The following is a 72089-nucleotide window of genomic DNA, read 5'->3' on the forward strand; positions in this document are numbered from 1 at the left end:
CGTGTTATCGCAGACGAAACTGTATTCTGGGAATTATAGAATGTGACATTACGTATTACTAATGTCAAAGGTCTTGCTTGTTAACACGGAAGAAAGAATGAGCGCGCCGCGCTCTCTTGTTAATTATGTTTTACAAGTTTTGTTTGTATCACGATGGTTTAATTCGGCATCTAAATACAGAGTACATTCGAATAGCGACTTATTGAGTGGCGTTGCTGTTACCGTGTCATTACTGCAGCCATGTCACGCACTGAACCTTTTAAACACAGTAGCAGTTGGACGGGATGGTGTCAACCTATTTCACAGACAGAAATTTCATAGAATGTCGTTTCTCAGAAATTATTTCATATATTATTTGGTTCATATAATTTCAGTTCCAATATTATTGTTTCATAGACTATTTATTTGGTTGAAACATATTTCTTAGAATTCAGTTGAATGTACTATCAAACTTTTTAAATTTAGAAACATATCAAACAGTAGAATTATGTTTCGTGTATTCTTGTTTCGTAGACACAGATTTCATAGATTGTTGTTCCATAGGACCTGTTTAATATAATATTTAGTTCGAGTATTTTCTTTTCAAATATTATTATTTCAGAACTTATGCACTTCATTTAAATTTATTGAAAAGAAACTCAATGCAAAGAATTGTAATATTAGAACTGCGACCCCCGCAGAAACAAACTGTTGCCAGAAAAGTAGGTTAGGTTAGAACTGCCACCCCGCAGAAAAAAATTGTTGCCAGAAAAGTAGGTTAGGTTAGGTTAGAACTGCGACCCCTGCGGAAATAAACTGTTGCTAGAAAAGTAGGTTAGGTTAGGTTAGAATTGCGACCCCCGCAGAAACAAACTGTTGACAGAAAAGTAGGTTAGGTTAGAACTGCGACCCCCGCAGAAACAAACTGTTGCTAGAAAAGTAGGTTAGGTTAGGTTAGAACTGCGATCACCGCAGAAACAAACTTGCCAGAAAAGTAGGTTAGGTTAGGTTAGAACTGCGACCCCCGCAGAAACAAACTGTTGCTAGAAAAGTAGGTTAGGTTAGGTTAGAACTGAGATCACCGCAGCAACAAACTTGCCAGAAAAGTAGGTTAGGTTAGGTTAGAATTGCGACCCCCGCAGAAACAAACTGTTGACAGAAAAGTAGGTTAGGTTAGAACTGCGACCCCGCAGAAACAAACTGTTGCTAGAAAAGTAGGTTAGGTTAGGTTAGAACTGCAATCACCGCAGAAACAAACTGTTGTTAGAAAAGTAGGTTAGGTTAGGTTAGAACTGCGACCCGTGCGGAAACAAACTGTTGCCAGAAAAGTAGGTTAGGTTAGGTTAGAACTGCGACCCCCGCAGAAACAAACTGTTGCTAGAAAAGTAGGTTAGGTTAGGTTAGAACAGCGACCCCTGCGGAAACAAACTTGCCAGAAAAGTAGGTTAGGTTAGGTTAGAACTGCGACCCCCGCAGAAACTAACCGTTGCTAGAAAAGTAGGTTAGGTTAGGTTAGGTTAGAACTGCGACCACCGCAGAAAATAATATCTATGATTTAATTTTTGACAAAGTAAGTATTGAGTTACTGAGGCTTCTATGAAATGAAAATATTAAGTTTAATAAAATGTGAAACAAAATTCTATGAATATCCAGCCTTGGAAACAAGTTTTATATAAACTTAATATTATAAGTAATAATAATATTTGGCCTGTAATTTTATGACATGAATTTCGAAACATTAATTTTCTGAACTATAAAAAATCTACAAGTACAGCTTCTAAAATGTAAGTGCACTGGAAGTTGATCATTCTATGAAATGATAATATGAGAAACATTATTTATGAAGCACAATTCTACGAAAATGTAGTATATCTTCGAGCAACACGGAAGGGAGGCGGCATTCGCACTATTTCCCCTCTGCCGAGGTACAAGATTAGCGCGTCAATCTAATCTAGCGCGGGTAATAAAACTAGTTGCACTTGGATTTTTCACTAGACCGAGTCCAGAGGGGCTACCGCGAAAACCGAAATTCGCAAATTGCGGGGATCTTACTCTTTTACTCCAATGAAGGCGTAATTAGAGTGACAGAGAAAAATGCCCGCAATTGACGATTTTCGGTATTGGCGGTAGCCCTACAGACGCGCGCGTGAACACTGCTGCATAAAAATGCCTGTTTGCTCGGTTTTTTGTTATAAAAAGAGGTCGGGGACATCAAATTTACAAAAAGAAAGTGTTACATTTCACATGTAATATTTTTTTTTACATATCATACGTTTAATTACATTAAAACACAATTATTATATTTTAGTCTCATGTAATTGTTGGATTTATCGATTTTGCTCGCTTAGTACAAATTGCGGATCGGTCGAGCGACAAATCCGACTTCTCATCTCTCAGAATACAATAACATACTTCAACGAAAATGTGTTAGTGTGCGTGTTGTGACACTTGTCACTCGTCCGTACACAAAAAGAGATCGAGGTTTGCAAGATTTGTCTTTGACGTGTGTCATTTTCTATGTATTTGTGTCGTCATTACATATTGGATTTTGTATGTAAGTGTGTGAGAAGTGCGACTGTGTGCACCTTTCCCCCCGCGAAAAATGGCAGAAAGATTTGTACGGTGAGATATCGCTTGGGCCCCTCCCTTCCGATGTGTCGGAAGCCGGTGTTGCTCGAAGTAGTATATGAAACAACGTACAACCGGGTGGGATACTGACCATGACCCTGATCTTTCATGTCATCGTGATAGCAGTACCTATCTGCAGCGCTTTGTATATATCTGTAATCATACGGAGATTAACCCAATTCGGGGAAAGTCCCCAAAATCCTAACAGTTGGCAATTTCAGTTTAATCCCATTTTACTTCCTAAAGCGCTTCTAATGACAATATCCAAGTACTTGTACAGAGTGATTTAGGAGGCGGGATCATAAATCAACTTCTTGGATTGTTTTTTTTTTATCGCTATTTCATGATACTGAGACATGCATCTAGTTTTATGATGTCTACTGAGACATGCATATGCATCTAGTTTTATTATTTGCGAATATTACAAGTAAATTAGTGAGGCAGAATAGAGTAACCATATTTTATTACTAATTTATTGTCAATATCGTGGCTAAAATTATACTCTATATCTTTAGGTACTTAAATAAAAGTAAACAAATAATTTGGACATTTTCGGGTAGTTATAACATTTATTAATTAACCAACCAAATACAAAACCACCTGGATCTGTCACTGAACGACCTGACTTTAACCTACATTATTTGATCATGTAATGTTTTCATCTACCCTCAACTGGCTTAAGAAGCCATTAGAGGGTAGATTTTGTTTATGTACTCTTTTTTTTAAATAAAAGATACAGACTTATAATTAATTACTTAAAACCCTGTTATTAATATTGTAGTTCATTGAAAAGGTTGTCAAAAAGATGAAGTCAGGTTATTTTAGAATATTTAATATTGTTATTTTAAAACAATAGCTACTTCTTGGTCAAAATATTATTTTATTTCGTCAATTCATAAATTCATAACGAAGTTTGCCATTCACCCTGTAATTGTCATCAGTAAATCGTCGTTTTCGGGTTGGATTCCCGCACGTTCAAAAGTTTCCAACAATTTAAGAGTTAGAAAGAGAAAGCCCGGGCATTGTTATAACATAAGTTCTTTACGAGTTGTTATAATGACGTGTGTTGTTATTTTTGCGAGCATACTTTGGGCTCAATTGTTGGATCGTGGATAATCTTTGTAAAGTTACGGAAGAACGTGTAGAAGCAATACTCCATTTAGATTGTGTCTGTAGCAATAATATTATATTCAGTATATAACGATTTCTTTCAGTTTTTGTTTGCCACATATGTAGTAAAATCTGTTAATATGACCTAAATATTAACCTCAGAGTATGGCCGGACAACAAAATCAACCTGTATGAAGAACACAACTTCGTCTCAGTTGAATGTCAGAAAAACTAATTACTTATTCATAACCATAACGAGAATAACTTTGAGCTTGGCAAAGAGTAAAACGAGCCCTGAATACTTAAAAGAAGACTGCAAGTAACAAGTGCAATAGCTCGTGAAACTGCAAGCTCGTACTAAAATACTACACTCTTCTCTAGTTTTAATTCATTGAATAACTTTGGCTGCAAATGGATTTGTTTTTTTACTTGGATTTTCTTTTTCCCGGTATCCCAGGAATAGATAGCGTATCCAATTACTTTGGATTCCTTTTCTTTTAGAATATCTACGAGGGCTACGAGTAATGAGGTAAACGGCCCCAAATTCGTGTTAGTACGTTATTTCGTTAGTTTTGTTTCTGGCGCAAATAATAAGGACCTCACATATTTTTTATTGAAATTATACATATGAAAAAAAATCTGTATTATTTAATCTCTTCAATAAAATAATAATCAATATTTTAGTGATTAAACTGAGAGTAATACGACGGTTGAAACTGTCAGACGGCCGCAAACAGCTGTGTTGTATGCGTGCACTTTTTTTAGGCGTGTTGTTAGTTGACTTAGTTTATTGAAGTGACAACATACATCAATAGAATACATAATGTGTAAAAGAAGTATAAATTCAAAATTTTGATTAGCCAGTTATTACAACACTCCCCTGTAATCAAAATAAACCTATACCTTTCACACAATTCTGATGCTTTGTACGAGCTAATGGCTTAGTTAGCACATCAGCCCACATCTCCAAGGTAGGAGTGTAAATGACATTAACAATATTGTCATTTAATAAATCACGTATGAAGTAGAATCTGGTATCTATGTGCTTGGTTCTGTTATGGTGGACTGGATTCAGTGCCAGTTTTTTGAGCAGACTGTAAATCATTATAAATTGGTATAGTTGTCAACTTACCAGTAAGTTCAAACATCAACCGCCTCAGAAACACAGCATCCTTCGCCGCACTCGATAAGCTCATAAATTCCGCTTCACTTGATGAAAGGGCAATGGTGGACTGCTTCTTACTCTCCCAAGAGATAGCGCCACCGGCCATGGTGAAGAAAAATCCTGTGTAGGAACGACGGTCTACAGGACAGTTGGCCCAATCTGCATCTGCATAACCATGTAGACATCCACCGCCTTTCCTATAAATAATGCCCAAATCGATAGTGCCTTTTAAATATTGCAACACTCGCTTTGCGGCAATCCAATGACTTTTGTCATATTTAGTGTTAAATTGACTTAAAAACGATGTCGCATGAGCGATATCTGGTCTCGTATTTACAGCCAAAAACATCAGTGACCCAATTAATTGCTGATAAGGATATAACGAAGAATTGTTTACATTACCATCTTCACACGGCAACAACTTTTTTGCTTCCAATGGCGTAGGTGCAGACTTGCAATCCGACATATTAAACTTTCGCAACAAATCCTTAATGTAAGTTTCTTGAGATAATTTAATCTCATTAGGTTTGCAACTAATATTCAAACCTAAATAATAGCTCAACGGGCCTAACACTTTTAAGCTAAAATAATTCTTTAAGTCAGTTATGACGTTGTCTAACGTTTTATTTTTTCTATAAAATATGACAATGTCATCGACATGGAAGGCGAGTATTATAGACTCGGTACCAACCTTCTTAGTATAAACGCATGCTTCAGAAGGAGTTTGGTTAAAACCTAAACGATTTAAAATTTCGGTAAATTTTTTAAACCAAGCCCTCGGTGCTTGTTTTAGGCCATAAAGCGAACGCTTTAGTAGGCATACTTTACCTTCTTGTCCAGGTTTAGCAAATCCCTCTGGCTGACTCATATACACCTCTTCCTCCAAATCTCCGTTTAAAAATGCCGTGTCCACATCTAAATGATGCATCTTCATACCTTTTTCAGCAGCCAACGCGAAAAGCATGCGCAGTGAAGAATTACGAACGACTGGAGATAAAGTTTCAGAATAATCAACACCATAAGTTTGATTAAAGCCTTTGGCTACAAGCCTTGCTTTGTATTTAATTACGTCACCATGTGCATTTTTCTTGAGCTTATAGACCCATTTGCAAGGTATGACCTTTTTATCTGGCCTGTTAACGAGAACCCACGTTTCTTTCTCAAGGAGCGATTGGTATTCATCTTGCATAGCTCGATACCACATATCTCTATCTTCTGCATTCATAGCCTGTGTATAGCTTGTAGGTTCATTCATCATATTAAGGGATGAAGACTGCATGCATACACAATTGGCGGCAGGTTTAGGGTTTCTTGGCCTCAAATTATACCTTGGTTCCACAGCTTCAGTATCATACTCTTCATCTTCTGATGAATGTGCAGAATCATTCTCAATTTGTTCAACTTCATTAGTAGCGTTGTACCACGGTTCTGCAACTTCAGAGTCAGAGACAAAATTTTCTGATACACGTGCAATATCTGGATGATTATGTTCTTCATCGGTGACAGTACTTACATGAGGTTCATTTGAACTATTTGACGAGTTCACTTCTGAACTTAGGAGAAGAGGTATAGGTGCTGGTTCATCTAAATCAACACCAGACTTACTTTCTTTACCTTTTAAATCCCGAAAATGATTTTCAAAGAAAGTTACGTCTCTGCTTTTCACAATTTTTCTGGGATATCTAACGTCCCTAAAATAATAGCTTCGTGGATCTTCTGAATATCCGACGAAAATGTGCTCAGATGCTTTCATGTCCAGTTTCTTCCGATGACATTCGGGGACCTGAATAAAAGCTCTACATCCAAAAACGCGTAGATGAGACAAATTTGGTATCTTACCATACCACTTCTCGTACGCCGTCTTGCCTTCGAGAGCACGATGGGGTGATCTATTTTTGAGATACACCGCCATCTCGACAGCATCTTGCCAATAGGCCCGAGAAAGAGAGCTTTCAGAAAGCATTGATCTGGCTTTCTCTACAATAGAACGATTCGTTCTCTCTGCAACCGAGTTTTGCTGCGGGCTATACGGAACTGTAGTTAGGTGTCGAATTCCTTGACTTTGTAAGTAGTTCGAAAATTCACCATTAACATATTCTTTTCCATTGTCACTCTTCAGTGTCTTGATTTTGGCTCCAGTTTCCCGCTCCACTGATAACTGGAAAATGCAAAACTTATTCTTTACTTCAGCTTTTGAAGAAATAAAGAACACAAAAGTCATACGAGAAAAATCGTCTATAAAAAATAAAATATATTTATTGCCTTGAAATGAGGTTTCAGGCAGGGGACCACAGACATCTGAATGAATAAGTTCCAAAACTGAGGTTGACTTTTTGTGAGAAACCTTTTTAAAGGGTTTTCGACTTTGCTTACCTTCGATGCAGGAGATGCATGGTTCCTTGTCTACCGCTATGTAGTCGACGCCTACTGCATGACCCTTTCTTTAGCTGATCCATTCCAATGCGGCACAGGTGACCTAAACGTCTATGCCAAAGCTTAAAGCTAGAAACATGGGAGTGTCTCTCAAATGCGGATAATTGACGAGGTGGGTTGACTGTACAGTCTAAAGAATACAGTCCACCACAAACAGAACCATGTAAAATTACATCACCTTTACAGGAAAAAGCATCAGAATCATAAAAGTTACAACCAGTTTTATCAAAAACTATGCTAAAGCCTTTATCAACCCACTTCTTGACTGAAATAAGATTAGACTTCAAGTTCGGTACGTAAACCACATCCGTGATCTTCTTTATATCAGTATTGTGACCGCTACTGGTAATAGAAATATCTCCAACGCCTGTGCTGGGTAATACTTCACCATTTGCAATGGTCACGGTCCCAGTTGAAGAACCTCTTACGTTTTCCATCCAATCTACTCTTGACGACATATGTGCTGAAGCACCAGAATCAATAAAGAATTTATCATCCTGAAAGCCGTCATTAACATTCAGCGCACATAGAGAATTCTTATGATTAACGGGTTTTCTCTTCTTATCCTTCTTATGGGGACAATCTGGCCGCTTATGTCCAGGCTCCATGCAATCATAACAGACTACCGGCTTCTTTTGATTCGATTGAGGCTTGATCGGGTTCATTCGGATTCGAAAAGCGGTACTAGGGTTATCTAAGGCTGGCTTATTCAATTCATTCAGTAATTTCGTCTTAATAAGGTCAACAGTAATGTCTATATTCGAGTTTTCTAAAGCCATTACTAAGGGTGCATATTGAGGACTTAAGCCTCCAAGAAGGATTGCAGCTATTGAAGCATCTTCTATAGTTTTGCCTATATCGGCTAAATCTTGCACAGTTGACATGACAGCATTTATGTAAGTCTCTATATTAGAGTCAAAATCATCAAGGCAGTACCTGTACAGCTTCCGTTCGAGGCTTATACGTCGCCCTAAGCCTTTGTCCTCGTAAGCGGACGCCAGGGCGTCCCAAGCTTCTTTGGCTGTCTTACATGACCTTACATGGGTAATAGCCATACCATCTACAGTGAGACATATTTTTGATAACGCCTTTTGATCGTTACGCAACTTCTTCTCAGCTGAGATATTGTTACCTTCAGGGTATCCGATGACAGTCTCCCATAAATCTTCATGTATGAGGTACATACGAATTTTGAACTTCCATGATGAATATCCCTCTCTGTTTATAAGTGGTTTTATTGCACTAAGAGAATTATTTGACATGATTACAGCTGTTCCAATGTCACAACAGAAAATATCGGAAAATTTGTGAACTGTTAAATCTTCACGGATTTTCACAAAACATACACGCACATATTGGAAAAACTTGCCGATTCACTTTTTATGCTAGAATATGCAGTTTTTAAACGTGTAAATCTATTTAAAATATAAATTCGTGCTGATAACGTATGTTGTTAGTTGACTTAGTTTATTGAAGTGACAACATACATCAATGGAATACATAATGTGTAAAAGAAGTATAAATTCAAAATTTTGATTAGCCAGTTATTACAACAAGGCGTAAGCGTGCTCTCGCTTGTTAAGCTTATAGGAAGGAAAAGCTAAACCCATTCGAATAAAAGATTTTGGGAGTGTTTCTGTGGGTTCCTTAGTAATTGATTTGATAAGAAAAAAAATTGAATATATGCATAGAAATACCTTAAAATTGCAATAAATCGACTCACGAAACAGCGGTCATTTTATTTTACGTGTGTCTCCTATTTCGTGTCACTAACGAATCAAGGATTTTCTAGATACATTTTGAGTGCTTGTTTTTAAATATAACAACGAAGTTAATTAAAAAAATAAATTAGAAAACAATTAATGTATTTCATGAAGTTTTGTATGAGCGAAATTCGGTATATGTTTTTTTCACTAGAATTCTCATAAAACGAGTGTGAATGTGACCAGATTTAAAAAATTTAAGGTATATTTCACGTATATTCTCATATTAACTACTAGCACAATTTTATTTATAATTCAATTTATTTGATTTATTTTAGTGTATGTTTATATTTAACGTATAAGATCTCATAAGAAAGTTATTTTATTTTTTGTAAATATATATTTTTTAATATTTTATAATTTTTTTTAATTTTTTTTATTTATATAGTTCGGCTTTTAATCAAGTATTAAAGTACCCATATGGTTTACAAAGTCTTAATTCAACCATTAAAGTCGACGAGTACAAAAAACTTTAAGCTAGCTCTCAATTTAACATTTTTTTTTTCAAACAAATTCATATAAAAAAAAAGGTTTCAACTAAAACCCTATAGTTTATACATTAAATTATTAACAAAGAACTAATATAACTTACTCAAAAGCTTTCAAGGTATTGATATGCTTAGTAATATTAAAAAAATATATACAAACTCTCAAGAGCCTTAACCTGCCGAAACAGGGGCCCTTTACCTTAATAGGTAAATAAAAGTACGTTGTTGAAATGTCGAAACTAATAGTTTGCAAAAGTTTTAGAGCCCATATATTTGCATTATCAGTTGCACTTACTAACATCTACCTATTTAATTTCCCCTTCGGGAAATATTTCCCAAAACTCTTGCTTCCCATCTACTACCTTCTTTCCTAACCACTCACTTGCTTTTGGTAACTGTAGCTACCAGGCTCCAATTTCACCACGGTGACAGGTGCGACAATTGTAAAACATCACTGTTGCTGACGTCACAGGCATCCGTGGGCTACGGTTGCCGCTTACCATCGGGCGGGCCGTATTCCTGTTTGCCACCATCATTGTTTTATTAAAAAAAACTTTATTATATCGGAAAAAAACCGATATTTCTCTTGCTAAGTTTATGACAATTGTCACAAGAAACACTACAATTGTCACGAAATTCCGACATATAACTCATTACCTGTCAAGAATTACCTACAATTCTTCTAAATCTTGACAATTGTCAGAAACTTCGCAAAAGAGATATCTGTTTTTTTCCGATATAGTAAAGTTTTTTTTAATAAAACAATGATGGTGGCAAACAGGAATACGGCCCGCCCGATGGTAAGTGGTAACCGTAGCCCATCGATGCCTGTGACGTCAGCAACAGTGATTTTACAATTGTCGCACCTGTCACCGTGGTGAAATTGGGGCCAGCTGTCACCCTTATTTTATTATAATAATAGAGGTCACAGAAAAATATCAAGCATGTGAGTGGTTAACCTAACTTAACTTTATACTCGCCTTATACTCACTTGATACTCACGCAACCGCCTGAATGAAATAAGTGGTAGCCTAATAGCCTATGATCTTTTGTAAAAGTTTAAATCAGTGTAAAAACATAGTCTTTGGTAACCACATCTGTTTTGTAAATACATGGATCGTGCAGGTGGAAAAAAGAATTAATCTTAATCGGTTTCAATCTGCGAGATAAATTAGAGGCAATCGGACAACAACGAATTGATGCCGCCTGTCGAATGTTCGGCCTGAGTGGGCCAGTTGAATATAAAATTTGGAGAGAGTACATCTCTTATTATTTTTTCATTTATTTCTATGTAAGTATCTATTATTCCAAATATAATAGCTTTACGATCTTTCACCCACCATACTAAGTTAATTGTATTTGAACCGCTAATATAATTAGTAGATATTTATAAGTTATTGGGGGTGAACTGAAAACCAGCGATGCAACGGCTGTTAGTCTACACTACACGACAACAAATGCTGAGATCGCCCCTTTTGTTACACTGTAATTTTCTTGTTTAGTTTTAGAAAGCCCTGTTTACTTTCTGTTGTATTTTCTTCGTCTGAGAAATCAAAATATCACTCTCGCACCGCAAAATCTACAAGTTCTTTTAAAAAATCGAAATACTTATTCTAAATGGTGTGTCCGTGCCCGACGGGTACCAGTAGTTAAAATGTTCAGACATACAGCAGTGTCGGCCATATTCGAAGAAAAAAAAGCCCTTCGAGTCTTAAATGATCCATCTCCTTTTCTTTTTTTGCGTATTCTGAATGTGCTAATGTCATGTGCAGTAAAAAACTTCTTTAAGATTATAAATAATGTTGGTATGGTAGGTAATAAGCTTTGTACAGTCTACAGGATATTCAGTCATCGATGCTCGCATGAACGGTGCCCACTGAAAAATTCGCAACATTAGAGTGGCCGTGAAAAATAGCTTTCAAAGCTCGGCCCCGTATTGTTTATCGGTGTTATAGTAGGTATTTTTTGTTGAAATGCAAGGATTATGTGTATATAAAATTAGTACCTACACAATCGAACAAATTGATTTGTGACCCACCATAGAACGTTTTCACAGTATGTGTCGTAATCATTATTGTTAGTACCTACACAATCGAACACATTGATTTGTGACCCACCATAGAACGTTTTCTCAGTATGTGTCATAATCATTTTACTTTTTTAATCAACATTTATGTGCGTTATTGGCATTTATAAATGCCAATAACGTAGTAAATGTGAAAAGGTTTCACAGTGGGTCAGGAATCAAATTGTTCGCTAGTACATATTATATTACAAAACCGTACTTTATTATTTAAAAGTCTATTCTTTCATTCACAAAGCAGAGGTTGACATAGTCCTGAATAACTTCTTCAATTTAGCTGAAAATCACCATTAATCCGGATACGAATCATTTGTCCTCGCTCTAATTGGTGTTTGAATTTACCTGCCCAAAATGTAATAAATAATCCTGCTAAAAGATTGATTGATTAGTGTTTGAATTATCCGAGCTCATTTAAATTAAGTTTTTGTTCTAATAATGACAGCGAAAATTAAATAAGGGGTTAAATAATCAAATGAAATTAATGAAAATGCAAGAAAATGAACGTGCTAGATTGATAGAACGTGCAACAGCTTTCTCCAACAATACAATATGTGTAGCATGCACTTATATCCAATTAGATGGGATTAGGTTAATAAAATTATAAATGGATTATCCCCATATCTATTGATGGAAAAATTACAAGTGTTCAACCTATTTTATCTGCGTATGATTTTTTTTCTCTAGAGTTGTACATATTTATTAACTGCTATGCAATAGCCACATACAAACGTACTCTTATAGGTTTTTTTACATTAACTTTGTTGAATATATTAACTTACTGCCCGATTCGAACTTTAAAATACGAGTGCGAGTTGTTCAAACATAAACGTCACTTTTGGCACTGACATATCCAATCCATATCGTACGTAATATTTGACGTATCTTAAAGTTCGAATCGGGCAATAAATTCGATACGCGTACACCATGGTATAATAATATACTCACGTACACCATAAAATGTGAACTAAAATGGAATAGACATTTCAAGAAGGCGGAAGTCTCTTAACTATGAAGTTATGATCGAGACCTGACACTTCCGCTGTACCTACTGATTATTTTTAGCTGCATATGTTTCATAACATAAATTCCTCGAGATTTCAATCTAACTTAATACTTTCAATGCAAACAAAAAGCACATTTGTAAAACAATCAGGCAATCTGGTTGTTTGTGCCGACCGCAAACCGCTTCGTTCGAACAATCCCCCTGTGACAAACTAAATTCATTTAACTTGTCTTGTCGCTCTCGGGAACAAAATATTCATTAATTGCTTTCCTTTGTATTCCCTTCGTCAAACGTCGCATGCTATAAAAGATCCAGTACCCGGGACCGCGAGATCTGTATCAAATATGTGTGATCAGAGAACACACTTTAACTGGTTTACGAGTATGAAATCCTTGTTGTATTAAAGATTTAACTATGAGTTTAGAATGTTTCTGACTGACGTTTAATTTGGTGACAATTCTTGGGTTGGTGGTACACATTTATATTGCTTATTAAAATTTGTAGCATCTCAATTATATGGTAAAACGGCGCTAAGTATTGCTCAATTGTAATCAACATATAGGGTAAGACCTCCAGTGAATGAACACTTAAGGAATTATGCAAGTTCGAAAAATCATTTCTCAGCATTCATTCATAATTTCAATAATTATCTGCAATTTTATGAATCTTCATTTAATAAATAATAAAGTAATTTCTGCGATTTTTTATTACTTTCATAGTTTTTGAGTTATAGCAGAATTTATCAAAAACTACCCAAAAACCTAATGAATGAACATAAAAACTAGTGAATGAACACCGCAAAACCCAGTGAATGAACATCATTTAGATCTTTAGGATCTTCAGGATTTTTAACACAAAAAACGTTTCCAGCTCTATTTTAGTAGGTATAGCGAAAGCGTTAATATATTTTTATCCCCTCCATATTGATTTCAAATAGATTAGAATGTAATAAAATGATGGTTATTCACCAGAACCTATTACATATTAATAAGAAAAAGAGTATCAATTTTTAAAACAAGAAACAACGAGCATATTCTGATCAAAAAAGGTTAGGATCAGCAAATAATGCTTAAAATAATAAACTTGTCATTGCATTGTTCGTGGTTATATTGTTCATACATAGAATTAGTAGAAATCTAATAAATAAACACCCCAAATGTTGTATTGTTCATACATAGGCATGTAATATCCAGTAAATGGACTATAGAAATTTTGTTTGTTCCAATACTGGCTGAACGAATCAGAATCATTTTCTATGCAGGATCACAAAAAACAAGCTCAATACCAATTCGTTTACACATAAATTTAGAAAAAAAATTAAATCTAGACGACACCAGTAAATGAACACACCGTTCATTTACTGGTTTCAGAACATTTGATAAGCCAGTATTGGGACTATAAAAAATAAAGTCTTAATCACATAATACGCCGTTAAAGTGTACATTTATAGAAGGTTAAACTCTTAATCTAACCAAATAAACAAACTTTGTACAGGTAAACATTAAATAAGCACGTCATATGTTGCTCCAAACGTACACTGTTCTTATCTGGGATATAATTTTTGCATACAAAACTTCAAAACCAGAAATACGTAAACTTCAAACGCCAGTCACGCTCAAACTGGTCGAAAATAAATTTAGCAGGGGTTGAAATTGCATAGGAAATAGAGTTGTTAATAAGAAAAAAAATACGACAAGTGGTAGAAATTGCTATATTTCTTATTTTAGACAAAAAACGTGATTTTGTTCATTCACTGGGGGGTGTTCATTCACTGGAGGGTTTACCCTATCATTACACGGTTTGGAAACCGTTTTATTTTACAAACCGTTTTCGTTCATTCAGCCGGGAACGAAAAGGATTTCGTTTCCCTTTACGGTTACCGGTTCAAGAACTATTCTATTGAGATACCAGATTATGTCAAATTCGTTCTATTGTGTTTAACTAAATAAGATAGAACAAGTAAGTAATTGTTCTCTCTTTCAAACGTCTGAGTTTAACCGGTATTAGATCGTGCCGCGCAAACAATAAAAACAATATTTCGGTAAGGAGAGAAAACCATTTTTTTAGCTTGCGTTCCATCAATAAACCGGTGTTGTATGAACGAAATAATATAACGATATTAACCGGTACTTCAATACGAGTTCCGAGCCCTGCTTTATACTATTCCTTATGAGAGACGACACACCGCTTGCGTGACGTGTGCGTACGCAGCTCCAACATTTTAGCGCACTCGCGGTACTCGCACGTCACGCACGTGTCACGTCGTCGACGCACATCGCACACGCAGCCGGTGTGGCCTGGCCTTAAGCGACGCATTGCCTTAAAGGCCGAGGAGATGCCTCGGTGACGTGACAAGATTAATAGAGCCCACTCACCCAGTGTTACTTGATCTGCCGAATGCCTACGCGACCCACAATGGCGATACTTATATAACTATTTAATTAAATTGATGATAATTTACAAACTAACATACAGAGGAGAAAATTACATAAATCTATTCAAAATTATTTAAAGTTACAACATGCTAGAGTTCTCAGTTTTTAAAGAATATGTATGAAAGTAAATTGAAAATTACTATTAGATTAGATTCCATACATTTCGATAAAAAAGAAATTGTGTGACCACTACCTTGTACCTAATTGTACCTAATTGTACTGCATTGCTTAATGTAAGTATACATTAAGCAATGCAGTACACTTATTTATATTACCTAATAGAAAGGCTGTGTGTGTTCATGTGTGTATTCTGCCTATCCTAACTATCCTAACCTAACCTACGGCGCCCAAACTTGGTTATAAACGGAAGCCCAAAAGTCCCGACTCAAGATTTGCCAGCGAGCAATGGAGCGCAGTATACTCGGAGTCCGTAGAACCGAAAAAAAAAATAGAAAGGCTTATCTAACGACACCCTGCAACTGGTAAGATTTGGCTGAGTACAAATCGTACCCACTTTAGGTACACCCAACTGCAAAATTGCATGGCCATTGGCCACTTTATGAATTAATTTCATTCCTACTGTCTAATTACTATTATGCAGCTCGCTGTACCTTGTTTTTTTTATGATATAGGAGGCAAACGAGCATACGGATCACCTGATGGTAAGCGATTACTGCCGCCCGTGGACATCCGCAACACCAGAAGGGTTACAAGCCTTGTTGACCACAGAACCCTAAAAATACGCATCTGCTCTGAAAAATGCTAATAACTTCAAACTTTATGTGTCAGGATTGAATGGTGGGATGGAATATCGGCTGATCATCAATCAAAGACGACAAAATCACGCAAAGTTGTAAATTACTGTTTTATACTCTGTCATTAATAAACCCTGGGCGCGTAGCCAACGTGCCAATCGTTAACGCTCGAATTATTTTCCATCGTATTTTCACGGAAGCCTACGAACGTGTCTTGCTATTTCAGTCAGTCTCGGTGCAAAAAGTACTGACATTGACTGAAATAGCATGACAAATACGAACGTGTCCGAGAAAATATGATGGAAAACAATTATGCATTAGGTACATCTGTAGTGTATCTATATATCACTCTTCCACACTAGTGCGACCTACTGACGTATTCGAACTTCAAGATATTCACAAGAGACGACACGTAATACTAGATCCATTCTAGATACGTTATAGTTTAGATATCAACTAGTTCTCTTTTGCAGCGCAATTCGGGCAACCAATGTCACTTTTACGTTAGATAGAGTAAAATATCTATTAGATGTGAATTGGATCTCTAAGTCATATCCTGTGGAAATCGTTCAACAGTATCTCCAGAATCGCGCAAATGTCAAATTTGACAGGTTAGATCTTAAACATATCGTTATCGTATCTTGGTGATGTCTAAAAGATGTCTAATAGATGTCTGTTTCAAAATCCGAATCGGGCCCAGTGACAGTTGCGTTTCGTACTACGGAACGCCATTCCGTAGCGTAAGAAACGGAGCGTTAACGATTGCACGTTGGCTACGCGGCCTGTTCTATTTTGTTTAACTCTGATTCTTGATACTTTATAGGGTTGTCCAATAAATTATATGCCTAGATTTTATGATATAGGTACTTTATACAACATTTTACATAGCTGATAAGCTGATAAAATCTGTACCTAGAGTATTGTAAACATTCTCAACAATGTCAATAATGAATAGGTTGAAAAAACAGCGATAATTTTTAATAATGATCGCCATTCTCCAGGCATTTAATTTTCATTTGTCCGATTACTAGTGTCAGATAGGTTTAAAAATGTATGTGTCGTGTCTCGATTTCGGTGGTCAGCTAGAACAGTGGATAGATTTGATGCCACTAACAAGATTCATGTTCGTTTTGCGGTCTTGTTTGCACGATGAGTTGGATCCGAGCCCGCACGTGTTACGCGAAATCATGGATTTGCGACATGCAAAATAGACCTCAGGCATTTACATTTAGAGTTGGACGTGTTATAAAATTAGAATAGCCTATCACAATTTAATGTTGTTAAATCACCAAATTTTAATTAAATTAAAGCGGTTACCTAAAAATAAACCCTACGTATATGTACTTACATATATACGTAGGGTTTATTTTTGACAACATGATTACATTGTCACATTATGATTACTTAACCATAATGTCACGATTGTCAATAAACATATAAGTACCTATTATTTATTTTATACATTTGCGGGATAATAACCTAGTAGGTATAAGAATTCATAGGGAAAATTCTCCAATATTCTTCGTATTTTCATAACCTACTAAGTATGTGTCCGAAAATTCCGACGATAATATAGTAGTTGCCATGCCAATACGAGTATTTATTCAAGTATGTTAGCAATATCTCCGGGTTTCCATGGACGTAACTAAATAAACAGGAACCCTTTGGGACTCCATTTTCAAATTCAATACTATGCCAAGTCATATAAACCCCATCCATGCGTTCTTGTTCATGTGGTACCTACTAACTAGGCAGCATTAACATCATCATCATTGGCCTGTAATATCAATAAGATGATGGTTTAAACAGCGTCCATAAGAGTGCGGCACTACCGCAAATGACTATTAAGACCAATGCGAGAGCGGCAGCCGCGACCGCATAGCTGGCAGGAGAATGCCGTGCCCGGTGACGAAGGTGGGAGAGCGGCGTGCTGGTGTCTCAGTTCTCGCCTAGTGTGAAGAACATAGGCAGTATCACTAGATATTCCAGGTTTGAAAAGCATGCATATATTTAAAGGTGAAGTTGACTGGAAGTGCAAATAGAAGTTTACAGCAGTTAAGTGCATTGTTTTCCTCGAAGTTTTAGTTAACCACAGGGAATTTACTTTAATCTTTACCAACATTACTTAAACTAGTATACAACTTTAGAACTAGAACTATAGATTAAACCATTTTTAGTTCAGCAGAACTAAAAATATCCATGAACTATCGTGCTGGTTCGACGCAATGAAACGTTTCTACCTAATAGCTAATTAGTATCCTCTTAGTTAAACCCGTTGTAATAACCATTGGCAAATATAGTATCCCATTTAAAAAGGGACCTCAGTGCCTGAGGCGCTTCCGTCATTATAATCGAAGTTTCAGTTCAAAAGTAAAGGTACGTAACGTAAGCTCCAATCGCACTAGGATTCCTATTTCCAGGGAGAACACCAATGCATGTTTAGAGCATTGAGTTTAATAAGATGTCACTGAGCGTCTCTTTGTTCAGCGTTATTCTCAAATCGGATTTAGCTATTCAAAAAGCAGTAGCTAGTATAACTTAGACCCCTAACTATGTGGCATTTGCTGTCTTTCTTATACTGGTTTTCTTCTATTGCAGCTTTGTATATATTTTACTATAAACCTTACAAAGTGTAAACTTGTTGCAGACCAAATTAAACCGACTATCAATGGATTTAAAGTTAAAATCCCGTTGTGATTTATAAGTCACTAATGCCTTTTGGGCGAATTAGCCTTCAGTGCTAAGGTATTTTAATTTAAAGCGATTTGTATTCCGTTTGGTGACTTTCATGAGCATCCGACGCGGAATAAAGGCTCCGAAATTGTACAATGAATCACTATTTGATAGAAACACGGCATTATTTATTTATTTATTTATTTTTAAACTTTATTGCACATACAAAAAGTACAACAGGCGGACTTAATGCCGTTATAGGCATTCTCTACCAGTCAACCCTATGGCCCTATGGCGAAACAGAAAAGAGTCCATGTGGGTGCAGTGAGAAATAAGCAGAAAAAAAACGTAACTTTTGAGCGAAGTAAAATATTATATTATTATATTATATTATATTACATTATATTATATTATATTATTTGATTATTAACAATTTATAGGCTCTAGCTTCAAAATGATACGAGTTGGAATACGAGTGTCAGAAATACAATTTATTCAGCGATCTAATTGAATCTAAGAAGTAAGGTAATGTAGGTAGGTAGGTACATTATTTCCTTTAAATCAGGGACCGTTACCGGTATTCTGACTACAGGTTATTATTGAGGTATAACCGGTGTAATTTGAATTTGGGTATTTATATCACTTAAGCTCCGAATAGAGGTATTCGAATACCGGTATTCAATAGTGTTATCGGTTTAGCCAATTGACAACAAATACCACTATTTGATAGTTTACTCCTAAAGCTATTACCGGTAATAAGTAAGTGCCAATACCGGTTGTAGTAGTACCACGATTCGTTCCTTCGCTACTCGTCAAGGACGTTGTCCGGCCCGCTTGTAAAGTTGTAAATACTTAAGATCCGGATCTTAGAATGCCCGTTTTCATGTTGGCTGGTAAAATTAGCTGTTAGGTGATGATTTTCAATGATAAATATTTAATAGCGTTCATTTGATTCATTTAATTGTTTTTTTTTTGTTGATTTAATTGTATTTTATTACGTATGTAGTTTATAATCTCAAATATATGAGCGCCGATTAGACGTGCGCGCCGCCGCCATAAGGAGTCCGCGCGCCGCCGTCGCCGCCGGTAGATTAAAATGCGCGCCGAATATTTTTTATAAGACAGTATTATGCAGCGTTAAAATATGTAATAGGTTATAGTCCGATAAGAAATAGTTGAAATAGGCGCCACTTCCTACGTAACTCTCACATTTTTGACGTAAAATACTTACTTAAACATGGCAATAATTACGTACCTACTTACGGAAATTTTTTGGTCATATAATTTAATTTCTACTATTTTATGTCGCACCAACACCATACTAACTATTTATTATGTGGCAGTACGATTTACATAAAAATGTGTTGTATGTACCATGTACCTATGGGTAAAACACATTTACAAAGTATAATGTCCAGTGTTTTAACCGTTGTCGATTACAGGGCACTAGTGCCAAGTATGCGAAGAGTAAAATTATCACGTTTTCTGGTAGTTTTTATGAATATGAATATGAATTAAACAGAGGGATTTTAGGTGTATCAAAACCTTTTAAAAAGTCATTACTTGTCGTATTGCAACGTAATGAACCAAATAGATAAAAAAATATTATTACGGTTTTTTTTTCCTGTGCGTTCATCAAGACATCAAGAGACAGACCCGATGTCATTTGAGAAATTTCTTACGAAAATATTGAAAAAATTGCATGCATTGTTGTATACCATTGCTCAGATGTTGCTGCATCCAACGATACCCCGCTAAGTTTGATTTAATGTTAATAAAATGACGCCAATGACTGGTAAAATTTTACCACCTACGAGCTATAAAGCTATTGGAAAAATATAAAAATAATAGGTTTTACTTTAGTTCATAACATAAGTTGACATTATCAGTAAGTGTATTTGTAATTAAAAATGCAATTATTCTATATTTATTAAAAAAAAACATGAATTTGACAAAAAAAACCTTATGCATATAAAGTACTGTATACTAACTAGGCAACGTCCAAAATACTAGACGTCTTTTCATTATGCGGCGTATCTTTTTATTTACACCGACTGGCAACATCCAACATATTTGACATACCTATGTTTTTTTCGAAACTATTACAAATAGATTTTTTTCATGATTTTTCTACAATAAACAACCACATAATAAGATAATAACACCAAAAAAATGATACTAACACAGTTTTTTGAGATTTTTTTCCCTTGTCGATTTAAGGGTTAAGCATGGCTTTTCATTATACGTCTTAATATTGAAAAGTTGAAAAATTCCACGCCGCCGCCGTGGATTTTTTTCTGGCGCGCCGCCACCCAATTTTTTTCGACCGGTGCGCACGTCTAGCGCCGCCCAATAGGCATTTAGCCGGCGGCGGTTCGCCGGTCAAAATTGGTTGGCGGTGGCGGCGAATCGGCGGCGTAGCCTTGAAAACTTGGTTTATGCGAAGAGAATTCAAACCTTAATTCATTTAATTTCATTTCATTTAATTTATTTAATTATGGTAGGAAAGAAGTTTTTCATGGCATTAACTGTAGATAAGCAGCATAATGAACATCTCTTTATATTCTGAGGTTACTGTTAATTGAATCTATCACTAATTCACTACACTTTATAAAACAAAGTCCCCCGCCGCGTCTGTCTGTAACTATATGAATGTATGTTCACGATGAACTCAAATCAAAACCTAGTCAACTGATTTTCATGCGGATTTCAGCTATCAATAGAAAGATTTTTGAGGAAGCTTTAGTTTAGGTGTACAATTTGTTAAGGTTTTGTGTAATCCGTGCGAAGTCAGTGCGGGTAGCTATAGTCAAATATAATAGTTATTATATGTACGTATCACCAGGAGAGGTGAATGATTACACACACTGCTCGCACAGACCACCTACTAATCGCAAAAATAGTATGAATGAATCAATGAGTGAATGTGACTTAAATGTACGATATTAAAAGCCTATAAAAACCCCTTCAAGAAACTTTTTTGCAGTTGATATCAACTTGATATTGGTACGAAATACGGAACCCTAAAAAGAATATTAATTTCAAAAATGTCTCAAAAATTGTATTGAACAACTATTTACAACTAATATTGCTCAAAGGTTAACTGGAAGAGATCCCTTAAAGGCATAAGTTCGCCTTTGTACTAATGACGAATGTTATTTTTCCTGTTTTGTTTTGATTTTTGTACAATAAAGTGTTTTACTACTACTACTAATATATTAAAGCAGAAGGAGTTGAAAATAAAGTTCCAGTTAATCCTTGTTTAATATTCGCTGAAAGTTGTTGAGCATTAGACTTTTCTGAGTGAGCACTCTATGTATTTTTTTCTTTATGTGGTTCAATGCACGTAATGATTATTTTTAGATATAATTTTAATTTATATTTTTGTTCGGTAAATAAAACAAAAATATGATATGAAAAGTTTTCTTGATTTCTATTTAAAGTTAATTGTTTTTATATAAAGTACCATCTCTTAAAATATCGGTACCTAATTAGTTAGCGCGTTATATAAAAGCAATAAATTCCCGATCAAACTAATCTGCATAGCATTTGCAACGACAACGTGTGTAAATATCATCGTTAATGTCAAAGTTCTATGAAAATATGACGTTTATATTATAATAACACTCCCTCACTTTGTTCTGTTCAAATCGGTGCAAAGTTAGCTTAGACAGACTCTAGTATCTAACAAGGTCACGCCGATGCCACACCGATAGCGCAGAATTTTGGCGGCGGCGGCGGCGCGAAAATTTTGGCGGCGCGGCGCTCATATTTCATATGGAAATGTTTTCTGGGATTAATTATTTTCATTAATTCATTCATTAACCTCGTGCCTTGAAACGGTCGCAACGCTCAATTTTACAGATTTCGAACCACTTGCTACGCTCGTGGTTAAATCATGAAATCTTTCGCTTGTACAGCGATCAATATAAGCATGAGCAAAAAGAATAGATAGTAAGTTACATATGTCTTTGGCATGAGGACTTAACAACAACTTTAACCTCTTGTCGCAAAGTTTTTGGTTACTCTTTGATCAAGTGCAATGAATACCGGTATTAAATACGAAAACCATTACCGGTATACTGAATACCTGTTATTATTGAGGTATTAATGAATACCGGTATTTCATTATGTCAATTAGTGTACAAATAGCGATAAAGACAAAAACGGAATGACAGCAATACCTCTAATGCGAATATAGGTATAACATTTTAACCGGTATTCGTTTGACAGTTTTTATACAGGTATTTAATATAACCGGTTATACGGTCCCTGCTTTAAATTATTAAAATCAATGAAAACCATCACCAGTAAAAAACAGCTAACTACGTTTCCTTCAAAACCCTGATTAGTATTTATTTATTGTAAAAAAATTATCAGGCAATAAGGCCCATTTTATAAATACCTTATAGTCTAACATATAAATTTCATAACATAAAAACAAACACTATTTTGGCGACAGAACAGGCGTGGCTACGTTGAATCGTTGTATGAATTTGTTTTTCGCTCCAAAATTTTACAATAATCAAAAAAGTCATAAAAAATCAAACGTATACAAGCGATTGTGTCAAAATATTTTCAATAGTGTTAATATCCAGAGAGGATAATGAGGACTACGTTTGTGTGAAAAGGCGATTTCGCGGGGGTTCTCCACTTTCGGCTTAACACTCAACCGATTCTCGTGAAATTTTATGAGCAGTTTTACGATAGTTTTATAGATTATTTTATTCCAATTCAGTTTTGGGATTTTATACGACATGAGGTAGGTATGTAAATATTTATATACTCGTAATATATGTGACGAGTATGGGTACAGCACCACTTGTATAAAATGTATAATTATTTAAATGTGACGATAAAAATAAAAATAAAACTTTTGCATTTTTATTATCATTTGCGTATTTTTTAAGAATTGGAAATCTTGATATAAACATGACAAGCTCAATTACGTCAAGTACTTTTGACCAATTCTGTAAGTTATGAAGCGTACCTACCATAGAAGACGCGAGATCAAACAGCCTTGAGCATTCTTTCATATACCTATAAATTATACTGAACAACTCAAGTACGTCCCCACTAACCCCACTTCCGTGAAACCCACGAACTTGTAAGAAGCAAAATCTCTTTGTAGTTTGCTTAAGGTCTCCTCAAACATGTCTTTACCAAGAAATGCGCAAACTGACGTAAGTCGGCAACCCTTATTTAACTTAGGACCACTTATATCTGTATTAATAAAATTTGTCGTCGTGGCCTATCCGCCCCTGTGTGTATATTGGACCCTGATAAAACTTTCCAACTTTTACATTGGGTGTGTGTTGGCCTCTCTTTCATTTTGTAAATAGACACGTTACTGAAGTTTCGTGCTTCTTCGTTAAATGATTGTCTTTCTCAATTATTGACTCGCGTTTTTTAATGCTACTCAACATTTAAGTTATTATCGAAAAATTGCTGAAATATATAAAAAAAACGTGTGCCAATAACGTTAATGAACTAGTGAACCACCATTTCTGAGCGCGTTGATAGCCTTAGACAAAGTTTAACTTAAGAATATATTAGCCGTTATAACAAAGAAAACCGTTATAAAAAAAATGAGAACCAGCGCTTTCAATTAGTTTTTAGTAAATAAATAAGTTTTACAGCGTCGTAAAATTAGAAGAAACCCAAACAAGAGAAGTAATCAGCTCAATGTAATTAGCCCAAACGACATTGGTATTTACAATTTCAAGCCACGTATAGTGAACCCATAAAAAGGTGAACGACGAAGACCTTATGTCATTGACACAGAGTTTAATATTGCTCGGATCGGGGCTCAAATTTTTGTGGTCCCGTTAGGAACTGCTAAGGTTATATTACAACTTAAGCTGGGATTAGAAGCAATCACTGGACAAATAAAAACACGTTCTCGGTGCCGGAATTTTACGAGTACGACTGTCCTTTGCTCAGCAATCATGTTTACATTGGGAGACATTAAAGTGTCTGACTTATTCAAGACTTTGTTTCCATCTAAGTCGTCTAATACCTTAGGGCTTAGGTTAGGTTAGGTTAGTATAGTATCTAAAGGGTCTTTGTTTTCATTTTCATTGTTCCCTTGTGCATTTTCATCATCTTCCTCGCGTTGTCCCGGCATTTTGCCACGGCTCATGGGAGCCTGGGGTCCGCTTGGCAACTGATCCAAAGACTTGGCGTAGGTACTAGTTTTTAGGAAAGCGACTGCCATCTGATCTTCCAACCCAGAGGGTAAACTAGGCCTTATTGGGATTAGTCCGGTTTCCTCATGATGTTTTCCTTCACCGAAAATCGATTGGTAAATATCGAATGATATTTCGACATAAGTTCCGAAAAACTCATTGGTACTCATTGGCCGGGGTTTGAACTCGCGACCTCCGGATTGCAAGTCGCTCTAACCGCCAGGCCACCAGCGCTTCTTACCTTGTGCATTTAAATAAAAAAAAATCTGCTGTGAGACAGTCATATTGTAGCCGGCTAACTAGAGCGGTAAATTAAAACTAGGTTCTTTATAGTAAACAATATAATATGAAAATATGTACAATAAACTAATTTCCGTCAGTACTTGAACCTAAACCAATAAAATAACGTCACTGGCCTTAACGTTCTTTATTCCAAATCTTTGTCGAACCGTACGATCAACTTCGGCCGCGGGTGCTACCGCATCCGATGACGTAGGCTCGCACGCAGAGAATAGCTTCAGCAGCAAACATCCAAATACCAGCAACAGTAATAAGTAGCTCTTCAATTTAAAGGTAGAAGAAAAGGCTGCAACAATCGTACGTTCTTAGATTTCTGGTCGAAACCTAACCCAAGCCTCATTCCGTTTCAAGAACCAGTGACGTACATCACGTACAAATAAGACTTGATTTAGGTTTAATTTCAACATAAATCTAAACTTAATGTTATATTTACAACCGGCCAGTGCGCGCGGTGGCTGCACATGCAGGTTTGCCATGTTACAATATTAAATGTATTAAAACGGGTCACTCACGTATTTTAAGCAAGGACCGGAAAACCCCTCTTTACGCTTAATCCTATCAATTCGGTAACCCAATCGATTCGGTTACCTTATCATTCGGTAACCCTATCATACTGTTACCTGATTGTAATGGTAACCTTATTGAAACGGTAACCCTAACCTTTAACCGAGTTAATCTCAAAACCCCATCGCGATAGGGTTTTTGTTAAGGGTTTTTAACAGGTTTTCATTCAGTTATGGTAACCTTTATTATCGGTTGCTTACTGGTTTGCTACATTAAAGTAGTTTTAGTGATGTGCCGTCAGAACTAAAAAAAATACTAAAAAAATTGTTTATTTTATTTACTTTGTTTATATTTTGTTGATTTTATTGACTTTATTTATTAAATTTATTTAATTTAATTTATTTATTAAATTTATTGAATTTATTGATTTTTTTTTAATTTAGTTAATTTATTTAATTTATTTCATTTATTTAATTTATTTAATTTATTTAATTTATTTAATTAGTTTAATTAGTTTAATTTGTTATATTTGTTATATTTGTTTAATTTGTTTAATTTGTTTAATTTGTTTAATTTGTTTAATTTATTTAATTTATTTAATTTATTTAATTTATTTAATTTATTTAATTTATTTAATTTATTTAATTTATTTAATTTATTTAATTTATTTAATTTATTTAATTTATTTAATTTATTTAATTTATTTAATTTATTTAATTTATTTAATTTATTTAATTTATTTAATTTATTTAATTTATTTAATTTATTTAATTTATTTAATTTATTTAATTTATTTAATTTATTTAATTTATTTAATTTATTTAATTTATTTAATTTATTTAATTTATTTAATTTATTTAATTTATTTAATTTATTTAATTTATTTAATTTATTTAATTTATTTAATTTATTTAATTTATTTAATTTATTTAATTTATTTAATTTATTTAATTTATTAATTTATTAATTTATTTAATTTATTTAATTTATTTAATTTATTTAATTTATTTAATTTATTTAATTTATTTAATTTATTTAATTTATTTAATTTATTTAATTTATTTAATTTATTTAATTTATTTAATTTATTTAATTTATTTAATTTATTTAATTTATTTAATTTATTTAATTTATTTAATTTATTTAATTTATTTAATTTATTTAATTTATTTAATTTATTTAATCAATTTAATTTATTTAATTTATTCAATTTATTCAATTTATTCAATTTATTCAATTTATTCAATTTATTCAATTTATTCAATTTATTCAATTTATTCAATTTATTCAATTTATTCAATTTATTCAATTTATTCAATTTATTCAATTTATTCAATTTATTCAATTTATTCAATTTATTCAATTTATTCAATTTATTCAATTTATTCAATTTATTCAATTTATTCAATTTATTCAATTTATTCAATTTATTCAATTTATTCAATTTATTCAATTTATTCAATTTATTCAATTTATTCAATTTATTCAATTTATTCAATTTATTCAATTTATTCAATTTATTCAATTTATTCAATTTATTCAATTTATTCAATTTACTCAATTTATTCAATTTATTCAATTTATTCAATTTATTCAATTTATTCAATTTATTCAATTTATTCAATTTTTTTTTTTTTTTTTTTGTTAGCCTGGTTAAGTGTCCCACTGCTGGGCAAAGGCCTCCCCTCGCTCCCTCCACTCAACCCTGTCTTTTGTATTTTTCCGCCAATCCAGACAAAATACGTCCAAGTCGTCCCGCCATCTCCTTTTCGGTCTGCCTGCACTCCGGCTAGCACCATCTATGGTGTTCCGTGGGTCCCACGGAAGGTATAGATCCGACGTATGTTGAACTCGTTGGAACAATCTATAATAACAGTACAGCCAACATTAAATTACACGCACCTGGTCCTATATTCAAAATAGAGAAAGGCGTTAAACAGGGCGATCCGCTGTCTCCTAAACTGTTCACCAGTTGCCTAGAGGAGATATTCAAAAAGCTGGCGGTCTCGTGGGAGGGGTTGGGCATTGTCGTCGGTAATAAGCGGTTAACTAACCTGCGTTTTGCCGACGACATTGTCCTTTTCTCCCACACTGCATCTCAACTGCAACTCATGCTACAAGACCTCAGCACTGCGAGCCTTGAAGTTGGACTCACAATGAACAGAGCGAAGACCAAGTTGATGACCAACAGAGCAAAACATAGGGTCACGGTAGATGGGCAGGATATACAGTATGTTGATGAGTACATTTACTTGGGCCAGATAGCTTCCTTCGAAAACAGGCAAACCATAGAAGTCAATAGACGTATCGATAACGCCTGGAAGAGCTTCTGGTCCATGAAGGCGCTATTGAAGGGTGACCTTCCCCTGTGTCTCAAGCGCAAACTCATCGACATGTGTATCCTGCCTATCCTAACCTATGGTGCTCAGACATGGTCATTGACTGAGGCTTTGAAGTCCAAACTCAAGGTTTGCCAGCGAGCAATGGAGCGCAGTATACTGGGTGTTCGCAGGACTGATAGAATCAGAAACACGGAACTGCGCTTCAGAACTAGAGTTGTAGATGTAGGTGTCAAGACCGCTAAGCTTAAGTGGGACTGGGCTGGACATGTCTGCCGCATGCACCCTGAAAGGTGGGCCAAAATTTTTATTCAATTTATTCAATTTATTCAATTTATTTAATATATTTAATTTATTTAATTTATTTAATTTATTTAATTTATTTAATTTATTTAATTTATTTAATTTATTTAATTTATTTAATTTATTTAATTTATTTAATTTATTTAATTTATTTAATTTATTTAATTTATTTATTTTAATTATTTTAGTTATAATATAATAATATTTATAATAAGAACACACCACACAGGTAGGTATAAAGATAAACAAAGGAAAGGCAAAAAAACTTGTTTGTGCTGGAGGCTTCATAGACCGCCCATGCCAACCTCGGTTATTCAATAATAAGTTGAATTTAAGTGTGCGTAAAGATTACAATCGTTTGAACTGGTCAAAAACCTCATAATGAGGTAACTGAATAGACTGGGTTTTTATTTCGGTTACCGGTAACACAGGTTAACTCGATCTCATACGGTTACCGAATCAAAGTGTTACCTTATTAAGCGGTTACCGTTATGGTAGGGGTTTTTATAAACACCTCTAAAATAACCCTATGAAAAACCCCGGTTAAGGTAACCGGTTCCTGTCCCTGATTTTAAGTCGTACATTGCTCGACATGTTTCGCTCCATAGCGTGGAGCTTCAATGGGAGCACACGTTGGGAGATCGACGCAGACTGCGGCTGCAGCTCTCCGCAACCGGTTGCTTGCTGGTGGTGCGGGCGACGGCCTAGGCAGGGGAGGCGGGGAACTACCCTCGTTTTCGGCATTATTGTCAAATGATGGGTTGCACAGCACACTCACTACGTTATTCGCTAAAGGCCCTTTGTGCATCGGTTCTGCTGCTTCTTTGACGACTTTTTGATTTTTTTCTTTGACGAGTGATTTTATATACTGATCATAGTTATTTTTTTGTATGTATACCTAAGTAATTAATAAAAATAAATTAATGATCGAAATTAGTTTATAATGTCATTTGTATTAACATCTTGAAATATGTACGTTCCTCGAGATATATAAAAGTTAAGACTAGCTAATAAATAACAATAATTCATATTATAATTACAAATAGGTTATCATTATAAAGAACTCTATATTATTTGGGGAAATAAGAGAAAAGAAAAAAGTGTAAGTAGGTATTTTGTAAAAAAAAAGCTTGTACTAGGACTAGGACACAGAATTGAAACGAATGATGAAAATAACTATTTATGTTCCCCGGTGTTCCCATATCTGCCTTATTTATTTGCGATAAACTTTCTAATTATGTAGTGAAATGTAGGTATTTGTTAAAAAAATCTGACCTTATTTTGTGCCTTAATTTTTAAATGCTAACCTTTGTTTAGTATGCATTAGAAGTAACGTTTAGGCTCCCATTTATCAAGCGGGTCCGTCTTTATAATTCGTTTTGCATGAAAGCCTTGTCACTCCACATTCTCGTGACGCGGGACAAAATATAATTAATTTGCAATTTCATCGCAAAATCTAAACTTTCAAGTGACGGCCGATAATTTATACGGAGTACTGGGTTATGGGACACATTTAAAGGGTGACTAAATGTTAGGGAAATTAATATACCAGCAACGAATATTTAAGTGATTACTTGTTGACCGAGGATAGTGGTCAGTGGACGACCGCTGCTCCATGCATTTTCTTTTTATTATAATGGAAAATATTTTTACACAATCTTTTTACACTCTTTGCAGTCAGCGGGCGGATTTTTGAATTTAAATCGCTCGATTTCGTGTTCTCCCTTTAATAATATTTTACTACTAGGCTTTTAAATTCTACTTACTAATACAATTGAAAACCAGTGGTCAATACCACTAGATTCCTAATAATCCTAATCTCTATCGCTCGTATTTGCAAAAATAGCATTTCGCCGTTTTCCACAGATTTTCGACTGAAGTAATTCAAAAATCACCCACTGGTCTTCATAATATTAATCTATATAATAACACAATTTACATTCCCTGTGCAACGGTTTTAAATTGATAATTATGTCAATAAACTTAATCAAGAAAATGAATACTGATAAAACGTTGGAAACTTAACATCTTATTAAATGCTTTGAGAATTCATTAATGAACTTAATTAGACATTGGCGAAGCCCCGGGTTCTCGTCAAAAGCTAAGCCTTAACGAATTAATATAACAATCTGTGGCGTAATTACTGACTTAAGTTTCAGCTTTCCAAATATGAGCTGTTTGGTTTAGTACCATTAAGAAATTATTAAATAATTTATGGCAATTACTTTTAAATTATCAGCATTAAATTCTTAAACCCATGATTACGTAGAAATATAAGACGAGGACTATTTGATTGACCCATATACTTAATTATGTATTTTTAACGATTCTGATACATTTTGGATGAATCCTTTTATTTGCTTTTATGTGGTCCGTAAAATATAAAACATTTATATAAAATTAAAGTTACCTAACATTTTTTGTGTATAGGTTTATATTACCTAGATAACGAGTAAATTTTTTTTCCAAAAGTTATAAGAATTATGAGAAAGACACATAGGTATTTAAAATGATTCCGATGGCTGATTCAAGGCCGAATTCCGAGGCCGATATTGAACCTTCCAGCATAAAAATTGAAATGCATTAGCAGCGGTGCTGTTCCCCACTTCCTTGAAGAGGGTATGTTAAAATCATTTATTTATAAACAAGATATATACAGTGATATTACTAAAATAAATTAATAACTAGCTTAAATCTTAGAGTGTATTATTTTTGAAATGACGTCGCTGTTTATTATGTCGCAAGACGAAAGATTTTTCAGATATGTGCACAAACGCATACACTGCTGATAAGTGCAGAACATTTTCAATACCTATATGGAGATATGTTTCTGCAAAAGATACTTACACATATATTAATCGACCCCGTTCCGTGCATGTGAACCATAAAATGCACGAAATTGGTTTTATTGGCGAAAGCGTTTTACGACCCGCACGTCACTATCGACGTAAAAGTAAAATAATATGCACTTATATGCATCTTATTGCTTCGAGTTAAAGTCGATTTTTATAAGATTTTTACTTTGTTTATGCTACAGAGACTAATGTGTGAAATAAATGGATCGTGACTGGATCACAACGCTGACTCGAATAATAAAAGTTCGAGCAGCTCGCAAAGCGGCAAATTGAAAGTGGAAAGACAAAACTGGTAATAATATATGTATGGACGGATGAAGTACGGGTCAAAATAACCAGGGAATCCCACGAGTAAAAAAAGTATCTAAATTGGTCGTGAACATTCTTGATTCCCGTGAAACCTATTGAACAGGGGTTTACAGTTCAAATTCTACCTGGGTTATTAGGTATTATGTAAGTACGTATTCTATTTTTCACTTCTAAATAGCAGTTTTCGATATTTTAAGTGCGAGAAGTATGTCATTTTGCATGAGTACCGAGGTTTCTCGAGAAGACTCGGGACGAGTGAAAATGACACTTCCGCACGTGTGTCGAACAACGTTTTTTAATACAATTGCGAAAAAACTACAATGGAATAAAAAACACAGTAGTTAAAAGAGACAGTTTTATTTATTTTTTAGTCCAATTACGAAAATAATATCATTGTATTATTATATATTTATATATAATAATACAACGCACAATACAATACACGCTTCCGTGGGCAGTAGGCCTAAGACAAAATGTCAAATTTCTATGAAAATATGACGTTACACTCCCTCAATTTGATTTGTTCATGCAAGTCGGTGAAAAGTTGGCTTAATACGGACTCTACTATTTTCTGTTAGTAATTGAATAAAAAAATTACATTTCAAATAAGTCACAACAGCAGAGCTCTATATGCGTATTTCAGAGTTGAGCAAATTTCGGCAAATTATACCAATACTTATCTCCAATTTTCCCCGATAAGGGAAAAGTTTTATTGAACATTCTTACAATAGACCCTTCAACATTGAATAACACTGGGGTATATTTATCATTATTATTACTGTAGATGACAGAAAGTAAAAAGAAAGATCCTTTTTAGGGTTCCGTACCCAAAGGGTAAAAATGGGACTCTATTACTAAGACTCCGCTGTCCGTTTGTCTGTCCGTCACGGCTGTATTTCATGAACCGTGATTGCTAGGCAGGTGAAATTTTCACAGATGATGTACTTCTGTTGCCGCTATAATAACAAATACCTACTAAAAACAGAATATAACAAATATTTAAGTGGGGCTCCCATACAACAAACGTGATTTTTTGCAGCTTTTTTGCGTAATGGTACAGAACCCTTCCTGTGCGATTTGGACTCGCACTTGGCCGATTTTTACTTACTATAAATTATAATAATAGGTAGGTACTTTGTTCTAAGAATAGGAAATTTGCGAGTTACCTCTAATACCTAGATAATATTATATACTTAGGAGGCATTAACATTAGTTATCTGACAGTGGACAGTTATCAAAAATTAAGATATATTATACTATTAACAAGCTTTTATTAGGTCGAACTGTATGTAACCATTATGTAACTAACAACGTAATGCAATCAAAGGTAACTAATTTAATCATCTTCCAAGGATCGTAGTGTCATGAAAATTGGCAGCTGTATTTAGTTCTGATGACAATACAATAATATGGTACTGTCGCACTGATCTGATTATGGAGACAGGAGGTGGCCATAGGAACTCTGTGATGAAACAACGCAACCTAATTGTGTTAGGGGTTTTTAGAATTGTCTCGATGAGTATTACTTAGTTGTCTGTCGTAAGAAAAGTACAGTCAGCAATAAAAGCTTGTACCAAAAATGAAATTTTTGACAAAAACTTATTTATCTCATGAAGTTTGCCCAAGCAGTGCATTGTAGTCGCTTGTATTTTCCCCACCACGCAATTAGCACACAATATTCTGATATATTTTTCTGAGTGCTTTTTGATTGAGCTGTCTTATCAAGGAGACCCGGAATGATTGCAGCCCCGTTATTGAAATCGGTGGGGTGGACTGTATAATATGCGGTTAAATCGTTCCTCAAGTCTAATTTAGAATTTCGTAGACCAGATAGATTAAATGAAAGATTAGTACCATCTGGATTTTTATACCGAAATATTGCGGTTGATTGGTATTTTATTAAACCCCCTCGTGACATTAATTAATGAAATGTAAATATACCGTAAATGTATTTTTTAAGGGTACATCTATGTATTACAGGAAATCATAGCTCGATGGTATTTTTAATTGTTAACAAATAACAAATACCTAGGTACTAAATAATTATGATTAATAATACTAGTTAAAAGATAGAATAATGTCTCAAAGTATTAATGACACAAACGTAATGTACTTACTGACAGAGGGATGGATAAACATATCTACGATGTCATGACTTGATGAAGCCTTATTGTAGGTACTTATCGCTCGTAACGGCTCGGCCACGACATTGCGCGACTGTCGACGGCGGCGGCGGCAACCATAGGTTGGTGCGAGACACAGCGATCGGACCTTTCGTTCCCATCTATGGTTGCCGCCGCCGTCGTCGCCGCGCAATGTCGTGGCCGTAACTTTTGTAATAAGGTCCACCGTGTTGCTGTTTCTACGTGACCCATTTACGGAATGTTGAAAAAAAGTATCAGTCCAGTTGCCCCTAGGTTTTTCTCAAAGATAATGTCGCTTCTTATACTCTGTATCTTTAGGTATCTAAATAAGAGTAAACAAAATCTACCCTCAAATGGCTCCTTAAGCCAGTTGAGGGTAGATGAAAATATTACATGATCAAATAATGTAGATTAAAGTCAAGTCGTTCAGTGACAGATCCAGGCGGTTTTGTATTAAATACAAAAACGGCTGGATCTGTCACTGTCTGTTGGTTAACCAATAAATGTTATAACTAACCGAAAATGTACAAATTGTTTGTTTACTTTTATTTAAATACCTAAAGATACAGATTATATTAGGTCATTACCTATGAAATTGGCGTTTTGTCCGGAGAATTTCAACGAAACACGAATTTCCATACAATTAATTTTGCGGATATTTTTTTGATGGCTAATTCAAACCAAACAAAATTTTTCCAGTAATTTTTGACACCTTTAAGGTATGTTTTCAATATCTCCATTTCTTGAAAATTGGTACCATTAGAAAAATATAAGTAATTTTAATACTCGAACCGACAGCACATGAAAAGACCTATTTTCAAGGCTTAATTCTGAACACTTAACAATAAAAAATAACAATTAATTGTATGTAAAATCGTTGTTTATTGAGTGCACTGTAGTTTTATTGTAATTGTGTATGTACTTTTGTAAAAAAAAAAAAAACTAGGATCAGACTTATATCTATGAACAAAAACGCCAATTTCATAGGTAAGGACCTAATATATAGTAACGATACGAAGAACAAGGGCCCTTCAGAAAGGGCACAATAAAGGGTTCGAACCAATTCCTGACCGGCTCTGAACTCAAGTGGAAGGCCGATACGCCTTCACCTTTTTGTTTAGCTTTATTTTGTTCTTTTAAACTGAGTTTTAAATAATAATTAAAACGAGTAGATTTTTTTATGAAGTTCGTCATTTACACCTTTTTGGATTTTGTGCAATAAAATTTAAATAAATAAAATAATATAAAAAACTAAAGTATTCACAACTAGATCTTGGAACCACTAAATCTTAAATAAGATAGATCTAAATTTCACACGTTATAAAGTCCATGGTATAATAATATACTCCGCCTGGTACTCCATTCCGAGATTCGCGTATGACCTAACTGACACGGGCCTACGTCATCATGCTGTTTACAGGTTCTCAAACTTTAAAATGTGGGAGAATTTTAACCAACGGTGAAAATTATTTTAACGGCATTAATTTTAAGTTATTCATGTAGAAACATTGTAAAATAAAACAAATCTAATGTATTAAATTAAACTTTATTTATCTATACAAGACAAACGTTTAAAAAACTAATTCACAGTGTCGCGTTCTAGAACGTTCTAACCTACTAGATGTCCCGTTAGGTATGGGAAATTATAAATAAATAGGCAGAAGAACGATGCAAAATATTTTATTATTACCACAACCAGCTCAGATGGTAAAAACGGGTAAAATGTCGTGGTTCGCGCTAATACTTTATAAAGATCGGATTCCGCTAATCGTTTGCAGCCGAAGTACTCCCCTGACGGTGCCGTGGTGGTAGGCGCTGGTGTTTCTGGTCGGCGCTGAGTTCAGCGCAGCTCGGAACTGCGTGGCGCTGAGTCGGGGAAAGGGCCAGAAGCACGCCAGTAGCAAAACGGCAAGCGGGCGGCAAGCAGGAAGCCAACAAAGTCACTCTGGACTTTGGACCCTGGAACGCGCCGTCAGACAATGCGTTAGAAACGGTCCATAAGCCTTTGTGAACACCAACGGCAAGCGGGAAAGCACTATGGTAGTTGTGTTGCCGTGGAAGTTCACAATTCAGATACGGAGATTACAAAAAGGCTAAGTAATTTAACGAAAGAGAGAAATTTAAGTGCAATTATATTTTTAATACAAAATGGAGGGTCGATTGACAAAAGGCCATGATGACTATGAACAAAACTATAGTGAAGAAGTGATAAATCTTTAGTTAAATGGCAATTACTATGAAATGGTTGTGATTTCGATATGCAAGTTAAAATTCCAAAGCAATAAAATAGCATTACAACATTCTAAGCAACTAGCATATAAAATGTATCCACTTACCCAATTCGGGGTACACTTAAAAACATAATTAAACACCACAGTGATTTTATTATGGTTGAGGAACACGTAGGGACGAAGTTAAAATTCGATTACGGTTTCGATATTTGATCCGTAGCAGAGATCGATAATTAAGCGACGTGCGTTCCACTCAACTGCAATGGTAAAATGAACGAGCCAACGACCGTGCGCGATGACACAGCGCTCCGTTCAGTGCATACATTCATGCACTCGCGAATGTGAACATTATTGTGAGTGAATGTTGTAACTATGGCGCGACATATTTAAATTAACCAGCGTGATGATGATTTTATAATCTAAATTACCTAGTTTTAAGACAGTATCTTTGTATAATTTAGTATGTACTTTAGTTTAGGATTGTAAATATATTTTAATTAGTAGTAGTAGTAGTTCTTAAGGTCTATTTTTACGAAACATGTAACGTATTACGTTACAACAGTTACACATTAATTACCAAGCTTACGACGTGAAAAGTTTGGAAAACACTGCGACTGCTGACACTGAGCGAGAAGGAAATAACAATTAACACGCGTTCGACAAGGATGACGGTCAGGGCATGAAGTTATCTAGATCCGAATTGTCAAATGTGACAGCGCTATCCTGTGTTGCCAGTAATGTAAACAGAATTACCCGAACGTCTGAAATTTCTTTCGTGAATCGGAAGATATTGCTAACGAATAATTAAAAATGACGTGTTATTGTAAAATTTAAGATAAAATACATTATAAATGAAAATTATAAAATTATAAAGAAATATTTTAACTTATTAACCATAGCTATAATGTACCCATGTAACATGTTATGTTGAAATAAAGTGGCAATGTTATTGTGACGTAGGCCCGTGTCACTCTGGGAATAGAAGACCATGTTTTATTAGACCATGATAAAGTCAAGTCCTTTCAGTTTTCCAGATGTTATGTAAAAGCCAAATAAATAGACATTACATTGACATTGGACAAACGTGAGAACATACCATCCATGATAGAGAGATAAATGGTGATGCTCTCCCGTTCTCCCTGAGTACGAGCACGAATCTCCGCGTCCAGTCCGACTGGTCAAAGTCCTTCCTCAATAGGGCTGCTAATTCGGACCAAGAATCTACCTTGTCTCTTACCGATCGATACCAATGCAAGGCATTGTCTTGAAAAATTTCTGTGGAATAATTTAAAATCTTACTAGTAGGAATATTACGGGCTTTTATAAACTCATCAACACGCTGAATGAATGAGCGCACGCAAGTTGTGCCATTAAATTTTAATTTCGCAAGATCAGCTGAGGTACGGTCGCATGTCACCGAGATCACGTTCTGCAACTCGGGGACCGCAGGTCCAGATTCACAAGAGCTGGTGGAACCCGCGCCGGAAGTGCTTGCGAAAGGTCTATTTGCCTGAAGGGTCTTAAACTTTTTCGTAAGAAGGTCAAATTCTTTAACGACTTCGTCGTACTCTCTTTTAATGTCATCACTACGTGTTATCCTCGCAATACGATTATATAAATGGTTCAGCATGTTTTGGGTTCTCATCAACACAGGAGCAGTGGTATCAGCACTGTCTAAATTTGACTGAATTTTAGTGAGAACTTCCAAACAGCCATGAAGGTCTTGTGTAGCTTCGAGTGGAGACTCTAAAATATGCTCTGAAGGAAAATCCTTTGAAAGTTTTATAATTTGTTTGCGAAGTTCCTCAACGGATGAGGCAGGAGAGGCGCCTCTAATACGCACTTCATACTCCAGCTCTGACTTTTGAAGAGATAAGAACTTCACGGACATCATGGTGAAACAAATAACTATTTTGGGTAAGTGGTACAAAGCAAAAGCAACTATTTAAACTATAATCAACACTAGTTCTCCGCTCTGTTACAATGAAAATGATGATGATGAACGTTTGGTTTTTTTTTTATTGAAATTAGTAAAAATAAAAAATAAAACTGTTAAGAGAAAAAAAAAGCAAATGCTACTAATGTGTACTAGTTGATACGTCAGTAAAATGATACAATGATTCACAAAAGGTGATAATTACAAAACAATTTCGATATTCGTAACCAATTCATAAGTAAAAATAAAATTCAAAATGTTTAGATTGTGGGTACACAGAAAAAAAAAAATCCAGAATATTTTAAAATACTGAAACTTCGTACACCTCAGTAGCAGGAAAAAACCCAGGAAGAAAAAGAAAGGCAAAATAAAAAAAACGTTTCACAAAAAATAACCACAAACATACACTAACTACAAGGCACAAAGAAAAACGGAATCCGATAAAGTATTAACCACGTGTAAGGGCGCCAGTGTCGCGTTCTAGAACGTTCTAACCTACTAGATGTCCCGTTAGGTATGGGAAATTATAAATGAATAGGCAGAAGAACGATGCAAAATATTTTATTATTACCACAACCAGCTCAGATGGTAAAAACGGGTAAAATGTCGTGGTTCGCGCTAATACTTTATAAAGATCGGATTCCGCTAATCGTTTGCAGCCGAAGTACTCCCCTGACGGTGCCGTGGTGGTAGGCGCTGGTGTTTCTGGTCGGCGCTGAGTTCAGCGCAGCTCGGAACTGCGTGGCGCTGAGTCGGGGAAAGGGCCAGAAGCACGCCAGTAGCAAAACGGCAAGCGGGCGGCAAGCAGGAAGCCAACAAAGTCACTCTGGACTTTGGACCCTGGAACGCGCCGTCAGACAATGCGTTAGAAACGGTCCATAAGCCTTTGTGAACACCAACGGCAAGCGGGAAAGCACTATGGTAGTTGTGTTGCCGTGGAAGTTCACAATTCAGATACGGAGATTACAAAAAGGCTAAGTAATTTAACGAAAGAGAGAAATTTAAGTGCAATTATATTTTTAATACAAAATGGAGGGTCGATTGACAAAAGGCCATGATGACTATGAACAAAACTATAGTGAAGAAGTGATAAATCTTTAGTTAAATGGCAATTACTATGAAATGGTTGTGATTTCGATATGCAAGTTAAAATTCCAAAGCAATAAAATAGCATTACAACATTCTAAGCAACTAGCATATAAAATGTATCCACTTACCCAATTCGGGGTACACTTAAAAACATAATTAAACACCACAGTGATTTTATTATGGTTGAGGAACACGTAGGGACGAAGTTAAAATTCGATTACGGTTTCGATATTTGATCCGTAGCAGAGATCGATAATTAAGCGACGTGCGTTCCACTCAACTGCAATGGTAAAATGAACGAGCCAACGACCGTGCGCGATGACACAGCGCTCCGTTCAGTGCATACATTCATGCACTCGCGAATGTGAACATTATTGTGAGTGAATGTTGTAACTATGGCGCGACATATTTAAATTAACCAGCGTGATGATGATTTTATAATCTAAATTACCTAGTTTTAAGACAGTATCTTTGTATAATTTAGTATGTACTTTAGTTTAGGATTGTAAATATATTTTAATTAGTAGTAGTAGTAGTTCTTAAGGTCTATTTTTACGAAACATGTAACGTATTACGTTACAACAGTTACACATTAATTACCAAGCTTACGACGTGAAAAGTTTGGAAAACACTGCGACTGCTGACACTGAGCGAGAAGGAAATAACAATTAACACGCGTTCGACAAGGATGACGGTCAGGGCATGAAGTTATCTAGATCCGAATTGTCAAATGTGACAGCGCTATCCTGTGTTGCCAGTAATGTAAACAGAATTACCCGAACGTCTGAAATTTCTTTCGTGAATCGGAAGATATTGCTAACGAATAATTAAAAATGACGTGTTATTGTAAAATTTAAGATAAAATACATTATAAATGAAAATTATAAAATTATAAAGAAATATTTTAACTTATTAACCATAGCTATAATGTACCCATGTAACATGTTATGTTGAAATAAAGTGGCAATGTTATTGTGACGTAGGCCCGTGTCACTCTGGGAATAGAAGACCATGTTTTATTAGACCATGATAAAGTCAAGTCCTTTCAGTTTTCCAGATGTTATGTAAAAGCCAAATAAATAGACATTACATTGACATTAAATGTTTTTCCAAGTCTGGCAAATACGAACAATTTCGAAACATCGAAAGTAAAGAAAAAGAATCTATTAATGTGTTTTATGTTCCATGGAGAACTTCCTGATATAAGTAATCAACCGTAGTGAAAAACACCTTTTACCATTCCCGCTTTGTTTGCCACCGATATGGTAAAAACGACAGTTCTTATTCTGCTGAAAATTAAATTCTATTTAGTCAGTTTTCATTGTCAACCAACGCGAGAAAAATACTAACTGTAAAATACCAAACTAAGTACTTAAATCAAATAAAAATGAACGTTATAAAATACTTATGATTCAAAATCATAATTTAAGGAACTTTTCTACCATAAGGAAACAACTCAAAATTTGCATTAGTTTGACACTCTTGTGGATCTTGTGCAACTTTCTCATCGGTTTTTGAACAATCAAGAGAGCAGTTCTGGTGTGGTGAAGAGTGTATACTGTATGTTCCGAAAATCGTTGTTTCCTAATTGCAGTTAATACCATTCGCATTATTTCTCACTTTATATTTTTCTCGTAATCTTCCTTTCCCTATAGCAACTTTAGTCATTCGCATATTTTTCCATTCTATTTTTTTTTTTAAACTTATTTTCCCGGTATGTTTTGTAACCATTCGCATTATTTTCCATACAATTTTTTTATGAATAGCTTAATATCCCTATATGTTTTATGACCAGCCGCATAATTAAATAAATAAATAATAAATATTCAAATATTTTTGTTAGCAAAGAAGTAATAGTAGTTGGTTCGTAAATTGATGATTAGTAAATACTCTAAGGTTGAAAACTAGTTGATTAGGCATAAACGTTTAAATAATCATAGACACTAGATAATAATCAATATGCATACACTTCAACATACGTATCTATCATTGTCATATGTGACATAACATAATTTAGTCGTTGTGAGAATATAATTCTTATCTTCTCAAAAAAGTAATTTGTCAGGACTTTCAATGGCTTCAAGCAATTTGGAAGATAGTGTTGCAACTTTTAGCTTCATTGAAAGCAACCGCAGAGGTAAAATTTTGATCAAGGGCGGTCGGAGGCATTACTTAAAACGCGAAAATCACAAATCTTCTGTATGGACTTGCGACAAGGTTGGTCATTGCTATGGCTCAGTATTGCTCAACCCTGACAAAACTGAGATAATTCGAGAGCGCGAACATTGCTGTATACCAGATCATGAGAGCATTGACATAGAGCGCAGCATAATTAATTTAAAAAAGATGGTGACCACGTCATATAAACCAATCCCAACCTTGTTTAAGGAAGAAATGAGGCAGTTTATGACCGTTGAGTACCTATACCTATACCTATAGTTTGTCTATATAACAAACTGCCGATTCTACGCAACAAAAAAGATAGTTTATATAGAGCCCGCCGCGAGGAAGAATCTTTCGAATGCTGCGAAGACATCCTGTTACCAGAAAGCTTAGCCCAGGACTGGCTTTGTGTCAAAGAAGACGACTTTTTAATATTTGTTACTGAAAAATCCAAGGAATGGCTCGCAAATTGTAAGAAGTTTTTTGCAGACGGTACTTTTCGGATCGTTCCAGAACCGTTTGTGCAATTGTACACTTTTCATGCGGACATTGGGTCTACTGCTGACCACACAAGAGTACTGCCTTGCATTTATGTTCTATTGCCCAACAAGCAGCAGGAGACCTATGAAAAAATGTTTAAAAGTTTTCAACAAAACATTCCTGGGTTTCAACCTGATGAATTAAAAGTGGATTTTGAGAAAGCGGCAATCAACGCGTTCCGCAAACTGTACCCGTTAGCAAAAATCACCGGATGTTATTTTCATTTTTCGCAAGCACTGTACAACAATGCAGAAAAATTTAATATATTATCTAGACGCGAGGGTTGTACCTATGTAGCAAAATGTGCGGCCCTTGCCCATCGGCCCTAAAAATTCACGAAGGTTGGATCGAAATTTCGTCAGACATGCCACAAATGCCAGGCATCAAAAACTTTAATGAATACATGTCATCGCAATGGGTTCAAATAGAAATGATCCACATAGTATCGTGCTTTAAGCAGCGTCACCGAACGAACAACGTGACTGAGAGCTGGCACAAAAAGATTAATAATATCATTAGAAAAAATTCTAATATTTTATTAGTGCTCTCAGAACTGAAGGACGAGGCACAGGCAGTCGATTTCCAAGAGCTACAAAATGATGTTCGCCCTGATGTCTTTCGGAAAAGGGCTAAAAAATACATTGCAATGGACATGAAAATCGATAACATTGTTAATAATTTTCTGCTGGGAAAATATGACATTAAAAAAACCATCTTACTTTTGGCCTGCTTGAAGTATTAATATGCTTGTCAGTTAAGTTAATGAATACTGATTTTAACTTTCACAGTTGTCAGTCATATTTATGAAACATAATTTTTAAGAATAAAAAAAAACATTCTTTAAGTTTCAATAAACGATATTAATTTATTCATATTTTTTATTTATTTATTTATATGAGCCTTCAGTGTTCCACTACTGGGCAAAGGCCTCCCTCCTCTCCTTTAAGCATCCTAATCTTGACCCGTCTAGATACATAGAATGGGAATAATGCGAATGGTTAAAAAACATATCCAGAAAATAAGCTACTAATAAATGCACAGAATGGGAAAATATGAAAACGGTTCAAAAACATATCGAGAAAATAAGCTACTCATAAATACATAGAATGGGTAAATATGAAAACGGTTCAAAAACATATCGAGAAAATAAGCTACTAATAAATACATAGAATGGGTAAATATGAGAATGATTATAATTGCTATTGATAAATGAAGCTTACGAGAAAAATAAAAAGTGGAAAAAAATGAGAATGGTATTAACTGCCATTTAGCAAACTACAGTATACACTCATTATGAATGGGGAGAGAAGGTTTGAGAGGGGGGTGAGAAGGGATTTTAAGGCTACTGCTACAAAAATAATGTATTCCAATTTAAAATGGGGCTATAGGAATACGCATAATAAAAAAAAATCGATCCAACAATCTTCCGAAATCACCTTTGTATGAAAAACCCTCTCACCCCAAATACGAGGCACTACGGGGTGAGGTGGGTTTTTCTCTTTATCGTCAAAGTTATGGAATGGAACTACCCAAAATAAAATACAAACTAAAATACAAACGTCCGAACCACTTATTATATACACCATTCAGTTTTTACATGTAAAAATAAATTTTTATCGAGGTTTGAAAGTCAAATTCCACCCAACTCACCCCATTTTACGGTAGCTACTCACTGCACTATTAATTAACTTATCGGCTTGTCCTAAGTTATCGGCTGGTACTTAGTTTAAACGCCTTTTAAACAACTAAATATTTGTAACCGACTTCATAAAAGGAGGAGGTTATTTGTAACGTGTATGTGTGCATAACTATAATGCCACACTTCAATCCTACCCTTAAGGGTTCGTCGAGCCCTAAACAAGCTGTAGGTATTATTTTATTTTTACATTTTCTCAGACAAACAATCCCAAACATCAAGTGGTTGTAAAGGAGGACGCTGTACAATCAATATTTACCTGTAGGTATTTCCTAAACAAGAAACTTGAGAAAATTCAAGATGCCATTTCATTCCTTTTAGATGTAAACAGTCTCGAACGGACGAGTTAAACGAAGTTCAATAAAAGATGTCTGCAGGATTTCAAGGCTTTTCCTGTAGGTACAGGGTGTTTACAAGCTATTTTGAGAAGAAGTTTTATCTAATCTTACCACATTAACTGAGATGGTTGATGAGGTTGGTTTTCTAGAATGAGGTAAGTTAGGTTGAGACCAAATCTAGTTTAAGATCAGTAGATCTTAAACTAGATAAAAAACAGTCCCATTCAGCCTTTTTGTAAACCATACTATAGTCAACCATAAAAACTTATCAACAAAGTTACCTATTGGGTCTTATTTTTAGATTAGAATAGAATCATGTAGGTATTCATGATGGCAAAGAGCTTGAACATGCAAGTTGTAAAGTTTAACTATAATAAATATACACAAATGATGCAACAGGCAAAAAGGTGAAAAGAAAACTAACAACACATTATTATAAATAATTATTATTCTTCCACAAATTGATTATAACAACATAACAACACATTATTAGCCATTATTATGGTGCTATTAGCCTGGCAGGTCTGGTCTTCCGTGGGAGCCGTAAGTGAATAAAAACATGAATTTTTGGTTGAAGAAACTTTGCATTATACAGCTGGATATATTTAAAGTGAGTCTGTCGGTTCTTTTATTCCAAGATGGCATGGTATCAGCGTCAACGAAAAGTGCTCGATGCGCCTTAAGCTGGACTTGAGTTTGCAAGGCAGAACGACTGTAAACACGAGAAAATAGTGTCCGGATTGCGAAGCGTTTCTCGAAAGTGCACCTGTACAATACATTCTGTTGATGCATGTGTTATTTCAAACGTTTTGCGTTTCGGGGTATGACCATCCAAATTAGTCATTTCTAGGAGTGACTAATCGAAATCGGGCTTTCGTTTTTGACTTTGACGCCGGCGTATTATGGATGGTTTTATCCATCTTTATCCACGTGATAAAATAACTGTCACTTTTTAACACCGTGGGATATAAAGTGACGGACACCGTTTTATCACGCTGTCACGTAGACAAGAACGACCATCATATCCGTACTGAGGTTAGCCGGGAGTTAGGAGTACCTAAAGACTCATTTCTCGTTTTATTGAGCGAGCGGGCACTAATTGTGAGCTATGCTTCTCCAATTTATCTTGCGTTACAAAATGAACGCCGATGTCGACTAAATACTTATGTGCCTGATCCTGAGTGGTGCCTAGTTTAACATAATAGAACGCTGTGTTACAAATGCTCGTATGTCTGGCCACTATTCTCCTCTACAGATTGCACTTTTAACCAAATCTCGTGAAATTTTGTATGGTGTGGGGCCATAAATTTAATCGGTTTTAAGCTAAGCAAAGACAAGCTCGCGAGATTTACAGCTCACAAAGACACTACTTATAATGGCCTGAGATACAAAAACATGTAAACATATCCTTAGACGTCAATATAAATATTTCTAGCAAATTGCTTTCCTGCGCACATTAGTAGAGAAACAATTGGAAGACTACCCAAGTACCCAGCCAATTCTCATTATTGTCTCTCGATTGAAAAGGTCCCATTTTAGCAAACGATGAGCAAAGCAATCACCTAAATTAGAATAAATGGAAGCACCCAAATAAATAAATTCCAACAATTTCTTGTCAAATATTTAAATGGAAGAAAAACAGTCAATAGGGTAAATTCTAATTATTTAAATGGCATTTTAGGACACTGTGCTAAGAAATAGAAGATGCCAACTGTAGAAGCCTCCTATTAAAATTGCACGTTTGAAGGTTGAAATGTGGAAGGTTAAAGGATTAACTGCAAAACGTGGAGCTGGAACTGGTAGTCACACGGGTCGTATTTTTTCCTACTAACTAATATAATATAAGAAAACACGCTATTAATGTCAATTTTCTCTGCAGAGGTCAAGTATGTTCACTGTTCAGTTTACAACAGGTTATAAATTTAATTACGCTTTGTCATGCGAACAAAAACGGCCCCAAGCGAGCCATTGTTTCTGAAAATCCTTAAGGTCCTTAAGGCGTTTATCCACTCCATCTATTGGAAACTCTCCAAGAGTTTCTTCCCTTTTAGGGTACTGTTTCGATAGTGCGCTTAGCACCACAATACGAGTGAATTGCAAAAAAAATGTACGTAATTAAGTTTCATCTGTTTCCGTTTATCTTCACATTTTTTTTATTGAAATTATAGTTATTTTTGAAGTGTAAACTTTAGCGCTTTAGCGGCGCTGGGCACTTTTTGAGGTGGGGAAAAAATGATAAATTCCAGACAGCGTAACGCGATCACGTGACCGTAACGTTTAGATGGCCACTCATTTAGATGGCATTTAAATCAAAAAAGAAAAACTCAATGACATTACATGAAAAAGGTTCTAATCTTGTACGGGTTTGAAATACGAGGATCTAACAGTTACATTCTAACTTTATATCACTCAAATATAATTCAATAAAGCTACATCTTGATGAAATCGCTAATAAAAGTGAACTCTAGTACTGGTGAATAAAACTCAAAATATCATGACCAAATATATTTAGATGCGAGGTCTGCAAGGTAACTTTACAATTTCTATTCCAATTTTAAACAATTAAAGCAGACCACTGACTAACAGGCCGCCGGACGATATCGGCCTGTCAGTTAGAACAAAAATTTGACAGTTCCGAACAACTGACCGGCCGATATCGTCCGGCGGACTGTTAGTCAGTGGTTAGCTTAACGCTACAAATTTGAATTTCGAATTGTAAACAAGCTCACTGACCAGCAATTTCGGAACTAAAGTTTTTCAATACAAAGGAGGATGGGTCAATTATACATTGTGCTGCAGACATTTTGGACTAGTCATTGAGTTTTCACTTCTGTCGGCACTCCCGGAGTGCAACCCGTTGTTTTTTTATTTACTATACCTATTAGGTAGGTACCTATTATTATATTTCCCATACTGTTTCTAGAGATTTGTTTTTATTTTTGACTTATGTTCATCTAACATTTATCGCAATTCATTGCCATAGTCGCACATCAGATCCCACCCTTTTAGAAGTTAGTCTTTATGTCCAGCCAATTGTGAATTCTGTTCAAATACTACACTGTTAGTTTAACTAGCCATTGAATAGCCAAATACATAATAAACTCCCGTGGGACTCAAACATATTAAAATTATTTTTGAACGGGTTCCTCACGTATTATTAAGTCGAATAAACACTCGACATATTTCGATCCTATTTTCGAGGATCTTCTTCTCGGAGAAACGACTGCCTTTGCTGGTCGAGGGCGCGACGTGTATAATTATACTGCGGGCCAAAGCCCGACTCACACATTTGAAGAAATGCTAGAGGTTTTATGCATGCCAGGATTGCTGGACCCAGTTCCTTGCGTATACTTACACACGTGCACAGGCTATGCGCTAGTTATATTGTACTGAGTTATATGACAGATGACACATTGCATTTGTTACAAGCCCGCAACATATTGTGCGTTGACATTAACATGGCGTTGTACATAAGTAGTCAATACCATTAATTTTCAATGTTAATGAATGAAAACAAACACTTACCCTACCCTAGCTGAGTTACAAGGGTGTTATCTCATAATGTGGTTCAAGCGAAGGCACGGAGATGAATGAAATGTTTGCCATACCAAACTGACATTTCAGGCTGTTTCCATTTGTCAGAGGAATCACGAAATTAGGCCGCTTGTCCACAATCAAAAGGGATTTATCATTAAAACGTTGTGCCTACGAAGAGAAATTAATTTTAATTAACAATTAAAATACTTTGACCGGTTTTCACAAAATATCCCTATTTATTTAAACTCCTTTTTAACAAGATTGTCAGGGTTAGTAGAAGGTATTAAGTAGTAAAACACAGTGTAAGTACCTATACTAAAATTATATGTAGAAATAAAATATTTATTTAAAGGTTTCAAAAGCGTCGGTAGTAAATCCCTATTTCGTAGGAGTTATGTAAAAACCGGACAAGTGCGAGTCGGACTCGCCCACCGAGGGTTCCGTACTTTTTAATATTTGTTGCGGCAACAGAAACACATCATCTGTGAAAATTTCAACTGTCTAGCTATTGAGATGCAGCCTGGTGACATACAGACGGACAGATGGACAGACGGACAGACGGACATTGGAGTCTTACTAATAGGGTCCCGTTTTTACCCTTTGGGTACAGAACCCTAAAAACCCATTAAATTTTAAGGATATTTTTCCAAAATAGGGAATTCATTTTAAAGAAGACTAATGGCATTCATAAGGACACTCAAAGCTCACTCGAAAAGGTAATAATTTTATCATATTACGAGAAGAAGGTTTCAGAAAGGCGATAAAATTAAAGTAGATAAGCTTGATTGAAAGAAACATCTCAGATTTCAGTCGTTGTCCACAAGTCTTACAGTCTAAAGTTACTTGTGTTTTTTTTGGCATTTCTATAGGTGCTCAGGTGCCTAAGTCCAATAAGTATTATGCCGGATGTACACACCCGGCGAAAGCCTCTCGCCGAGAGTCTCGGGCGAGAAGCTATCTACGAGAGCACACCATGTACACTCGTTGAATCGTTTAAACCGCGGATGCACAATACGGCTGCCATAAATTTAATTAGAATTGAGGCCTTTCTCAAAGTACTGTATCGATTCGAATCCTGAGTTGTTGACTTTTCGTAGCATCATTTTTTCAGACTTCTGACTACTTTAAGATGAGACTGGCAGTGCTAAGTTGAGAAGGACATAATTTAAGTAGTAGATATTAGGTATATCCTAAAGTACCTAAACCATTGGTTTGAACGGAAATAATTATTTATTTTATAAGGGGGCAATGTTGTTGTTAAACCCTTAGTGCTAATATTGATACCCGAGCAAGTGAAAGATTCCAAAATTTACCTACAAGCGTAGCGAGTGATTCGAAGAGTTGAATCTTGAGGGTTGCGAGGGTTCCAAGGCACAAGAGTTAAACAAAATTTGCTACCGAGTGAAACACAATATTTTTCAGCACACCAACGCAAGGAAAATACTAATTGTAAAACATTACAAATCAAATCCAAATGAAAGTATATTATTTGTCAATTCTACCTGCCAACCTGAGCTGTGTGTCACTGTCACTGTTGCCAGGCGTGGCTCACTCCGCGATTTATTAGCGTCGCTACATAAGTAGGTACATGCAGCCCGCACCAATTTTGGTGTCTAGCAGTAGTAGTTGCCGCGCACCGCTATGGAACGGACGCCTACTCGCGCTTGCGCCACCTTGCGATCATATCTGTCGTAATAGACGCGTTTTGTTAGAGAGTGAACCTTCTGTAGGTACCTAGTAGGTACTATTATTTATTCTGTGCTCTTGTGGATAAAATGCAAATCTTTTATCAGAGTCTTTACTAGCTGTTGTGGTGAAAAAGTATCTATTCTATAAGTGCTCAAACGCGCATTTATGTTACCACTTATCTTTGAGCTTAGGGATTAGTATTTAACGTGCAAAGTGCAGAGTAATGCTGAGTGCAGCAGCTCAAGAAAAGGCGCTGACGCCGAGGTCAAGGACGGTGATGTTGGATGTAATGGACACTTGCATAAACATAAGATGGGATTATACGTTTAAGCACGGCGAAAGCGGTAAAAATCTGTTTTTCGAGTAGGAGTTGTTCTTTAGCATTTCTTAAGTGAAACACACAGAAACGCGTCCCTATTGCGAGGCGTTTTCGCCATATTCATGTCATGAATGTGATTATAATATGATAATCATGTTTGCATCATAATACCTTAGGGATGTATTCGATTCGATCTACTTAGAGCGCAACATTCTAACTTTGAAACTCTGTTATGTTATTACATAGACAGTTACTATATAATATTGTAGTGCGTACTCACAGTGCATTTATTTCATAATACTTATAGTTATATATTACTTATACTTATATATTTATACTTATACTTATATATATTATACTTATATACTTATACTACATATACTTATATATTACATTATACATTGCAAGGCATGTGAATTCTCAAGGAGGTAATTATTTGTATTATGTTCGTCAAAATCTAAACAAAAATTTAGGATAATTGCAATCATCTAAATAATGTTTTTTATTTGTGTTTTTGATAATAAAACAATTGAAACGGATTATATCGCGGATTATATCCGTTTCAATAGTTTTATTACATGAGTAACTATCGCGGTAACCGAAGACAATATTGTGTATTTGTTGTTTTTTTAGAAACAAAGTTCTATAGTAGTTCTAGTTTTTAGCAATAGATAAAAGTTCTTATTTAGTATGGTAGTATATGCTACCCACAAGACAAAATAAACAGGTATAGTTTTAGACTGTTGTTAAAGTAAGTACACACACTTTTTGAAATCTGTAATAGATTACTATTCAACTGAACTTAGTTACCAAACTTAGGTACTGTCTATCTCGAGCTGATTTTAAAAACTTTTCTACACCCGTTGGTGACAATAATTGAAATGTTCAACTAATATCGAAGTCCTAGCGTAAATACCTAATGGCTATTTCCCTATTTGGGTGGGTAGTAATAAAAGGCCTACCCCTGTGCACAGAAGCCTTCATAAAAGTTTCTAAGGTAAGAATATTGGCGTTTGACATCCTAGTATTCGTTGCATCTGAACGTCTCAAGGTCTATTGCATTATTCAGAGCCACGCTGAGAACGGGCACGCAGCGTGTTCTTACGGTATTCCGTCCAATAAAATAGATAATAAAATTCTACTTTTACATACATAATAATATTACAAGCTTGGAGTCACGTATAAAGGATGACTCACGTTAGACCGGCCCGTATGTCCGGCCCGGAGCTTTCGGCCAGTGTTGGCCGAAAGTTAATGCAAATTGAAAATGCTGGCCATTAACCATTATAAATTGAATCGTAAACTGTAATCGTCCGTTACGGTTTAAGGTTCAATTTATAATGGTTAATGGCGAACATTTTCAATTCGCATTAACTTTCGGCCAACACTGCTTCCGGCGCATCGTTTTCTATGGAAAGCATCGTGATCGCCTGCCTTGTCATAGCATAAAGTAAATATATATAGAGTCGCCGACCCATACAAGCCTCGCTTAGTTCCACAGAAATTCAAGAGATGTCACTCAGAGCACCATTGGGCCTAAATAGATATTTGTGTCATTTGAAATCTTGCCAATTTTTAAATTAACATGTATAGTTCTAATTTATTTACTATATTACAACAAAAACCTTTTAATACATCCATTTACACATAGTAAATCGACGTAGAAAAAAATAAATAAATAATGGCATGAACTATTCTAAGCGCCATCTATCGCATTATTAGACAGTTAGTTTCTTGCCGTTGTAACACACTAAATAGCTCGATTGTTTGAGAAAAACTATCAATAGATGTCACTGTAGTAAATCCCATAGACCTAGTATTACATAGATGCGCGTGCCTCCGTGAGGGACAAAACATACGCAAAGCGACAATATTAAAAACACGTTTTAACATTCCTGATAACATACCAAAAACAATCTACGTAATTTGGTCGGGTTATTTGTTGCCCACCATAAACCATACTAAATTTTTGGTGGGGAACAAACAAAAAGTGCGACTGTGACAAGGACAAGCAATAATACCGCTTTCTCTGCTACTCCTACTGAAATTTCCATAAGTGCATCTCGATCGGTCGTTTGGCCCCTCCCCCGTGTCATCTCTATATGATTGTACCTCTATGGTAAATCCTCATACTTAATGATCTTGATCATAAAGTTCGACCACAGAAACTTTGCAGCGCTAGATAAAAAATAATTATCAAAATCGAACATCTCTGTAAAAAGTTATGCGTGGTCAACCATAAAAAAAAAAATATATACGCGTCGACTTGAGAACCTCCTCCGGTTTTTTTTCGTCGGTTGAAAAATCAGTATGCGACAACACCACAGAAAATGGATTAAATAGTCTTGATACTTGTGAAATTTCTACCATATTTACCGTCTATGAAAAATTTAAGCTGTGCATTTATGGTTAAATAAGTTTAATTCCAACAATATATGTCACTATTAATATCTATACATATACTAAATGTTGATAAATAATATTGAGATATTTGTGAGAATATGACATTTGGCTTCATCAAAATTATTGAGCTTTTGTAATATCCGCGACGGCCTAGCAGTAAATAGGTACAGAGGGCCAACCGCAAACACCAACGTTCGCAAATTGCGAGCATCTTTCTCTTTTACTCCCATTAAGGCGTAATTATATTGACAGAGAAATTGCCCGCAATTCGCGAACTTCGGATTTCGGAAAAACGAAATAAACCATTAAAACAATAAACATACATTCAAAATAAATTTAAGCTTTAACTAGTAGGCCACCCATGCCGTAAGCATAAGCATGGAGGTTGTGGGTTAGAGGACTTCGATCTCAAAACCCACCTCGAACCAATGGGTTTTTCGAAATGTTAGAGAAAGTTCATAAGGTAATGCCTATACCTACTAGGTGTGTTCAATTTGGTGTGAAACCTTAGTCTAAACCAATATTATAATATATTATCTATTTATGTAATATAGTCGCACCAATAAAAGTCTGCAGCGGATTTGATAGCCCACGCAGCGTAAGTGTTATTTATACGTCATAATTTCATAGAACTTTGACGTTTAAAATGACACTTGCACTGCGTGGGCTATCAAAATCGCTGCACACTTTTTACGGTCTGACTTTAGATATGGTGCAAGTATTAAAATGTTTCATTCCACTTACCCGTCATCAACTCTAAATTTTGTAAACATTGTCGTTTTTGAGCTCGAATTGCCTAGTGCTGATTTTTTACTAGTGTAAAATTATTCGTCACGCGGAAAAGTAATTCCCGCACGCCGATTTTGTAAGGTTTCACCATGTTTTTCCCGTTCATCACAAAACACAACGAATATTTACCTAAACGATTTTGACAAACACATACCATAGAGAATGACGTTTACTGACTATTGCGCTGCAAAGTTTCTGTGGTCGAACTAATAATAATAAATAAATAATAAATAAATATTGGGGACATCTTACACAGATCAACCTAGCCCTAACTATGGGTGCTAGGCGACGATAAACATACTTATATAGATAAATACATACTTATATACATAGAAAACACCCATGACTCAGGAACAAATATTAGTGTTCATCACACAAATAAATGCCCTTACTGGGATTCGAACCCAGGACCATCGGCTTCGCAGGCAGGGTCACTACCCACTAGGCCAGACCGGTCGTCAAACTCTATCAACATTATTAAATAATAATATAATTTTTGTTCTTAGAAACGTGATAATAATTAAAATAAATTAAACCTACATGGTACCATCACCCACCCTGTTAATTGTACATTGGTGGACCTTATGCCTTTTGTATTAAGCTAATAAAGTCCACCGATGTACAATTAGCAGTGTTGCTGTTTGTACATTTATTTACTTAACCTTACGCATTGCAAAATTGTCCTCATATATGCATATATTTTAGGACAGTCTTACACCTTACACTAACCGACATACTTAGTAACAAAACATTGTAAATTCTTGAGCAGTTTAAATAGCAGGGCAGGTGACAAAAACTTGCTCAAAGAAAAGAGACATCCGACACTAAAAACATATCCGTATATGTATGAGAGCAATAATACAATGTGTAAATGTAAATATGTAGATACTTATCTTATACATATTTTATGATCATATCAAAGCCATACAAGAGGTGTGGACAAATGGGACCATTAATATTACTTATCTTACTTATATATTACACACAATTAAAAAACAAATAAATGTCCTATGAGGATTTGTACCCGGGACCTCCTACTTCATAGGCAGAGCAGGGTCACTGTCACTAATGACTAGCTAGGAGGCCGTAGAAATAATATACAATTTATTTCATTATATATTTAAATTAAGTACAGACAGCGTCGTATAGTAAATAGCATCCAAAGTATTCAAATAGTTCAGTACGCCATACAAATAATATGGTGTACCGAACTATTTGAATACTTTGGATGCTACCTACTATATGACGCCGACTGTACTTATATAACAATTGACAAATCAGACTGGTAGCCACACTCTAATGGCTAATCTAGGATTAAAACTTTTTAGTGGCTGGCCATCTTTGTCAAAATATTGAGCCTCAAACCACATCAAATATTTAAGTACATTGACATTGCCCGCCAGCATTGAACAAATTGGTTATTGGTGGGTAGACAAAATAAAGTCACTATCATGTTAAACATTGAATTTATTAATTGTATTTTATTATTTTTAAGAGAATCTTCATAGCATGTGTCTGTCCGTCGATACAGGAATCAATCTCAACCATCTTCCACTCAAAATATTTTACTTGTGGTACAGAGATGCATTGACTATTTCATCTTCACTCTCTTGTTGCATACATTGCTACTTCTAGTGGCTAGAGGCTGGGTCCTGAAATCAGAAACATATTTGTTATATATAAAATGTAATATCACACTAAAGTTAATACACAGTCACAATAAGGTGTCGCTGCGGGGCAAGCGTGGCTGGCCTTCACATTGGAGTCTGTTTGCAAATTGATTACATACGTTTGCTTACTTTCACTTGCATTAAGTGGCAAACACTAACCATTGTATATTTAGACCAAGAAAAGTCTGCAGCGATTTTGATAGCCCATGCAGTGCATGTGTTATTTAAAATAACACTAAATACTTTGGAATCTTGCGCTAATCAATATTAGCATGGGGGGTTAAAATAAAACTTGACAATAGTTATTCGTTTTACAAGGGGGCAAAGCAGTTATTTAACCGCTCATGGCGCTCATGCTAATGTTGTTTCCCGAGCAAGCAGAAGATTTGAACTATGACAGTAGCGAGTGGTTCGAGAAGTAGAATCTTGAGCGTTGTGAGAATTCAAGGCACGAGGGTTAAACAAACATTGCCACCTAATGAAACACAAAATTTATCACCACGCCAACGCAGGGAAAATATCAACTATAAAATACCAAAAAAATCAAATCCACATGAACATTATAAAGAATTTATAATTCAAAATCATCATTTAAAAGTAAATTCTACCAGCTAACATAAGGAAACTGAAAAGTTAGATCGGATTACTTTGCCCCACATGTGGGAAAAATGCAATTTTCGCATTAGTATTTGAACAATCAAGAGCCTTTACCAGTTGGTGTGGTGATAAATTATTTAATTAACCTTTGTATTCAAAACAAACTTACCTGAAGTGGCAAACAGTAGACACTGTCAGATTAATATGTAGATTTTAGGATTAGTAGTGTTCCGTTACTACATCGGCAATTCACGTCATCATCACGGGTCTTTCCGTCTATTGTAGACGATTTATTCATTGCTGTTTAGACAACGGGTTTGGTGACTGTGGAGGCCGATGCGTGAGCGGCACGACCTCCCACATTTTGGGCAGAGAAAGCTCATGCCACCTGAGGTTCCAGTCCTTTCTTTCTGCGACACCTTCTGCTATCTGCTATCTTAAACCAGGCTTGGTCGCATAATCTTCTCCCCTCCACTACACGCTTGCGCCATCCATCACGGTCTTTAGCTAAGGTATGGTGGTCGATTTCAAATGCAGACATGTCTCGCTTAGCACAGTCTTTAAAGCGCCGCATCGGTCTTCCAACGTTCCTTTTAGCATACCTACGTAACTGCACCAAGCAAGACACGTCTAGGTATTATATTTACGTACTTGTACTATGTTTCAAATGAAGCTATAATACAAAATTAAAAAGTTTGTATAAACAGAAACAAAGCAAAGGCATCAAACGCGATGCCGGTTCGTGACGACTTTGTCTGTGTGACAGTTTATTTTTTGGTGTTGCCGTTGAAAGTTCTTTCTTGTCCCTAAATAGAGCTTTTATGATTTATTATTATACAATATTATTAGTTCAAATAAAATATGATATTCCAAAAGACTACAAATAATATTATATAGTACTTAAATTCCAAAATAATGAAATGCCTCAGTGTCCATTTCTGCTTTTTTAAGGAACAGGATTACCCTGAAGTAGGGGACTAATTTTAAAATAGCAATAATCAGTACTTTATGCCGTTTTTGACGTTTCTGTGCACGCTGTTGTCTGTCTATACTTAAAGGTCACGTAATTAGTGATACAAACACCTGCCTGGTCGATATAAGCAAAATTAGATATATTTACCTATTCTAATTACAACAGAAAAAGTATATAAAAACAAAAATTAAATGCTTTTGTGTAATAATTTCCGGTTTGATAGGTACGGGTTTTGCCATGGTAGAAGTTGAAAAGGAACGTTATGAAAACATATATTTGTATGTATAGGTACTAAATACAATGGTACAAATCTGTTGCTTAAAAATAAAAGCAAGACGCGACGTTGCCAAACTGCTGCGAAGCGAAAGTTTGACTCGACAACGTCGCATCCTATTGTTACAATAGGGTATTTTCGAACTAGTCAAATCAGTTACTTTTTTATAGTTATTGCAATGCAACTTGTATCGTAAATTTTTAGAAGGCACGATAAAGAGTGAATTGAGCATGTATTGAGGTATTTTATCCCATTAACTCCAAAATCGTCTGAATCACACATTTTTATTTAATAACTTATGCTTTCGTGGCAAAAAGGCGGAAGGGAATAAAAAAGTTTTACTTTTAATTGCCATTTTTTTCAACGTGGATTCTGTTGTCACTGTTGTAAGCATATGCCAATTGAAGAAAAATTGATTATTAATTCAGAACATATAATTATGTAAAAAAACAATATTGATACATTTATACGGTCATTTATATTAAGTACAGTGTACGAACGACGGCTTCATTCAATCGCGCGTTGTTCAAGTAATACTATTGGGTCTCGAATAATACTCCTTTTTGCCCAATCGCGCGTTGTTCAGGTGGGTCATTTATAAGCGGGTCTCGCATAATACTCATTTATTTAAAAAGGTCAATCAGATTACTTTTTTGCACTAGTGTAAAAAAATCAAACTTTACGCACGATTTGCAGCTACAAAAACTAAACTTTTTGAGCAATTGTATTAAAAAAATATAAAGAAACGCTCAAGTACCAGTGGCATGGTGGTAGGGAATGCAAATCGGTTATAACCGAAACCGAAATATTCGGTTATAACCGAATATTTTGACAAAATTTCATAACCGAATATTGGAAACTCGAATAACCGGTTACAGTTATTTTCGGTTATTTATTTATGACTTAAATTGTATGTTTTTATCATCAAATGACTACAAAATCCTGCCATTTTTGGCTGTGACGCCTGTGACTATAATTTTTGTCATTCGTGGACTTTAATAACAAAAATATACCAAATTTACTTCCCTTATTAATGAAATATTTTTATTGAATATTGTATCACGTTCAAGGTCATATTTTACTTTTACTGTATTTGGTGTGTTTTATTAAAAAACGAAGACTTTTACTCTCATTCCCTAATACTGTAGGTACTAAAACAAAGATTTTTGTATTTTTTTAATTACTTCATTGTAAATTTATAATTTTTCGTCTAAAATAACCGTAACCGATTATAACCGATATTCGGTTATTTTTCGGGCATAACCGTAACCGAAACCGGTTATGAAGTTTGGCCGGTTATTGCATTCCCTACATGGTGGCAAATACACGGACTTTCGCTAGTAGTAATGTCTAATCCTTTTGCCATGCACCAATGGTAGCATGCGCAAAATTATTATGACAGGTATTTATTTTCAGCCGGTTTAAATAGTTTCGGCAAGACTTATGTAGCATATAATATATAAATATTATCATCAGCACAGTATCGTTTTCCGAAATTATTTTATGGTTATACCGTTTGGCTACGCTATTTCTCTGTACCCTGCCTCTCCCTTCCCTCCCTGTACTCCTTAAGTGCCCTAACTCTCTTTACTCCTACTGAAAGATTCATAAGACTATCCTGTTCGGTCATTTCCTTCCACCCCTCATGCCTGATCCAGTTTTAAACTAGATTCATGATTTATTAAATTCACTATAAAGCGACATCTGTTGATTATTCCTAATCGTTGGCAACGGCATATGTCTACTAACTTTCAATGAAGATGTATAGATGTCGTTAGGAGTTCTATGATTTGGATGTGACACAGCGCCATCTCGTGTCCATGATAGGCAATAGCGCATTTTCAGTGATGCCATCTGGTAACGATGCGCTTTTAGGCGGTCGCATTTTTAATGTATGGGATGGAGGCGTCTGTATATATGTAGTCTGTGGTCATAGAAAATATGCACCGGAAGCTCCGGCCCGGACACGGTCCGGTCTAATGTGAGTCATCCTTAAACGTGCTCGTATATGTTGTGGAACTTGTGGAGCACAAATAGTTTCGACTAGGATTTATGCAGTCTGTCTGTAGTTTATTATTATTCCGGAAATCCTCGGCGAGTTTTATGACCATCAAGCGTACATTGCTGAACGAATGATAGCTGTCGTTACGACAAACTAGTGGAGCGATAAGTATCGTCGGCAGCGACAGAACTATTACCATAAGCCGGTTTTTCGGGGACAAAAATTAAATATTGACTGTAGTGTTATCGATAACGATAGCAAGCAATTTCTAAATCATAATAACTAATGTGACTCATCATCCTTAAAGTAAACATTATTAATTAAAGTCTGTGCGGAAAGAGAAGAGTCGTGGAATGTATGGAGCACAATACATACTCTTTCCGAACAGACTCTAAGCTTGTTAGGTCTATCTATTTGCAAACCTCTTTCAGTTCTTCTTAGTTCAGTTCAGTTTTTTTTAATATAATGGCTTCTGTCCATTGGGACAATTTAGCCAGTGTCAAAGTAGTGAGTGGAAGATTACACAAATGACAATTATAGAGTCTGTGCGGAAAGAAAAGAGTCCGTGGAATGTATTGGGCCCCATAGATTCCACGACTCTTTTCATTCCGAACAGACTCTACAGTGTAGATGTAGATTATACGGTTAGCCTATATACATACCATTTATCTCTACCATTTGGCGCCGCATGACGATGCGATACTGTAAGGGCCGATTTAGCCGTAAGATGCCATAAGTTATGGATATTACATTTTTTCCAATATTATATTGGAAGGGCAATATTCCGGAAATTCCGCTGCACATTACCAGTTGGACTAATGGAGTATAAAATCGATAGTGCAGCTTAACTGTGATTTAGTGTTGGCAGTCGGGGAATTGAGTCACAACCAGAGGCTAGTAAATAGAAAAGACAAGCGACATCCGACACCGTGTGCCCTGCGTGCCTTATCATTGTTGAAGATATCTATTATATTTCCGTTTTACCTTTGTGCTTAAATCTGTCACCTTACTACCTACTATTTATGACTTCTAAACTTACAAATGGACCCGCCTTTCTCCCCAGTCATAGGCACAAAACTACAACGAAAGCATAATAAAAGGCATATTCTTATTTGATGACGCTTATCTAGTTAGCCCTCTGTGAAAACTACAAATAAATATAACATCCTATTGTATTATTGTGTCAAGACATTCCAGTATTACGTTTCAGAGTTAAAATTAACAGCATATAAATAGAAAGTAAAAATAACGTTTAGCGCCATCTACAACAACGACGATTCTCTCGGCGTATGAAGGTGGTTAGTCTTGTCTATTTACCAGTCTTTGATCGAAACATACTGATTACGAGTAGAAAGTTCCGACACATGCGATTAAAACTTGGATAGCTTTGTATAGTTGCATCTAAATCGGGTTCTGTTGTTTGAGCAGTGTTCAAATTCGCCCCAATTTTACTAGTCCCTACTAATATTATAGGAAAATGCATTTAATCAGATCCGCCGTAATGACTTAGAATCAAGAGCTAAAATCTATGCGTGATAGTTGCACGTCAAAGCAAATTGTATTAGTCGTGAACGACCGCGCAGTATTTGGGTAAGTACTATTAATTGGGTAATTCGGGCTTCCTTTTATTAATGGGGTATTTTTTATAGTAAATATTTTTTCTGAGCTTTTAATATTGCGGACGACATTTAAATCTCTTAGATAACGTCTGGTTCTGTACCTACTAATTCATGTGGTCTTGTACTTATATATTTTTTGTGCACGCTTCTATTTATATTCGTAGATAGACTGTTTGTACTAGCCTGAAAGAGTGTCCTCGAGCTCCTCTTTCCCGCATTTTAGTCTTACCTTTTTGTCTCCCGGAGATAGACTCTATATAAATCTACTCTGGCAGTATTTTCACTTCCCGTGACTTTTTACTAGACAGAAAGTGACATTTAATCCTACGCAATGCGCGCTCCCGAAGAAAGATTACTCTGTATAAGATGACTTTGGCAGAATTTGCACTTCCCGTGACTCTTTATACTAGCCTAAAAGAGTATCCCACTGCTGGGAAAATGCCTCGCTCTTTTCCGCATTTTAGTCAAACTCATATCCAATATCCAATGCATGCTGCCGAAGATAGATTACCTACTTTATTTCAATCTACTCTGGCAGTATTTCCACTTCCCGTGAAAACATAATTATCTCATAGGGGATTTATGTGGTCATAACATCGAGTAATCAATTAATGTCCACTGCCCGTCCTTTATATATTGACACGGCTTTTTAGTGTTCCATCTGATTAAGTTAAGAATAAAAAAATAAGATAGCTAAGTACGTTAATTTCTGTTAAGTACTAATTGTTATACACGGTGGCCAAAAAATAAGTGCATTCCGGTTACCAGGGAGGTTTTGGCATTATACTGAGCAACTTTTACTATGGAACCAACCCCGAAATCGCGAAGAAAAAAATTACCCTCCCATAGAAAATGGACCAGCCAAAATGTATGATACAGCCAAATTTTTTTTTTGTGATTTAGGGGTTGGCCTAATAGTAAAAGTTGTTCAGTATAATCCCAAAACCTCCCTGACAACGGGAATGCACTTCATTTTTGGCCACCCTGTAGAACCAAAAATGCGCCGAAATAAAAATAGTCAAAACAGAAAAACCTACTGTGTTTAAGAGATGTTTTAATATTTTTTGGTTTTAAATAATTTTTCTGTAGCAAAAATAAGAGAATTTGCGTAACTTACCTACCTATGTATTATAATATTTATAATACTGCTTCAATTTTGTGGCTGAGTGTACATGAGGTAAGTAGAGACTACCGAACAAAATTATTTAGTGTGATATGTAAAAGCTGTTCTATCACATTATAAATAGTTCGTCCAAAACAGAATGTGACGAAGCGGTTCCCAAACAAAGGCCTTTTGTCCTTTAAGAAGTGAACCCGTCTTAAGTATTAATATAAACGCCGCAACAATAACTTTTCTTTTTGATATCTTAAGCTTACTTTTGATTCTACTCGGCCTCTTGATCCTTCCTTTGCGTCTTTGTGACATGCTTAGAAAGGAATCCGAATTCGGTTTAAAAGAGATTCGCTCTATTTGGTCGAAACGCTTTCTGAAATGATTTTTGCTTATCAGACTTGGCATAAGTAGGTACTTGGTTTTCGACGAAGGTAGCAGAAAACTTGTTTAGTATAAATTGGTATGACAGAAAATAAGTCTGCTTGTCGAGACCTTTGCCTGCAGTACGAATAAATTTGATTAGCATATTGTATTTGACATAACATATCCCACACTTCGAATGAGACTTGTTAAAAATCATTAAAAATCACAATCACTTTTTGACAAATGTTTTAAAGCGATTTTCTCCTCCACTACTGTGAACTTTAAATATTATTCTACTGCATGCGGCATATAATTTCTACATTCCTTGGATTGGAATCTATCAGTCTGAGAGTAAATATTTCAACTTAGTATAGCTACAATAATTAGTGGTGAAAAGTTGTTTATGTAGGTATATATTACCTACCGTAAAACCCGTTTTTAGTAAGAACGTGTTTCCCTAGTTAAGGCTAGTTTTCCGTAGGTATCCACATCGAGTGGTTTGGCAATCCAAGGAAAATAATATCTCCTGGCTCCCAAAATGTATGCTTACCTCTCGGGATGGAGCAAACTCGGATTACGAGCATTTAGGATTAAGTATTAAGATTTCCGGTTTGTTGGGAATTAATTATTCAAAAAAATCTGATTTGATTGGCCTATCGGTGAAAACGTATAGTTTAAATTAAATTAGGATTATTAAGTCAAAACTAGTTATCGCAAAGTACACCTCTATCTTTTACTGCACTTAAATATTCTAATGAAGTTCCTTTTATCTTGAACATGTTTGAACACTTGTGGATCCAAGGTGCATCATTTGACGTTGTCGGCTTTTCGTAACCCCTACCTCATAAAATGGCGCACGCTATTCCTATTTCGGTAAGGTTTTGACGTAAAAGGCACCGCATACCTAACTTTCTCATAAACCGACCCTTATTATGGTCAAAGCTGTGGCAAACGTTGGCCTCCCTTAAGAAATGCAGCCCTATTCAGTTTTAAAAGCTTTTTAGGGTGATCTTATACGACCTTGATGATCGCTCAAGCTGATTGGTGCATCCAAAATGAAAACGAGCGCTTCTTTTATTTTTTGTATTTTTTAGAGCACCGTACAAAACTTTGTTCACGGTGCTCTTATGGGATCACTTCGGTCTTGCAAATCGGTTAAATGCGTTTTTCTCAAAGACCGTTTGATGTAGGTACCTGAAATTTGGAATAGTTATGGCAAGTACCATCACTAACACTGTGAATAAATCGAAACTGCTTATTTCTGATTTTAGGGGGAAATTTAGGGGGTTAGAGGGTTAGGCTGAATTTTATTATATATAGATGGTCAAGCAAATCTTGTCAGTAGAAAAAGGCGCGAGATTCAAATTTTCTATGAGACGATATCCCTTCGCGCCTACATTTTTCAAATTTGCCGCCTTTTTCTACTGACAAGATCTGCTTGACCAAGTATATATTGTGACCTTTTTTGCCACTTTTGTGTTATTTCTACTCAGAATCACGAGCTCTTTCGATCCTAATGGGATAAAAAATATCACAGAGTTTGTTTACTATTGTGTTACCATTTCCCCATACACTTTGTATGGCGGTAACAAAAAGGAAAGTTTGAAAAATGTATGGAAATTATAGGACACTCTTTTTCTCCTATAAGGATGAAAAGGGCTCGCGATCCTGACTAGAAATAACACAAAAGTGGCAAAAAAGGTCACAATATATAAAATGGCCGAAAATAAAAGAAACGCTCAAGTCGGACATGGAGTGGCGAGCGCCAGTCACCAAGACAATCGTCAAGGTCGTTTCAAAACCAGTTAAATCAATAACAAAATGTTGAATTTAGAAGCAACCAGATTAAATCAAGAAACAGCAATAGTACGGTACCAGTATAAACTAAACTAAGTCGCGCGCACCCGAGCTGCATACGTCGCTGTCATCGCCATTGTTAATACATAGTTCGGTACACGTCAAAGGCCGTCGGACCACTGTTACTCTTTACACTGTGGGTACGGTATACATTTAAATACATAGAGTTCACTTAATGCGCAGTAAAATATTTCTAAATATATAATGAATGCAATAAGATCAATCCAAATCTTAATTAAAAGATCAAATGGACCAGCGATATACCTAATTCAGAATAACGATTACCACGAAACGACCCGAGCAGGCCGGTCTCTGTGGTGGCAAACCTTGTATTCATAATTAAAGGGCTTTTACAATACACTCAAGAGCAATAGGAACGGGTCAATGACGACTGAATTAAAATTTACATTTTACACATTAAAGGGAGAAAGTAATTACGAAATGAAAATACTTAATGATTATTCGACGTTGTACGAGTATCCCTTGGGTAAAACGTGTTTTTTACTGAACGAGCGACGTGCTTCAAAAATACGCACTGCTTTTTCACTAGGTGCTACCGTCGGGTATTTCGATCCAATAACGTTTGTTAAGTATAGGGTACCTATATTAGCCAAACCAAACCAAACCAAACATGTAACCAAATGTTATTAATAAAGTTTCATTTACATTTTTGAAGTGAAAACTTCTTTAGCGGCGCTGAGCACTTTTTGAGGTGGGGAAAAAATTATAAACTCGAGACAGCGTAACGCGTAACGCGCTGACGTCATGTGTGACGGACAATGTTATTCACCAAAGAACTTTAGTCATAACGTATTATAATCAGGTCAATTATTTAAAACTGGACTTTTATATTAAGCAATAAATCTCAATGTTCTAATCTTGTACGGGCTGAAATACGAGGATCTCACAGTTACGTAACTTTATATCACTCCAATATAATTCAATAAAGCTACATCTTGATGAAATCGCTAATAAAAATGAACTGTAACACTGGTGAATAAAACTCAAAATATCATGACCAAATATATTTAGATGCGAGGTCTGCAAGGTAACTTATAATTTCTATTCGAATTTTAAACAATTAACGCTACGAATTGAAGCTCACTGGCCAGCAATTTCGGAACTAAAGTTTTTCAATAGAAAGGAGGATGGGTCAATTATACATAGTGCTGCAGACATTTTGGACTAGTCATTGAGTTTTCACTTCTGTCGGCACTCCCGGAGTGCAACCCGTTGCTTTTTTTTTCATTTTATTAAAACGTAATTAAATAACTTTAAAATTATAGTCTCCAGGGAAAATTAACTTACCTAGTGTCAGAATTTATGGCAAGATTAGGTAGGTAGGACTTAGTTTATATTAAAATGCCAAACAAAGGCATGCCGTTTTTCTTCATTTTGTAGATTAAGAGCCAGTTGCACCAACCACAGTTAGCAGACTGATCATTGATCAGTGATCAATGTCACGCAGCAGAGATCTATGAAACTTCCCATACAATTATATGGTACAACAACAAAATATAAAATTACTATACCGAACATTCTCCTCACGTGTGAAAGTCAACACCGACATTGGCAAATCCACCCTGTGCAAAATTGCAGGGAGGATTGCAGCCAGAAAAAAAAAAAAAAAAAAAATTGCGAACGCTTTAACGGCGACAGAAGACGGTTTGGGGCAAAGATTACCACAATCTCGTGTTATGTTGGGATTCTGTCAATTGACATTCCAGCTTCGAGCAAAGAAAAATCTTTTTAACTTTACCCTCTTCTCGACAAATCGTGTTTCAATTTTTCACTTCAATATATCAATTTTCTTGAAGCTTCTTTCCGGGACACAATGGCTGAAAATATAACATGATTTATTTCCCGTGGCCCGCATCATCTAACAACGTTCCAGTGATGTCGTTGACACTAATCGACATCGTTGTTGTGCCCTTATTCGAGGCTAAGACGTAAGTTATGTTGACATTGTTTTATGTTTCAAAGCGTGTCAAGTTTCACTTACCTGACTATGTTTTGATTTAAGAATACACATTATGATAAAACTAACCACTGAGTGCAACTCTGTCCGCATAGAAGTAGTTGAAACTGTTCCTACTCCCCTTCTTGCAGGTAAGTACCACCCAATTATACAAAATCTCGCAAAATAAGGTTCAAAATTAACTCGAATATCTTCGTTTACGTAGGACTATTATTTGAATGTAGTATTTCTATGATGAATGTTTTTATTAAATAGAGAAAAAACTAGAAAAAAGCAATTAGAACATTGACTTACGTCTACTATAGGTACTTAATTACATCTCGATTTGTGGACCGCAGTTGTAGAACTGGATTATAAGTGGGTTGCTTTACGGAAATTAATGGCGATGGGGAAGGCATGTAAAGTTAATTGTAGCTGTCTCTCTTCTGCTTAAAGATTTCATAAATGACGATAATACCATATTGTCTAGATATTCCAAACGATAAAGGGACCATCGTCGTGTTGACAACTGAGTGAAGCTTATCACATTATTTTATGTTCAGTAAGGTTGTCAGAGCTTCGAGGGCGTAGATATTGTGACAGCAAGGGACCTTAATATTTGTTTTTTACTGACAGCACAGTGAATTCTTTAATACATATTGTAGTCTCGAAAGTGCCAAGTGACATTTCTCGAGTATCTGCTTTTCCCCACAGGCCGGGTTGGTTTTTTCGCCGACGTTGTAAATGAAAAAAGTAAATTATTTTTGGCCAAGCGAGGGGCCGTATCTATTTATTTATATGAAATTGCGCGCGAGATATCAGAATGACCTTATTTGCAAAAGGACTGTCGAGGGCATTCCTTAATCTACATGAAGTTACTCGAAACATGTTGAATAATGTATTTCGAAATCAGATTCGTGAATTTTGATCGTCTATATTAAATTATGTATACGATATTTCAAGAAGCGTGTTATGAAATATCTTATTATTTCGCCATTGGCCTTCTTATAATTTTCTTCAATTTTTGGGCAGCCTAATTCCTAAACGTTTATGTCGACGTTTGTCTATTCCTTCTTGTTGATAGATCCAGTTATTGTTTTATGTCGTTTTTCTGTTACAAACAAATAAAACAAGCATTTTTGCAGCGCTACCTGAGTTTGTTTTGAAAATTTAGACTATAACACCAGTTTAACAGTATTTCTGCAACTAATGGTAGAAAACTCCAACCGTTTCGGAAATAAAAGCGTACATAAACTTATACGCGTGCACAAAATAATAAATACTTAATCTTTCACCCTAAAGGCATATTATACGATTTCCTGTGTATGTTTATTTATAAGGTAATGCATATCTTTTACCGAATATGACAGAGATAAAAGGACGGATTATAATTTTAGTTATCTGTTTGTCATAATAATTATTTTGTCGTGTGACCGCACTGAGGTATCATGTAAACTAGAGAGTTGAGTAGAGACGACATCTCGAACAAAATGTTTCCCCACTTCATAGAAGTGCATGCACTTCTTTGCTTTTAGTAAGTCATCGACCGCTGACGAGATGCCACACATGTACAGAAAATTAAAAAAAATAATTAAAAAATGCCTTCGTGCGTGTTGAAAAGTTGCAACAATAGCACAAGAAAATATAGAGTCTGGCTAGCCAAAAAATGTTGACAGATATTTCGTTGTTGTATCACCAATTGTCTATGTGTAAAAAAAAAACTAAAAGTCAGTTGTCAATTTATGTCATTCATTCCAATTGTTTTCGGTTTATCAGGGGTTTATTTTAAATAATATTAATAATGTCTATACTGAGTGAGGTTCGCAAACAATTATTTAAGCTCGTAAATAATTACGACAATGTGCGAAGTAGACGTGTAGCGTTATATAACGAAAAAGACATTTAATTTCTACTCTTTTTTGCTAAGCTGTAAAATATATGTAAGTTTATTATACTCATCTAACCCTACCCCAATTTAAATATTTAGATCTGCAAAATTTCATGAAACATATAGCTAGCATGTAGCTAGTAAGTTAAGTATAGATATAGTTTAAGCATATGCACGACTCCATGTAAGACAGTGATTAAAGAGACGTAGTCCTAACACGTTGTTTTTCACTCATATTCCGTTCCCGCCTGCGCCACACTATGACACACATAGTTGTAGAATAATATTTTTTTAATTTAACCATTTATAAGCTAAACAGAAATATATACATATTTACAACGCCTGGAATGTTTTCACGAAACAAATAGTAGGATATCGGTCTTCTGCCTCAAAATATTTTAGGAAAAAATATCACCCTTTTTTGTGGCTGGCATCATTAATCTTGATTCTTAAATCTAGTCTGTTGCATCTAGTATTACATTTTTTTGTGATTTACTGACAATGATTTATTTTCGTCAAAACGCAGTAACTAAAATTGCCACTTAAGCATAAAGTTGGATGGATATTTTGTTATTTTTACGTGCTGTTACTTTACTCCGTTGTCATTTATTTATTGATTATTTCAAAAATACAAAGAAGTATTACTTCAACTGAATTACTAAAATATCACATAAAGTATGGGCGGTGTCAATTTTTACTACCTTTACAATTCCCGCGCGAATCCAAAATCAAAAAGTCTTATTTTTATACAGTCTACGTCAAAAATATCCTAACACTTTTGCACCCTATTCCATTCTGGTTAGGTGAAAATAGTATACATATTTGTGACAGAGTCGCAGAGTGAAATACCTTTTTTATAAGGGAGGTTGTAGAATGGATCTCACTGGAGTGTTAGATGTCTGAATAGGGGAAGGTAACGCTACTTTAATCGGATTAGTATCGAGTGCTTTGCTATTCTAATCTAAATATTCAATGGGCCCTGTGCGGCATTGATATGTGACGAGATTTGTTGGATTTATTCTTGTTTATTTATAAAAATATTTCTGTACAACAGACAAAAAATGCTTTTGAAATAAGATTTATAGAAGAATATTTTAGAATATATATATTTAAAAAATATGCGCTGGTTTAAATATAGATATTTGATAAGGTATTACTGATATAAGTTACAGAAAAAACCCGGCCAAGAGCCCTTAAAGGATTATTTTATTTCTTATTATTATTCTAATTCACCTTGGTATATGCTTGTCAATTTTCGACTGGCGGTTAAATATATTTATCCAAAAGTAAAGCAGGGAGGTTTGAAAACTTTGAAACACCTCAAAGCTAATATTGGCTAAGCAAGAATAGGGTAAGTATAAGTAGATGGGCAAATTAGCCCTTAGGATTTACGAGTTCATTCACGTAGGGCAAGTACCTAAGAACCGTCACAGGGTAATTAAGTAGACAGAAAGGTTATTCCTTATTTATGGTACCACGTTAGGGGTTGTGCACAAATCACGCGAGGTGTTTTCGGCTACTTTTTTACCCCCCCTCCCCCTTGGTGATATTTACTGAGGTTTTTGGCTACCCCCCTCCCCCCACACAACCTCACGTGTATTTTTTTGAAATTTTTTCATTCGACCTAATTTTAAGATAAATAGTATTGTATATAGAAAATCTTGTTTATTTTTCTATTTTCTATAAATAGACTCGCTATTTTGAAGTGCAGAGTGAAGATTTATGTTATGTTTAACGAAACCGAGAAAAAGTATCTACTCATGTGGTAGGTTTTTTTTCTTAGTTTCGTTCACTGTAGAAAAATACACGTGAGGTTTCCTTATACCCCCCTCCCCCAACGTGATCTATCGTGATCTATTTTTGATTTATCGTGACCCCCTATCGAACCTCGCGTGATTTGTGCACAAGCCCTTACTTTATATAAACTATGCCCACCAGTAAGATACATTATTGGCTTTTGTAAATGAAAGAAAGTGATGCAACATTTTATATGATTGGACTTTATCACGAAATATATGCAGATCGTTAATCTTTTGATTTCCAAAGAACAAAATGTAATTTGGCGGGGAGAATCCTGTATTTGTTGCATTATGCATAGGGTAGTTAAGCTCGTGTAGGAGGATGCAGTTAAGGTTCAAAGTGCTATAAAAATAAACAAATACATTTTTAGAATCAATGCTTGTTTTATTTGAGAGGGCATCTAATATTCTAATTAAATTATGAGTTTCAACCAAATTCTCCTATAAACTCTCGAAAACAAAACAAAAAATCACAAAAGGAGATTTGCGAACACTTACCTAAAACCGGTTTAAACACAACTGAAGATAGTTCACTTCAACTTCACTTCAAGTAGCTAACCGTTTCGTCAGTAGCTACACTGCGGACTCTTATCGCCCGCGGACTGCTACACCAGCTTACCCTATATTATGATGGTTGTACAGTCACCACACGGGATTGTTATGCCATTTAGGGTTCTTGCTAAATTGGAAATTCTATAGTGTAAGCATTGAACAACCAATTTAGCTAGGACGCTAAATGGCGCAATAATCGCGGAGCGTGATGGTACTTCTGGAGTCAAAAGCCCGAATAGGCTACTCACGATGACTTCCATACAGTGGCGGATTTGCAGTCTTTGCCGCCCTAGGCCCCAGGCGCTGTCGCCGCCCCCCTTTCTCAGCATCAGCACCCATCATATTGACTACATTTAGGTCAGGCAACAAAAAGGTATAGTTAGAGGGAAATGCTTGGGACACATTTTTAACTTAGTAACTTTGTTTGGACTCGTAGGCCCTTGAGCGGGCGGGGGTAGGGGGTTTGATCGTCCCATTTTTCGGTTTTTCGCTTATAATATCTCAGAAACTATGCATCCTTGTGACATGATCATTATACAAAATGAAAGCTGATTAAATTTGCTACAAGTTTGATACAGTCGAGTTTTTCGACCGGTAAGTAGATTGTTTAGTTTTTGAGATATCCGCTCTTGAACGTCTGTAATTTTGCATTACATTTCCTACAATAATATTCACGGTGCTCACGAGGAAAGGAACCCGAAAGATTTTAACAGTTTATTGGGTAGTTTTATTTATTACTAATCACATTTAAAGACTAAAATGTCCTTTTAACTTTGACGTATGACTCCACACTCGCAAACTTCACGGTGATTTCACAGTTTAGTTCGCGCCAAGATGGCTGAAAAGCATCAGCTGATCGTGTTTAACTGTCATTTATCTGAGACAGGGCCCTCGACACTCGTGCGCGAATCGCGGCACGAAGCCGCGAACGCGAGTGTTTCGTCGATTTCGCAGATTGTTCGCGCCTCCGCGCGTTCGAGCGAACTAGCAAGACTCCACATTACACACTATTCTGGCTAGCTCCGTTGACGCGGGCCGAAAAACCGACTAAAAACGGGGAACAAGGCGCGAAGGCGTGAACGATCTTCGCGCCGCGATTTGCGCACAAGTGTGCCATCTTGGCGCGAACTAATTAAACTGCGAAATCACCAAGATATCGAAAAACTTGACTGAGTAAAACTTGGAGCAAATTTAATCAGCTTTGATTTTGTATAATGATCATGCCGTTAGAACGCATAGTTTCCGAGATATAAGTTTAGTGAAAAATCTAAAAATGGGACCTTCAAACTCCCCCCTTCCCCGGCCTTAGGGCTAGAGTCTGTGCGGAAAGAGAAGAGTCGTGGAATGTATTGGGCTCCATACATTTCACGACTCTTCACTTTCCGCACAGACTACTGCCGGGGACTTTTGATATGTTCACCTCCTAACTAGTTCAAACAAAGTTACGAAGTCAAAAATTGTATTCCAAACATTTCCCTCTATCCTTTTTTTTTGAGAATTCGTTGCCTGGCTTAATTTTGAGTTAGGTATTTCTTGTTATCATCAGCGAATTTTTTATCAGAATTTGCCGCCCCTAATATCTTGCCGCCCTAGGCCCGGGCCTACTGTGCCTTATGGGAAATCCGCCACTGCTTCCATAACGTGGTAAATGTACTGTAAATACGTTTTGCATTTCGTCTTCAGCTCGCTTGATCTCCCAGCTCTTTAATAATGTTTCCATGTCACGAACTTGACAGAGCACCGTTTCACCGCCGTTTGATCCCCAAATCTTTCGTCGCCCGTCAGTGATGGATGTGTCGTTCGGGTAATAGTTTCCCTACGCTGAAACGAAATCTCTTATCTTAGCAGATAATAGTAAATACACGGTGTGGCCTGTAACATGAGCAAAGAAGTAAAACATAAATTGTACTCCTCAAACGGTGACACTTTTGTTCAACAACTTTTAAAAATTATGAAGTATTTAGACTCCCTATTTTTCATACAAAATAAATATTATCTTCAATGGACGCCATCGCCACGCGATATTATTGTGATTGACGTTGCTTGTCACGCCTTAAACATAACAAAATTCGCAATACATTGCGTCTTAGAATAAACTTTAAAGTGTAATAAAAATCAAACCACAAGTTATTTTTAAAAGTCGCTGAACAAATGTTGGTCAGTATGAGGAGTACAGCCTACAGTTTAATTTTTTGCTCATGTTACAGGCCACACCCGGTATATCTTTGACGTCGGCTGTACCTATCTGGTGTGAACTAAAATGAGTCGGGCTCTTGAGTTTTTGCCATTGTCATATTTCTTAGACCCACATTTTCGCGCCCTGAGCAGGTGATTTGCATTATTTTCAGAGTAAATTACTTTCATCATCGAAAGCGAGTTTTGTGACTTTAATAGCATGCGCAATGAGCTGCTATAATCTTGTTTGGCTGCGAAATATATCTCAACAATAAAATAAAACATCTAAATAATATGCAAAAAATATATTAAGCACGGATTTCTCTATGTACCTACAGCACGTAATCAAATTGTTACTTGAAGAAAATGCGTGATAATGATAAGTAGAAGAAAAACAACAGGCCTAGAAGGTACATGATCTGCGCGACAGTATCTTGCCCCTCTCTATTTCAGGTTACCTAGAATAAGACGGGTGGTCGACCTCGCGGGCGAGATACGGCCCGATGCGAACTTTAAGATACGTCAATTAATAGATCTAGAAACGATATGGATTAGATATATTATGTCATTGTCAAATGTGACGTTTCTCCAAACAAAAACGTCAATTTTGACACTGACACATCTAATCCATATCGTTTGTAGATCTATGAATTGACGTATCTTAAAGTTCGAACCGGGCAGATAGTCTTGCGCCGCTCCAGTGCCAAGCCTATAGTTCTGTTAGCCCTGAATATAAAAGCAGAGCTACCATTCTATAGCTATAACTACATACTTTCCTTCCACATTATAGGCGATATCATTGCTTAACGTTAAAATTTAAGTAACATGCAAAATTAAAAAAATGCATATTAAAATGTAGGGCAGATACCCAAAACTTACTAAACTTAGTTTTAATACTAAAACTTAGTTTTAATACCAAAACATAGTTTTATACGAAAACTGCCGTAAAAGACAGACAGATACACTTTCTGAAAAAAGTAAAGAAAGTGTATCTGTAACTACTTTTAAGTTATTTTCTGCCTGTGAAGCCGATGGTCCTGGGTTCGAATCCCAGTAAGGGCA

General features: G+C 35.6%; 1 long non-coding RNA gene across 1 annotated transcript; it reads right to left on the bottom strand.

Moving 5' to 3' along the window:
• Window positions 1–53636: 53636 nt before the first annotated feature.
• On the bottom strand, window positions 53637–55193 carry LOC134792466 (uncharacterized). The gene is made up of 2 exons (XR_010144426.1): window positions 54624–55193; window positions 53637–53839 (listed from the first exon to the last, which is right to left on the bottom strand). It is a non-coding gene; the product is annotated as an uncharacterized LOC134792466 (long non-coding RNA).
• Window positions 55194–72089: the final 16896 nt, after the last annotated feature.

Source organism: Cydia splendana, chromosome 7 (genome assembly GCF_910591565.1).
Source record: "Cydia splendana chromosome 7, ilCydSple1.2, whole genome shotgun sequence".
Taxonomy (NCBI): Eukaryota; Metazoa; Arthropoda; class Insecta; order Lepidoptera; family Tortricidae; genus Cydia; species Cydia splendana.